Source organism: Colossoma macropomum, unplaced genomic scaffold (assembly GCF_904425465.1).
Source record: "Colossoma macropomum unplaced genomic scaffold, Colossoma_macropomum, whole genome shotgun sequence".
NCBI classification, from domain to species: Eukaryota; Metazoa; Chordata; class Actinopteri; order Characiformes; family Serrasalmidae; genus Colossoma; species Colossoma macropomum.
Genome location: NW_023494792.1, coordinates 44,846,206 through 44,907,153, shown reverse-complemented (window position 1 = coordinate 44,907,153; position 60,948 = coordinate 44,846,206). Strand labels below are relative to the sequence as shown.

Here is a 60,948-nt window from a genome sequence, read left to right as displayed (position 1 = left end):
ATAAATTTCACAATTTCACATCAAATCATTCTGAGTAAGCTTGTATACGTCTTAGGTATGCAGGCATTTTCAACAATTGGTGGAATTCCCCTCTACTTCCTGCTTCCTTGCTGTTCAGATACTTCTCTGCCTAGCTCTGCTATTTTCTCCTCTTTATTTTTAGAAGTGTTTTTTTTTCAAGCTACAGTGTTTGAGCTCGTTATATATACAGAAAGGTCAAGAGCACTATGAAGCCAAAAGTATATATTTTTCCTTGTTTTTTTTTTGTTGTTGTTGTTGTTTTTTTATTACAGTACTACTATAGACACAGAAATTAGAAACGTTTTCCTGGCTACCAAAGTAGAAACTTACAAAATGCCTCTTCAGGTTTCAGAACACATGTGCTGTCAGAATTTTTACGAACCTGACAGTTTTGGAAGCGAGGTTTTGGAGCTTCTCGTTTGAGTTTAACCTTTTAAAATCCTTGGAACCACCGGTGGTTCCAAAACACACTTTGTCATATTCTTCATAACTTTCATATTTCATAAGCTACATTCAAAAGGTGGGTGTCATATGAGAGCTGTAACTGTCTTCTTTCCAGTCAAATAGATGGGTAATGTAATTTTAAACCCTTATAGTAAAAGAAGCTGAACTATCTACTGAAAGTCGACCCATTTTTCCACAAATCTGGGCAATAAACTATAAACAGATGGCGTCTCTTCAGTGATATAAAATACAAAGAGCGTTTAAGATTTTTGGCTTTCAGCAGTAAATTGTAAGCATATAGCAATACGTGTCATAAAACACATTTTCTGTTAATTTGAGGGGAACTTTTACTAAAAATAAATAAATAAATGAAATAAAAATTCGCATTTATTTCATGCAGTTACTGAATAGTTTGGCTTACGATTTGGTCATGTGAATTCAAATGGAAAAACTAAAACATACCCACGAGCATAAGGACCTCCATTACACAAGGAGTAGCGTTTGGGAGTTTTAGCAGCAGACAGCAGGCGGAGGGCATAACAGAGCAGTGGACAGTGGACACACACAGAGCTGGGCCAGCAGAACACGTGTAAGGAGCTGCTAGGGACTGCATTGGAGCTATACCCAAACGTTCTGCTACTTATAGCTCTGTAGTCTCATCCTCTACTACTGCTAGCACAGCCTGTCATGCTAATGCTAAAGTTTCTGCTCAGAAACCATGGCAGAAAGCCAGAGCAGAATACTGGTCCCAGTGACTCCATTTGCAGAACAGATCTGACCCACTGCAAGGCCTCAGTGAGTCTCCTAAAGGCAGTGATCATAATGCAGAAAGAATCAGAAGAGGCAGTCATTCATCAGTGGTCCTCTGCCTGCAGGGCGAAGTGAAATGTTCTCAAGGCTATTTGGATTAAACAACTGGCTATATAGAAGCTGCAGGACAAACAGACTAAAAGATATTGACAGCTTTAACCTGGTTTTTGTGAACAGAGAACCTCATTGTCTCCATGTGCAACTTATCCATCCCCATTGGTGGAGACACATCAGCACTAACGTCCAATGACTCTATCATCATTCCAGAGCCACAGCATCCTCTCCCCACTGAGAACGAACGCCCTGATGGAGCGGCACTTATCGGATGAAAGCCACAATGATGATCAATCGTGTGAGCGGCTGGGGACACCAAAACCACACTAGCAATCTCCACCACCTCCTGATCCCATTTGAACTTATCACCAATTATGGAGAAGCTGGTTTCAGCTGAGACAAGGCCATCGCTTTCTCTGTCAGCCAGCCCTCAGGTTCAGCAAAAAATTAGCCCAGTTTCTCCTCCACCCTCAACTACTGCCTCAGTAACCCAAAAACCCTCCTCCTCCATCACAGTCACCAATCAAGGAGTTAGTTAAAGCTGCCACACCTGCACCACCTCAAAGAAAGAGTCAAGCGTCTCAATCAACAGAAAGGCAGCTTTGCTCTCTACCTCAAAAGGAGCCCCACCCACCCTCCTCCGTTAATGTTAATTATTTCAATTCTCCTTTACTTTTTAAATGACTGTATTTTTTTTATTTGTAAAGCTCTTTGAATGGCAGTGTATGGAAGGTGCTATATAAATAAAGCTGCCTTGCCTTTAATTCCACTCTCATAATTATTTCAACCCTTTTTTCTGCTCTAACTTCTTCCCCTTGTATCTCTCATTCTCTCATACTCTTTCTTTCTCTTGCAGGAGATATCTGGAGGCATGCAAGGTTAGTTGAGGGTAATGGATGACTTTCTCTTGCTCTTGCCCCAGAGCTTCATTTGGTTTGACCTTTTGTTTTTAGTGCATAACAACATCCACCTACAGCAAATTAGCTTGAATTTGACATTTTAGATTCATTTTCAGTTCAGGGGTAATAGACTTTCCTTGAAAACTCCACTGAATTACACACAATCACACAAAAATATGTCTGATACTGCATTCATTTCAAAATTGTACTTACAAGTACATGTTTTTTAAAGTTTCCATCTGTCCAGGATTTTCATGGATTGTCCTGGATTTTGGTCCTCTGTCTTGGAAAAAAAAATCCATCACTGGACATAAATGTCCTGGAATGTTGGCATTTTCATATGTTATCATTTCTTATGAAGTTTAAACTGTGTCTGGTATGCATTTTTATCCACTAAAACAATTTCCACAGAAAGAACAGCTTTAGACTATCGTCTGTGTGGGTATCCAGGATTTTTTTTGTTGGGCTGAGGTCTCAGTTCTGATATTAACTCTCATTCCTTGCTAAGTTAGCATGTCTGACTAAGCCCATGTTTGACTGTGTAAGCACATTGCAACTCCTTGTTACTGGGTGACCACTAGAGGGCATTACAGGAGGCCGGAATGTTGTCCGTCAGAGATGAGAGATGTAGATTTTAGTAAGAATCTTTTTCTGTTATCTAAATAAAAGATACTGGATTTCCATCATTTTAGAAAGAATATCTTCCAGACTTTGCAGTTTTCTTTTTTAAATAGTCTGGAGAATTGAGATAATGCCAAAGTAGTTCTAAAAAAAGCTTTACAACCTCTGAAAGTGCAAAACAGTGGTTCCCATGCAATCAGCCTTTCCTGCACAATTCCATGTGTCATGTTTTCCTTCCTCTAAAACAGGTCGGAAAAATCTTGGACACTAGCTGAAGAGATTAGAACCAGGTGTGTTAGAGCATAGATAGAGACTTGTTGAAAGTGTTTCTTGATATGTGCCTCCCATAAGCAGTATTTCTTCAGTAAGTGACAGACCATGTGATCCTGTAGCTATCTAACTAGAAAGTTCCAGCACTCAGAGTTACAGGATACACTTAATGCTGAAACAGTCAGGAGTAATGCAATTGAAATGAAGCCTCTATTCTGATTTGGTGTTGATGTTCACTGTAGCAGAAATAACTAATCAGCTGAGAAAATTATTATGGATTATGGAATTATGGTCAGAAATCCCAGTACAGGAGGAGTACAGTACTGGACAGTTTAGTGTTCATTTACTCCAACACGTCTACTTCAGGCTGCGTTACACTAGTGAAAACATAGAACAGTGCTACTGTCCTCCAGGGCTCCATCTGCCCATCACTGAGACACAAGGCGTATTATCCAGATTTACCACAAGAGGGCGAAAGGCAATTTGTTGTTTTGTTGATCAAATATTGGTCCTGTGGGAAGACTAGGATGCACCACAAACACTTACAGCTGCCACAATATAAAGGCAATTCAAATCCACAAAACCCTGGCACTGTTTTTCACCATAGAAAAGGCAGATGGAAGACAGAGACGTATTTCTCTATGGAACCCTTCCTAAACAGTACTTAAAGATGTAAAGCTTTAGGATATAGAATTCTAAGAAGAACTCTTAAATAGGTATAAAAGCTTTACAGTATGTGACGTTTCTTTGTACCTTACAAAGGTTCTTCGTCTTCACCAATCTCTTTTTCAAATACCGTTCTTTAGAACCAAAGGTTCTTCTATGGATGAATGGATAGACTGACAGACAGGCAGAAGAACAGATTTGGCACCTTTGTTTTTAAATGTGTATAATTAAGTGGATGGATGCATGGATGGATGGATGGATGGATGGATGGATGGATGGATGGATGGACCAATAGACAGATGGATAGACTGATGGCAGGATAGATAGATAGATAGATAGATAGATAGATAGATAGATAGATAGATAGATAGATAGATGGATAGATAGACGGATGGATGGATGGATGGATAGATGAATGGACCGACAGACAGATAGATAGATAGATAGATAGATAGATAGATAGATAGATAGATAGATAGATAGACGTGTTTATATATATTTACACTATTGTAGTATAGTATAGTGTTTATAGTACATGTATACACAAGCTGCAAACAAAACGTTCATAACAATGTAATTACATTGTGCATCGCATGATTGAGGGGCAGAGTGTGAATAAGAAACAGGGTGTGGCTGCACCGTCCCCACCCCAAGCGTTCTGTATCAGCGGGACAAAGAGGGTCGCTGGGGGTGGGGGAGGAGGCTTTTTTTCCGGCGGGAACGCGGGAATCTGACCAGCAGGGGGCGGCAAAGCTTCGGCCAAAGCCGATTCAGTGGCGCTTGCAGTGAACCGTGTCCAAGCATTTAAGGGCTGAAACACGGGCGCTTTGTCTCGCTACAGCAGCCACTCAGAGGGGCTCTGCGACTGAAAGATCTCTCCTGCATTCGGGGGGCGACGGAGGGAGAAGGGAGGAAGCAGCGCGCATTTTGGACGCTGAACGGGCTCGAGATGTGTGCGTGAAGAGGGCTATGTGGCAGCGGAGAGCCAGGCATAGATTTTTGGAAGCGCCAGGGGAGCGTGAGCACACGGGCCATCTCGGGGTGATGGAGGGAGCGCTGCTGCTTTGGCTTTCGCACGATAACGCGACCCGGATGCTGCCGGCTGGGCCGAGCTGAGTCTGTGCTGTGTTTTTTTTTGCCCTCTCGTTGAACCTGATCCACGCATGGAGAGAGGATCTGTACATTTGTCCTGCTACGAGCGATGGTCATCGGGCATTACGGTCAGCCTGCAGCGCTGCAGAAACAAACAGGGGATTTGATGGACGCATGAAGGGCCGAGACACTGGCTAGACCTATCTGACTGACTGACTGCAGGTTCCTGGAGGGAGTAGGGATGCGGCGCGTTCTTAGTATAAGCCAGTTTGCTCGTAACGGTGGGGGTACCTGAATAATAGAAACACTCAGCCTAGACGCGTGTGAGTAATTGGGATAGGATTGGGATCTGGCTCTGCTGGAGGCGTCATGATGTCTCTGAGATGCCACAGAAGTAAGCCCGTTTGGGCCGCCCTGTGCGTGCTGGTGCTCTGCTGGCTCTACATCTTCCCCGTCGACAGGATGCCCAGCGACAAAGAGGTAGTGGAGGAGGTTCTGAGACAGGGCCAAGCTTGGACCAGGAACCAGACTGGCATTGATTTGTACAGGTACTGTACAGGCCTGTCATTTTAAGATTTGCTGTTATGTAATGTAGCAATTACAGCAACGTGGGTGAGCCTGTTTCATATCCCAGACAAATACATGAAGAATGTCTCTCGCAGGAGGTCATTATCTAGCAGTCACTTGTTTTCAGAAGCCTGGAGCCATGACCCCATGCATTCTGCACCATAATTTGTCCTGCTTCTTTACTGGTGCAGCGTAGAGAGAGCTAGTCTCCCATGGCCTGGTCTGTTACTCCTAAACTGCCTTCTCCAGAGGATGTGGCGCAGACAACGCACTTATAGGAAAGCCGATTAAGATAATGCGCAGAGCGTGACACCTGTGTGTGGCTCTGCAGTGAGTTTAGTTCAGATTCAGCTTGTTTTAGGCCAGGTTAATGACATGTGCAAGGACATTGCTTGGGAATGGCGGGATACCACTTTTTCTTTTCCAATACTGATATTGAAATCTCAAATATTGGCCGATATCTAATATGTGTAAAACTACCGTAAAAATTACTACGCTTTAAAGTGAGCTATTGTTAATTAAAGCATTCTGCTTAAAAGAAGTAGCATTACTGTGTCAGCAGAAGAAAAACACATTAAATATGGTGTGCGAGTCAGAGGTGTCACACCATGTCATATATCTTTCCATATTAACGTCACATGCACAGGCTCAAAAAGAAGGTCCAGCTCAATGTTTAGGTGTTAAGTGCAAACTGAACATTATACTGATGAAGATATGATGACAATAGTAGACTAACAACACAGTCAGCTCGCAATTATCAGATCCATCTGCTCGGGGAAGGGATCCGAACACACACAGCATCACATATGTTCTTCTGCATGTTTTGTGTGGATACACATTCTCTCTAATCTTACATAGTGTAGCTTTAAGATGAGCATCAGCAAGGATGCTCAGTAATATCAGAATCGTATCAGTATTGGCACTGGAGAGACTTAAGATTGGACTAATATTTAAAAGCGATATTTGGTGACATATCTGTTGTACCCTGAGAGCAGAATGTTAGGCTACCTTATAGACATAAAACTTATATTTCTTAATAATGTTAATTGAGGTAGATCCCAGTTTTTTCAGATTTTATAAATGTTTATAAACACTATCAGAAAAAAGTGACAAGAGAGTTACCACCCCAGTGACAGATCAGTACCTTTTTTTTCTGAGAATGTATTAGCATCACCAGATATGTAGGGATATCAGCATCAGCTAACAATCTTCATTTCGGTGCATCCCTACAAAGTACTTTTATATAGAAGTGGCCTGAAAAGTTTCCATTTTAGAGATATGAGTCGCTCTGGCAGTGACTGGGTGTCAAAATTCATTTCCTTTTCTGATACTGATACTAATATTGAAACCTTAAGTATCAGCCAATACTAATCTGATATTTCCGTATATACAGATCTGAAGCTTTAAAATGAACTAATTGATGCGCTTCATTTAAGATGAGTATCTAAAAGTAGGTTGTCATACTATCATATATAAGCTACTCAAACACTCACAGGAAAAAATACACAGCTAACAACGTCACATCACAGAATGTGAATGTGTGCTGATTTGGGGCAGATTTGTTACAGGATTGGATCAGATTCATTTTTTGTTCTCTCTGATATCTGATCCAGCATTTTCTGCTGATTGGCCTGTTACCGATACCTGGTATTGGATTGGTGGCATCTCTGCTTGGGAATAGGAGTGTAGATGGGTTCATAAGTGCATTTATGGTCAAGCATGACTATGCAGCAAGCCTGAGGTATTAAAAGACTTGTCTTTTCATTCATTCTCAGTCACTAATCTGACTGAAGATGTGTTCTGTGTCAGTCACATCAGTCAAATGCTCTGAGTACTTACCCAGGCTGCACGATATGGACACATTTACTATTATGGCGATATACTCCGATTGTGATATGTCTTACAATTTCATTAAATTAATAATGCAACATGCACTGTTAATGATAACAGGTTCTAAATGTTTTTTGGCTTGGACAGTTCTAAGGAAAGCCTCACACCGCTTTTTTAAAATTTCTGCAGAATTCAGTTGCAGTCATTCAGAGTAGTTTGATGTGAAATGGTTCGTTGTAGAGAAACCTGACACCTGGATTTCTTTACAGTGGTGATGATAGGAAGCAGGGGTTGCTATTTTATTTACTATCCAAAGCAGCCAGTTGACTTACAGGTGTCTTCTGAGTTCTTGTTGATAATGGTAAAATAGTGTTAAATAAAAAAAATACATAAATAAGGTACTTTACATGTATGTCACCACCATGAATGGGTTTTAAAAAGCGTGTTTTAGGCCAATCAAAACACAATGTCTCAAGCAATGTATTCCTAACAGTTTTATTTACCAGTGTTCTGTGAGGAAGCTTTTAGAAATATTAAATTATTCAGACGTCTGGTTCCTATCACCACTACTGTGAATAATTCTGACTTGGTAAGGTTTTCTAGAACTGGGCATTTCACACCAAACCTCTCTGAATAACTCTGTTTACATCTTAATGATTTAACTCTGGAGACAGTATTTACAATGGTGGAATTCCCCTTTAGTTTGTACGGTAAATTTACATTCTTTGAAGAACGATTCTTTGAAAGGTTATTTAAGGAACCAAAAACGGTCCCTCTGTGTCAACCCTTTTCGGCATTTTTTTTTTTTAAGAGTGTGGTAAAGACTAGCCTGCTCTATTTTGTCCAAAATAATGTACTGAATAGGTTGATCCATCAGAAACACCAACAAAACACTCATCTGGAGCTGTGATTGGTCAGAATTCTCACAGCACTTAAAGAAAAACACTGTCACTGGTTAGACAGCTTATTTGCATATTGTGGCCTTCTACAATATCATTATTGCAAAAAGTAATATTGGGTTAAGGTTTAACAAACAGTACATTGTGCAGCTCTTGTTAGTGTCCTGCTAATTCTAACAGTTGCCCACCTCTTCCCTCCCTCTGATCTATATTATAGTAAGTCTTGTTTTAAAAGGGAATTCAACAGTTTTCAAAATGTCTGCATAATTCAGTTGTTGAGATCTAATAATTCTGCATATTTTAGTCATTACACATTGTATGACTGTAAAATTGTGAACCAGTTCAGATTTCTTTACTGTGGTGGTGATAGGAACCAGAGGTCACAATGACTACATACATATAGCCATTTTATTTACTATCTCAAACAACTAGTGAGCCTTGTTTCTTCTGAGTGTATATATGTAATAACAATAATGATGAAATAGCGTCAAATCTGAAAAAGTGCATTTTCTTCAGGGACTGTCATGCCTTATAACACCCTTCATGTTTCTTTCTGTCATGAATGGATTTGAAAAATATGTGTAAGGGCAAGACCATATCAAAACTATCAGACATCAGGTAACATGTTCATAACAATTTTGTGTAATAACCTTCTGTGAGGGAGGTTTTAGAGGCTTCAGACGTCTGGTTCCTATCACCACCACTGTCAACAATTCTGATTTGGTCCATTTCTCTAGAACAGATAATTTCTCATCAAACCACTTGAATGACTGTTTACATCTCAACGATTTAATTGTGCAGAATAAATTTTGAAACACAGGTGAAACTGTCCTTTAAAAAACACATGTATCTATATTTTGTAGGAAGTTGATAGCAGAATGCTGTGACCCGAAGAGGATGTTTGCAGTCACCAAGGAGAACTCACCAATAGGGAAGGTTCTGTGGTACGATGGCGAGTTCTACCACTATCACACAGTCAACAACGAGACCTATCAGTTCTTCATACAGGTACAGTTAGTTCTTCTCCATGAAATATAATATTTATCATGTGCAGTCAAAATAATGATCATGCCAGGTAATTTTAGTCATCTGTTCAGCGATCATGGCAGATGTTTTGTTTCACCATACTCATAAACTTAAGAGAAGTTTACAGTTGTCTGACATCTGTTTGCTTCTGTTTTGGTAAACTGTTCTTACCCATTTGTTTTTAAAAATACATTTTTTATACTGTTTTATGAGCAAAATACAAGTATGCAGTGTATATGCAATATTTGGTATTTGGTGACGTATCTGTTGTACCCTGAGAGCAGAATGTTAGGCTACCTTATAGACATAAAACTTATATTTCTTAATAATGTTAATTGAGGTAGATCCCAGTTTTTTCAGATTTTATAAATGTTTATAAACACTATCAGAAGAAAGTGACAAGAGAGTTACCACCACAGTGACAGATCAGTACCTTTTTTTTCTGAGAATGTATTAGCATCACCAGATATGTAGGGATATCAGCATCAGCTAACAATCTTCATTTCGGTGCATCCCTACAAAGTACTTTTATATAGAAGTGGCCTGAAAAGTTTCCATTTTAGAGATATAAGAGTCACTCTGGCAGTGACTGGGTGTCAAGTTCAGTACTCTTATGTAGAGATGGCACAATACCACATTTCCTTTTCTGATACTGATACTAATATTGAAACCTTAAGTATCAGCCAATACTAATCTGATATTTCCGTATATACAGATCTGAAGCTTTAAAATGAACTAATGATGCACTAATATATGCAAAACCCAGAATAGCACAATTGAATGCTGTTGTTTTAAAAGAGCAACACTTTGTTTATCTTTTCGTTCATCCACCTCATTTGTTCCATTTCATGTATTTTGGTTTAATTAAATGATATGTTAAAGCATCATTACCCCGTTGTCTGAGCAGATCATGTGTCTTGGGAATAAATGACTTCCTTTGGGAAAAGCTCCTCCTAGCTGCCTGCTTCTCTGACTTGGGGTCAGGTTCATCTCTTTTATAGCTCACCAAATGTTGTGCTTATTACTGTAAGAGTCTCGTATGATCACTTTTAGAGCTTGGTGCCAACACAGAATCTTTAGGAACACTGTCCAAGCCTCTGTTACTTGCTTCAATGGTAGTAAAACCCCCGACCAGATTATGACACACCCCCTCTGGGCCTCATATGGTGGTCCTCATCAAGAACAAATAGAGACTGCAGATTGGGTCACTTCTCTACATAGTGGATGTGATATCAGAATCTTGTATTTCTTTTTTTTTACTCAGTTTGAAAACACCATCTGTCATTTTCTTTTTATAATAAACTTTGCATTTCAGAGATTCAAGATGTTGTTATGATAGCGATGGGCTTTAAATCCTGCCCTTCACTGCTCCCATTCTTGAGGCATTGATGTCTGGATCTGGTGTGGCTTCACTGTGAAATTAAATAGATATTGACTGTGTAGTTTGTACATCATGATGAAAGCTTGACCTTCATGTTGAAAGTCTTAGTATGTTAGATCTCTGTGACTGTTTTATCTGCTTAATGATACAAAAAATGCATTACAACATGCTCCAGTGTCCCTGAGAGCTTCAGCAGTGCAGAAGGTACAGATGAAAAAGGCTTTTATTTGGAAATCTTGATCGCTGGGTGGGATGCTAACCCAAGTGTTTACATCTTTGACTCCACTGTCGGTTACACTTTACAGTAAGTATTGACAATATTAAGTGATGCATTTGTTAATGTAACCCATGAGGTACTACATTAACAATGGTCAGATAATATTAGGTAATTAAGTCACAACAACATTATGTTTTTACCTGAAGTGTTGACTAAATTTAAAAACACATGAAATATTGCATTAATAAGGGTTAGCTAGTATCAAGTAAGCAAATAACAAATCCATTCATTCATGTTTTTCATTGCTTTCATCATATAGCGCATAGATAGATTAAGATTCAGTAAGCATTGTTAATTGTCTGTAATAACTTTAACTTTTTACACGGTCAGTCTGAACTTTCCTTTTTGCTGGTGTCAAATAGAAAGACAGAAATGGTCCTTCTCTAACATAAGAGGACAGTGTTGACTAACTAATTACTAATGCATTTCTTAACATGAACAACACATAAGGTTAACTATTCATTATGCTTAACTAATATTAAACAAACACTTAACAAGTAACAATAGCATTAATTGACATTGTATTGACTTATTCGTTGTGCATTAGTGCATATATAAATTGTGATTAAATAAGAAATGAAGCCTAATAGTTTGCTTAGCTGTAATAAATGCTTAAATACTAAGGTGATTGTGTAAGTTCATGTAAATCGGCATTACATAGCAGAAATGTAGGACTTATGTAATCAGATAATCATAAATAATTATTGCATACTCGGAAATTACATGTTTACCCTAAAAAACTCCCAACAGGATATCACACACTTTAAATGAAAACTAATCATATCTTAGCAATACCACCTATTAAACAGAACTAAACATCAATAAGAATTTGTTCAATACATTTAATATACCTGATGAAAAGTGAAACTTAATCTTGTTTTAATAATTAATTGATATTTGTTTACATTTGTTACATAGCTAACCATTATTAACATAGTATCTCATGAGTTTTTAATGTTAACAAATACATTAGTTAAAGTTAGTAAACAATTTAGGTGAAAACAACTAATTAAGTAATGTACCTGTTGCTTGTTTACTTAATAATCAATAACCATTATTTATGTCCCTGCTGAAAAAAAAAAACAGCACAGACAAACGTGACTTCCATGCTGGGCTGAGCTGGTATATGCTGGTCTGGTGCTGGTTTAGCTGGTCACTCAGCATTGTCATGCTGGGATATGCTAGTTTTTCTTGCATTACTTAATATTAGTTAGTCAACACGTGTTGTACCACACTGTCTAAGAATGAATTGCTCCAACAGTTAAAAACAGTCATGGTGAAAAATGTTTTCAGTTTGAGGATAATGTCACAGCAGAGATGGTGACTTGAGTCAGTGGTGACTGAGCCACTTGCAGTTTGACTCGAGACTAATGACTTGTGAAATATCAAGACTGATTAGATTAGGAGGGCCAAGCTCAATGTGTTAAATGAATAAAATTGTTCTTTGCTTGTCATTTTAGCGGTCATACGCAGTCATTACTGCAGTGCCAGATTTGATACGGCTTCAAAAATCAGTTCATTTCCTTCAGTCTGATGGACTGAACAAAGCGCTATACATGCAAAGGGAAAGAAGCAAAGCAACTTGAAATAGTTAGCTAACGTATTTTGGATAGCAATGCTAGCTAGTGCCCTAGTTAATTTAACAGAAGTTCCTAATCCAGCTGCAGTTTTCATTGTTTACAGGTCACATTGCTTTAAAACATATTAAAACTTCAGCTGGATTATCTTGCCAGCTAGCAAATGACATGCTACACAAACGACAGGCTAACCAACCGTTTCAATTTACCTCTTTTCCTGTGAAGACCACATTTATTCTGTGAAGCCCTTCAGTTCTGTGCTTCAAACTGAAGCTTTTTGTATACAAGGTTCATTTGAAGCTGTGTCAAATCAGACATGTTCTTAGTAGGGTTTTACTTTTGTGCAGTGCAGTACTGCTAATGCTAAAGACTCGGCTCGCACTCACACCCCAGAGAATCAAGACTTGACTTAAGCCCTATTGCTGGATTCATTTTACCAGAGGAGGTCCAGTAATGTAATTTGTAATTGATTAGACTAGCTGATTCATACAGGATAAAGGATCTGTGTAATTTTCCCAAATTACCCCAGACAGCCTTGAAACATGACCCAGGCATTAAAGTCAGCATTGTGCAACAGGCGCCATACTTAAATATAGCAACAAAAAATAAATATATAAACAAAATGCGACACTGGATAGAAAAGGAGACTTCAGATCTCTTTTCAGTGTGAGGTGGCGTCCGTTCAATTCGAAATAATGATGCATAATCACAGCATATGGGAGTGAATGTACAGCAAATTGTTTTTGATTTTAGTACTCTTGTCATGAACTTGAGGACGAAGGAATTGGGTCAAATTAAGCTCCATTTAGCTGACAGTCTTGTCTTCAGGTCGCAGAAAAAGAAAAAATGGTGCCATTTTTGTTTTCCCGGTTTTGTTATTATATTACAGTGATGTTAATTCGAACAGGCCTGCTATTACTGAGGGAGCATTAGGGGAGTTTGGAGTATTATAGAGGGTAACTCACTCACTATTACTTTCAGAATTTTAAAAACTACAGACATGGTAGATTTGTACTGGATTAAAATCAAGGATCTCGTTGGTGATCACTGAAATTACAGCACCTCCCCAGGTAAAACTAATCCAGCTCCAGTAGAGCTTTAGACTCACATGAATTAAAATACATTGAGTTGCATTAAAATAAGTAAGAAACTGTCCTGCAACGTCTACATACACAACTATGCTAACGCTAACCTCCTCAAAATCTGTGTGATAATGAGATTTTTTTCTAATTTAAAATGACAGTTGTGAGATGTCACCACTTCCTTTATCTATCTATTTATAATTCATATTAGTACTTTCTTTTTTTCCCCCAGATAACGCAACATTAGTGATAGCATGATTTATATAAATTACATTAGAGCAATTTAATATGCAATTTATTGGCTAATTGAAAATTTTATCTAGCCAATCCAATGCAGTGTTGATGGTTTATTTATTTTAGATTTTTGGATGGACTGGTACTTTCCTGTGCTCAGTCAACCTTAACATTATTTAGAGAACTCACATGACTGGCCATAAACCAACTACAGTATCTCTGCCGTGTCTTAGCAAGAGAAAAACAAGAGTTCTGTTCAGGACATGCGGTTATAGTTCACCAGTTCCGTAGAAAACTAACATCAATCATAAGCTATGAAGATCAAGATTATAAAGAAGACAGGCAAACCCTATCTGAGAAATTGATCATGTCTTGATGGTGTGTTTTTTTTTGAACTAACAGTGAAAAAGTGTTTAACACTGTTTGAATGTGACTGAATAATTAAAACCCATAAATGATTTTACGATTCTCACTGAAGCTGGGATTGTTCCTATCAGATATGTTCATTTGTAAGGTTGTTCTTTTAAATTTCTGATGCAGCCAAACTATGTAAGCTGTAGATCTATGCTGTAGGTACTAACATATGTGTGCGCGTGTTCACTTCCTCTCAAAGATTGTGGTTTGGCTCAGCCTTTTTTAAATTACTTTTAGAAACTATGGTGTTATGTTTCCAAAAGAAGTGTAAGCAGCAGTTATAAACAAAATGAGCAGTCCACCTTCTGCTACAGGCTTGCAGAAAAAAGTCTGATTTCAAATGAATGATGCATTTAAAATGTTTGAGACACAAAGATAAATAGCCAAAATGCTGTGGTCGTTTTCAAGTCCATCATTCAGCTTTATCACATGACAGTTTTACAAGTTTAGAATTACAACTTCACAATTTCATGGTTTTAATACAAAGATTTTTCTTGTTTTAAGTGATTCACAAGATATAATTTAACATAAACCTTTTTTTTTTAATCAGCTATGCATATATGCATATTTAGGTGATATATCGTCACCATCAGTTCTAAACCTTCCCCACTTTCTGGCCTTTACATCATGAGAACAATTCTTGACAAAAAGACCAACAGATATACAGTACTGTGCAAAAATCAGAGACGACCCTTCATTTATTTCATTTACAGTCAAAGACACCACTAAGTACAGGTTATTCATATTTCTGGAGCTATTTCTGAGGAGATTAGATATATGATTTTTTTTTCTAATACTGAAAAATGAATAACATGCACTTAATGGTCATTTTGAAATTAAATAGCCTAAAGAGTGGTCTCTGACTTTTGCAGTGCTGTGGCCTGGCATTTTAGAGAGACAAGGTTTTGTTCTGACAACGACTAGGGCTGGATGTAAGAATTCAGTACTGTTATACAGAGATGGCGTGTTACTATTTTTTTCTTTTCCAATACTGATATTGAGACCCTGAGTATCAAATGACATTGTTACTGATCCGATTTTGTTGTTCGAAAAGACTAAGCTTCAAAATGAGCAAATTGATGTGCTTCACTTAAAATGAGCATCTAAAAGTAACTCCTCAAACATTCCACTACCGAACAGGAAGAAAGACACAGCTAACACCACATAAAATGACACAGTGCTGTTTTAGGATAGATCTGCTACAGGATTCATTTTTTTCCCTTCGATATCTGATCCAGAATTTTAACAGGCAGATCTACTGAGACCTGTTGCCTTCATCAGTGAGCCAATAAGCACGCTTGTTTGAAAATCTTTGAAAATCAAACTGCTGATTGGCTAAATGATTGGTCTAAATGACATTCTGTATGCATATTAACATATGGTTCATCTGTGATGCGCTTCAGTCAGTAAATATGCCCACTTTTGGCACCTCACTTAGGTTTGTACCTTTAAAAGAAGTTAACAAAATAAGTAGGGATGCATGATGTCTGCACTTTTATTATAACCTTTACTGTAACCCTATAGAAATAAATGTTATATATTTCTGTAATAGCCTTCCAGGTACCTCTAGCCCCAAATTCTATATTTTTATAAAGGTTAATGTAGTAGTGGGCTTATTGTTCTGGGATGTCCCTTCACTTTTAGCAAGAACCATTTAACAACCAAAGTAAATAATTTATTGTGCAAAATAGCAAAAACAAAACCAAATAATACATATGAAAAAAAAACCTGTGTCAATGTTGTTTTCAAACACTACCCCCATGGATCCGGCGAAACAGTGCAAGATATTGTTTCGCATCTGAAATTCTACACGGCTGAAGTTGGCTTCCTATCGGCAAATTTTATGTTCCTCCTTAAATGTGGCTGCAGTTACATTCTGGTACATGTACAGGCTCCTGAATGTAACTGCTACACCATTTAAGGTGGAACTGAAATTTTGAGTAAGGCAGCTTCAGCTTTGTTGAATTTCTCAAGTCATTTGGAAAATATTACAGTTATACAGCTATCTGTAGCAGCAGGTCAATGGCTTGTTTTGCACCGAGACTGTGGGTCAGTTGGCTCCTCAGGCAGTATAAGAGGAAGTGTGGCAGTCACTGGAACAGACTAGACAGCAGTGCGATTAAAGGTCTGCTGCGTTTTCATGTACATTTGAAACATGCCTGAAACATCCCTGACCCAGTCACTCAGCTAAAGAAGTTAATGTTAGAGTGATTTGTAATGTTTGTATGTTGTGTTATATCAGTATAATGTTATGACAAAAACTCAAAACTCAAACCGTAGGAATAATATCAACTGTTGTACTGGATGAACCGGTATATCACCCACTACTATGTTTACGTATCGACATCGGCAGATGCATACATCAAAATATCAGAAATCAGCATCAGCCCACAATTCTCATATCGGTACATCCCTAGAAAGAAGTAGCAAGTTCATGAAAGTTATCGATACTGAGATCAGTACCGAAAAACTGTAAACGATACCCATCCCTAACACCTATAGTTAGTAGGTGTTACTTTAGTGACATTGTGTTAGCAGTTGCAGTTTTAGCACAGTTCCATCCACTTACTCAAGCAGTACGTAATGCATCCACACTCAGCCTGTTAATTTCACACAATGAAAGATAAAGAAAGAGGCTAGAAGGTGTATCATTATGTGGAGTCTCTTAGAGAAGCATGAGCACTACACTTATCAGGTGGTTGCTACGTGGGTGCATTTGTATGTGTGTGAGAAGAAAGAGAAGGATATGTAGAGGGGAAGATGGAAAAGAAGTGAGTGCTTCATGTCTGCGTCTCCACTCCCACTCTCCAGACGGTGCACTCTAGAGGACAGAGCGGCACTGTGCCTGCCAGAAATAAACAGGCAAGGAAAGGGACACCACAGGGGTCCTGTTCGCCCTGTACTGGGCATCGTGCCCACGTCTCACACTTACCGTTCCCACAGCTCTCGCTCAGTGTGCTCTTCTCATTAGTGATGAGCACAAAAACTACAGAATCTAATAATCACAGTCTCAGTACAGTCACAATCACAACACATCCTCAAAGCCAGATCAAAACCTTGCAACTCTTTTTAAGCCATTTGAAAACATGGACTCCCTTTACAATGGGTGAATATTTCATGATGAATGGACCAATAGAAATGGTCCAAAATGTCTTGTTATAAAGTCTCATATTAACGTACATGAAAGTGAAGGTTTTTGTTCATTAATAAAGGGACCGTTTCTGAGATTTTTTTTTACAGATTTGAAGTTTTTATGACCACAGCAGCTATATTTTTTGACTTGCCTCCATGTCTTGATACATTGGGGTGGGCAGTGTGGAAAGAACATTAAGACACTGCTAGCACAACACACACTATGCATCACAGCATTTTGTTTTTCTGAGGTTTCATAAGTTGAAACAGACCAAAAGGAACCAGTAGCTCGACATCAAAAAAGTACTGTCAAAAACTGTTAATAAAATAATTTTAATGTTTGACACTCAGTAGTGCACTAAATCCAGTTATATATACACACATGTAAAAGTCTTCTGCAAGACTATGCAGGTCTGTCAGTTACATACAAACACTTTTTTACGTACATGTTTAATTCATGTCCTGGTCTGTTTTAAGTGTGAATGATATATTTTTATACATAAGCTATATCCTTAAATAAAGGGATGGTCTGACCAGCTGCCTGCCCCAGTTCTTATTTTTATGAGTTCTATAAAAGATTTAGATCTGTTTCTGAGCTTTTTTGTTCCGGTAGGTCACACTACAGCCTACCAGCTGTTTTTATGACTGACAGAAGAAACCATAATCACCAGCAAAAGTGGTTAAACACAAGCTATACTCCAATACTCAAATATCAACTGCTGAAATGTCAAAAATGCTCTTCTCTAAGACAGAGTCATTTCTTCTGACTGTATTACAGTGAAGTTCCAGGTAACTTAATGACCACAAAGCACTTCTCTGTGAATTCGTACATCAGGGTACCTAAGCTATGAGTCTTTCTTCTTCCTTGTGCAGCTTTTTGAGAAGAAAAATTCTCAATACACATCTGTTAAGCAAATATTAGATGAATCTTTGATGTACCCTCATCTAGGCATTTTAAGAAAAAGTACATTCGGCCAGGCCAACTTTGCTAATTACGTGTAGTAGCTAGCTAACTTTATACAAGTGCTGCTCTTACTGCTTACTCTTTCACTGTCTTCTTCACTCTCTCTCGTGTTTCCGCCGCCCCTGCCTGAGCTGCATAGATCTAGTGGTCGAATGCAAAGCATGTTGTTTTTTCAAAATGGATTGATAAAAATGCTCAACATTATTTTAAATGGTTAAGTGTCCATTTACTTGGCTGCACTGCCAAAGTATAACCTATGTGTGGGAAACACTGATTTTCTGTTTTTGTATTTGTACTAAGTAGAAACTTTGTAATGGCTATATGCAGCATAAAGAGTCATTACTTAGGAACCAGTGCTCAGCACAATTATACTGTTATTGTGAAAATATATTATACAAAAAAGTTAAATGGGAGCCAGATTTTTAAAACTTCTACATAGTTAAGTGTTTGAGATGTAAACAAAGTCATTCAGAGTGGTTTGGTGTGAAATGCTCTGTTCTAAAGAAACTTGCAGTCAGAATTGTTCACAGTGGTGGTGAAAGGAACCAGCTGTCCACCTTTAAAAGCTCCCTCACAAAAAGTTATTGTATGAAATGGTTATGAATATGCTGCCAGATGTCTGAGACATTGTTTTACGATAATTTTGTGATTATGTTTTAGATTAATATGCATTTGAATCCATTTATTCTTAATCCAGTCATGGCTGAGGGATACAAACAGGTCATTGTGCGGCAAAATAATCCCCAAAAAAAACATATTTTTCCCAGATTTTCCGTTATTTTACTATTATCAATGTTACATATGTAAACTCAGAAGACACGTCTAGGTTTACTGGTGGTTTTGAATGGTAAATAAAATGGCTATGTTTGTGTTGTAGACATGACGACCCCTGGTTCCTATCGCCACCACTGTAAAGAAATCTGAGTCTCTACAATGAACCATTACACACCAAAACAATGAACGACTCTGTTCTCAAGGACTGAATTATTCAGAAATTTTGAAAAGTAGGTGGAGTTCCCCTTTTGTTGACCGATTATGTGCCATCAGAATTAACTGTTGTACAAGATGTAAATATATCTTATATGTAATCTATATACGTAAAAATATATTACCCACCTTATTTTTACACCCATACACAAAATGACCAAAACAAATAAAAAAGATTTAGCATATTTTTGGTGTATTTCATCAAGTTTTATTAAAGCTACTGCACAGGCGTCATATTTTGAGTTCATTAAACAAATAGTAAGTGAACCTAGCAGTCTGTATCTTATGTTATATTATTTGAACATGTTACAGCATATATTACTATATCATTGTTCTATTATTTGAATATGTTACAGCAGTCAGATATGTTCATCAAACAGTTTTACAGTATAGAAACCAAAGCTCATGTGGCAAATACTGGGTAATATGAATGTATGTTTAACAAAACAGCAGAAGGATTAACAAATTTAAATGTGACGTCTTTTGAATAATGAACTACTGTATCGTTATTCTCAAAAAATCCCATTTAGCAGAATATACAGAAGACAGTCAATACAGCAAATACCTGCATGTACCGTTGACTTTGTTTGCTCAAATGATGTAGACTCTAAAATCACCCTTGTTAAATCCAGAAGACTCTTCCTGGATATCACCTACCCTCTGGTATTTCTTCAGTAGTGGCAGTGTATGAGGCAGGAAGCAGGATATGTTTAGCAATGCAGGTCTGCATGTTTACATCACAGGCAGTGCGGAAAAGTGCTGCGTGGTTTCCTGGCAGACACAGATGACAGGTACAGTGACTCAGTGATAGACTGTGGATGTTGTCTGTACTAAGGTGACACTATTATTACTCTTTTTGAAGTCACTAAGAAGCACTTTTCTGTTGTCAGTTCAGGAGGGTTCTTAATCGTAAGCTTGAGAGCTACACACATCTACAAGGTTTGGTAAATAACCAAACCTTGTAATAATTTGGTAAAACTTTATCTAGTGGTCCTTTGTAGATGATTAATAAACTCTTAACAGATTATCAGTAACACATCAACTACATATCAGTGAAGTAGCAGCAGTGAAGCATCTGAATACACTGAAGTAAATATCTTGTAGATGTTCTGTTGATACATTACTTACATTAAGTAGATGTGTTGTTAATATGTCACTTCCATTAAGCAAAGCCTAACCTTTACCCAACCTTACCCAAAACCTAACCCTAACCCTGGCCCTAATCCTAACCCTAATCTTAACCTCAAATTTAAAACCTAATCCTAGCCCTCATGTGTTTTTGACCTGTTACTGAGAGTCTTTTGAGTGTTTGTTTCATCTAAAAAGGACCACTCAAAACTAACATTTAATATGTTATTTGATGCTATATAGTATTTTGTTGCGCAGAATCACGTCCCTCAGCCCCACTGCATTGACAGAATTCACAATTTTGCATCCTTTTTGTGTTTTGCGTCTATCAGTATTATCTCACTACAGTACCCAGCATGCATTATGCGTATACGTCATACAACCTTTGGAAATCCCCTCACGAAAATAAAGAAAACTTGACTATTGGCCACTGACATAAAAAAAAATTATGCAGCCCACTCTCGAGTATCTGGCCCCTTGTATTTATCTCACTCTAGAGTCTACTTTGTCAGCACCATAGAATGTCAGTTGGCATGTTTACAGTAGACGTAGCAATGGTCAACTTTTTTTATTTTGGCTGGAGTTTCCCTTTAAAGAAATACTCTAGTTGTATTCAGCCTAATCTGTCTGCTGCATTTGTATCACATGATCGATTACTGCAGACTCAGACAGGAGTTATTGCGTAATTGCAAAAGCACCTGCCCATTGGCTTCATTTATAAGGTTTTTCTTTTGAGTCAAGGAGTTTCCTTTTCTGTTAGTTAGTAATAAGCATGTGCCCCTGGTAAACAACCACATGATACCCACACAGTTGATAAAGACTAGGTGGAAATGTTGCAGTATGGCTTCATACAATTCAGTAATTGCACTGGCTGTTGTCATAACATTTGACTTAAACTCTCTCAGTGTGTCTGATGATGAACGGAGGGGAAAAGAGTGTACTTGGCGCTCTCTTTATGACAGGTCTCCTGTCTCCCCCCCACCCCCGCTATTTTTGTCCTCCGTCACCCTCTGTCTGTCTTCTTCCTCTTTTAGTCGGGTACAGTCAGTTCTCCTACTGCCCCTTCTCCTCATCTCTCTGCGTATCTCTCTGTTTTTCTCTTTTTCAACTCGAAATCTTTCTTCTGTACGTCTCCTGCTAAAGGAGTGTGCAATGCCTTGAATTTACCCGGTTTAAATGTGTGCCTCATTTCCACATGAATTAAATACGCTAAACACAGCTTCAGCCAAGGGTAAATAATCTGAAGGACAAAACTAATGTAATATACTTTAAATAAATGCTAAATGCTAATAAATGGTGTAATGTACTTTAAATAAATGCTAATGTAATATACTTTATTCATGTGGAAATGATGAAAACATCTGAAACAGATAAATTCAAGGCAGTTTCCAGTGAGGGTTTGCCGAGTACCTGTACAGAAAAGCTTACTCTTCTCAGTAGTCCATCAGTCCATTTCAACCCCCCCCCCACTGTATTGTTGAGAGTGAAGCTTCATTCAGAGCCCTGTGGTCCGAGTAAAAAGGAAAACAGACTGTGTGAGTAGGAGGGGGATGGGGGATCCCTCTGGAATAATGAGCCCAATTGTTTCTTCCGCGACATATTGAAGCTTTGCCCAGCTTCTTATCGAATTGACTACTCTTATTGTGTGAGTGTTTCTGTGTGACCACTCAATGTCCCACTTTGTTTTACAAAATGCAGCGATAGATAAACAAATTCTCATCTTTACAGTAAAAACCTGGTTTTAACTACATGAAACATATTGTTTACTGCATAGCAATCTGAGATAGAATCAGTAGCACACATTATAAATGGCTGTCCTGTTTTTAAAGGCTTAAGTTAATACATCTTCTGGTATGACCACATTGTAAATCTTGTTAGAAGAACTGCGTATTACATCCCAACTCCAGAGTAGAAGCTTCATTCATGAAACGGTTCAGATCGGTTTGTATTGTCTCATCATATCATATTACAACAATGGAAAGTGTTACGAGTGTGGAAACTGATTGCTCTTTTGATACATATATGGATCACTTTACACCTAAAGTGCTGTGTAGAAGTCAGAGACCACCCTTCATTTATTTAATTTCCAAAGAAAACAGCCATGAAGTACATGGTATTCAGCATCAAGAAAGAAGTAGCCTCACCAACTAAATATAACAAAATATAACTTTTTTAGTATTTATTACAGCTTCTGTTCTTTTCAGAAGACTTGCTTTTTCCAAGAAAGAAATGTTTTTTGGTTGCATTTTCTGCTTCTCATGATTCAAGTAATCCCAAACACATTCAGTGATGTTGAGATCTGGACTCTGGACTGTGTTGGTCAGTCCATTGTACTGAGAACACTAGCAGCTTCTTAGGTTGATCTGCAAGTTTTGTCTGTTTCCATTTCAGGAAATAGACAAAAGTAAAGGCTTCTTGACAGCTGCACATCCTTTCAGACTCATAGTGTTGAGTTGTCTTCTCACAGTGGACGGAAGGACAGAAACACCTGTGGATTTTTTCAGATCTGAAGCAAGAGTGAAGCTTGATTTTCTCCTCTCTCTCAAAGATGAAAACTTTAAGTGCTGTTGATCTGATGGGGACAGTTCTAGTGGTCTACCGAGTTCCATTTTCTCTGCATCATTTTTTAACTTCAGTTTTGGAAACTGCTGTTTTGCACTTATTTTTCTTTGATTTTCTCCTTCTTTATGCAAGAGGGTCATCTTACAGCTAATATCCTTAGCAATGTCTCTTGAAAATGAATAACTTGTACTTAATGGCTGTTTTGATTGAATATTAACTAAACAAAAAGCAATCTTTGACTTTTGCACAGTACTGTATAAACCTTTAAAGTATCAGCCTCTATCTGATGTTCTGAATGCATATGGTTATAAGTGCAAAGTGATTGCTTGGCTGTTTGGCAGCCTTGGGCGCATATATAAAATGTGTATGTGGTTTGCAAATAGCTGGACTTGAGAAAGGAAAGGCCACACAATTAGCAAAGTACTGCTCAGTCTCAGCTGTCACAGGCAGCCTATATATCTGGAGAAGGCACTGTTTCCAGTATGTTTAATGTTTACATTGTCAGTGTAAACTTGGCATAATGACAATAATATGATTATGACTGAACTAAAATTTGGATTTTGTTATGACTGTGTTATCTTACTTGTTCATCAAAAAAAACTTTAAATGGGTATGTGAGTTTGTGAGGGAAAAAGTGCGAGGACCCCTGGTAAAAGAACTGCTGACTGACCTCACTGCTTCCTGTCTTCTCTGGCATCCCCTCCTCACACACAATGGCGGTCTTTATTAATGTTTTCCATTCTATCCAGAATAGCCAAGTGAAAATAAGTCCACATCCCCTACAGGGAACCAACTTAAATGTGGCATTTTTTGGCAAATTTTACTGCATGATTCAGTTTACTTGCTTTACTTGTTTACTTGAGTTTAACAGATAAATCATACAATATAAAATAAGCATACAAGAGAATGTTTTATCATGTCAAAATGTGGTGCATTAATTGTTGACTATGAAGCTATGAAGCAATTATCAAAACAGTAAACATTACATGTATTTGGCATCTGTAGTACATGTTGATGAGCATATTCAGTAACAGCAGTGCATCCTGAGGTGAGGCATATAGTATTTTTTGGCATTACTAGAGGTAAAGTTTGTGCACCCCTGGTCAAAATAAGTGTTTTTTGTTGTTCATCTATCCTCTACTTCTGCACATTTGAATGCACATTTAATGTTTGTTTGCTGACTTTAACATTTTGGGGGCTAAAAAAAAAAACAATTTTTTTTTTAAATCATAAAATGTGGCTGTGGCATGCAGCCATCCCCTGGGCCCCGATGACGACCTTGAGAGTCGGCAGTGCACAAACCCTGAGTCCCGTCGTGGTGTGGTGGGGAGAGGAGAGCTACGAGTGAGTGGGGGCAACGTGCGCCACAGTGGCCTTTACATAAACACATTTTACATTTTGTGTTTATTTTTTACTAATATGTTAAACTAAGAAGAACTAAATACAACTATTAACTAAAGAAATACATAAATTGTACACCAAAGTTTGCAGAAAATAGATTTCCACCTAGAAAATTGCTAATTGCTGGCCAGGAAAAGCATTGCTAATAGAATAGAATGCTCTGGAACATAAGCCCAAGGTCACCATGCCCAATTTCACGCATCACCTAGATGGGCATAAAGCCCACCAGTATTGGGCTGTGGTGCAGCGGAACTGCATGAGAGGTGGAGCTCCATCAAATACTTTTGGGATGAGTTGGAGTGGCATTTGTGATTCAGAACTAGTCATCCAACATCTGTACCTGACATCACTAATGCTGTTGTGGCTGAATACAATCCAATACTCACTGCAGTGTTTCAACATCTAGTGTGAAGCCTTTCCAGAAGCGTAGAGGCTCCTGCTGCAGCAAAGAGAAACAAACTCATGAGAAATATCCTTGATTTCAGATGAAGTGCTGGATCAGCAGGTGTCTAGGTGTCTACAGTCATGTAGTGTGTGGAGGGTGAAGGCAGGCATGGTTGTGTGTGCCACTGTGTTTATGCTTGCTATGTGGAAATGTTTGAAAGCCTGTTGATTCAGTTGATAAGGAGCACTATATGAGCACAGCTCTACAAATGGACGTGTACTTTAGATGGACGTTCAGGCTGAGATGTGTGTGCGTGGCATGATTGTATGCGTATTGCTGTCTTCATTTCTGTGTCTTGGTTGTATAATGAGTGCTGTTTTTTGGTTGCCAGGATACTCCTCTGCAGCTGCCGCTGAAGAAGTGTTCAGTGGTGGGTAACGGAGGGGTTCTGAAGAACAGCGGCTGTGGAAGAGACATTGACCAGGCCGACTTTGTTATGAGGTAACGCTGTCTTTCTCGCTTTCTGACCATCTAAAACCACCGGATGAGCTGTCTTTGTTAAACACGAAAGAACACAATTGGGTCATTCTACAGAAAGTCCACTTTTCTATCTCTCCATAGGTGTCACTGGTGTTACCAATCATCATTGGTGTTACATATGAGAAAGGTAACACCAGAGACATTTTTGATAAAAAATGCAGTTTACAAAATGGCTGCTACAGAGCATCAAAGCACATGTTGTCAGTCATGGAATATCCACTAAAATATATAATTTAATCTATTTGTATTCTATTTTTTCAGAATGACCTAAGAATAAAGTAGGTCATACCAGTGACATCAACTAAAGGCTTCATATGAAATCATGAGCTAAATGAGAAAATTTCTGATAACTGAAAAGACACAGTGGATTTACCATTTCATAGATCCTCAGAAAATAGGTAAAAGAAAGTCAAGTGATGTCATCAGTGTGATTTTTTGTTATGCGGTAACAGCAGTGACACGACTCCTGGGGACAACAACTTTCATTATATATTTTATAATATTTATTTGTCATTTAATTAATATATGTCATAGTCATGTATAGATTATTGTAATTAAAATTTTGTAAAAAAAAATATGGCACTCACCCTTTACACATGGCTGTGGGGACGAGCACTTCTGTGGTGCTTGGAATTCTAGATAATTAATTTAAAAAACAATATTGCTAAATCCATGGCTGAAGAAAGTGTAATTGTTAAAATAACTCTTTATCATTGCTTTATTTTAAAATATTACTAAATTGTAATCCTAACATGTTTTTTAAGTGTAATATATCTCTAAACGCTAGGGACACAAAAATGGACGTTTCTGTAGAATGACCCAATTGATAAGTGCCCAAGTGCTGAATTGACCTATTCATGCTTCACCAATAAATGCATTCTTTTGTAGCAACTGTTGCTAGATTAGACATGCTGTACAGAACGTTGAAAAAATGCCCTTTAACATAATGAGAGACTGTAGCGCACAAATCAGTTTTTGTCAGAGAGTGTTTAGAGTGCATTGATAATCATGCTTCTGGTTCCGGGTTCAAGAAATGAAAACGAATACCAGACATAAGCAGTGTAATCATGCTTATCATGGAAAGCTGGATAGTTTGATAAGGTATCAGGGCTGTACATTCCCTTTTTCAGTATTTGTAAAAAGGCTTATACAAGCAAGTGTTGAAGCACGTAAATAAAAACAACATAATATTATTCTAAAAAGTATCTCAATATGTGTGAAAAACTGTGATAAAAACAGAAGCAGCATGCAAAAGATTTATACAGTATTTTAATGTTTATTTTAATATAATATACATAAAATTCATAAGGGGCACTATTAGTACTCAACTAGCATTTTTCAGCATTGATAAGTGCGAAGAAACTGATGTGGATGAGGAAATAACTGATGTTATTTAATGTATAGTTTCTAATTTAATCAGTTAATTTTAAAAAACAACAGACAAACAATAAAATCCTAAAATGCTTTAAATATGACATTACATCCTTAATCTAAACAATTTTTGGGCATTTTGTACATCGCGAAGTGCTTTGTTTACACACATCTTGATTATAGTCCGGACTTAACAGATGGAGCACAGCTACCATAAACACAAGAACTTAACCTCACTCAGCTCACTCAACATTACTGAGTTGGCTTGAGTAGCATAGATATGTTTCATATTGTACACACCTTGTAGAATAATTCACAAATAATTGACTATAAATAATTTACTACAACTTTCATCAGCACTTGGGCTTTATATATTTAATATATATATTATATATTTAAATCACACATGAGGGGCATAGGATTCATTTCTTCCAGCACATGCAACATGCATTATTGTCTCATTGTACAGCCCTGAGAATGTAAACATTGCTTCAAAACATACTGTTCATTCCCCAGTCCACATAGTACATACTTCATTGTTTTCGTGATGTCATCAATGCATTCACATATTCAGCTTACAGCAGTTTAGCTCCGCACATTTATTAAATATAATTAAAAAAAACAACAATAAGTAATATATAAAATCAGCTATAGTGTAGTGCACTTATTCAGCCTAATAAAAACTATTAAACATATATAGAAATAATAAATCAAAAAATTAAACCAAAATGATTAGATGAGTTTGGGTTTTTAGTGAGGGACATAAGTACACCGCTGTAAAGGCAAGGGGTGCGCTAGATTCATAACACAAGCCAAAACGAGAGCATTATGGTAATGCAGAACAATAATCATTTATTTTAATCTTTGGGAGCCAAAATCATTGAGTAGGTAAATCAAATTGAAAATGAAATTTGATTAATCACCCAGCCCTACAGGGCAGTAAATCAGAACAGAGTGCTTGTGAAAGCATCTGTTCTAAAAGCACATTAAAAGCAGCCTGTTGAATTTTAAGGGATTAAAAGGTTGAAGTTGGAAAAAGGTCATGAAAATGAATTATGCTCATTTGTAAACCTAATTAGAGTTTAGGTTGGGAATCATCTGCAGTATTCCTCTAACATTCTCAATGTCTGCAAAGAATGAATTAATTTCTTCCTACTCCTTGTTTCTCATTCTAGATGTAACCTGCCTCCACTGTCCAAAGAATACACTGATGATGTGGGTACAAAGACACAGCTGGTGACCGCCAATCCCAGTATTATAGAGAAGAGGTACGTGTGGCTGTATTTCTGTCCAGTGCCTAGCGGATGACTACACTCTGGACAATTTACCCACTAGAAACTGATTCACTAAGACCACTGAGAAAGTAATGTTCTATACAGAATTGGCCCCTACTAGTCTCCCTTTTGTCCTTGTATTAATATCCTTATTGATAAAGGATTATAATAATCAAGTAAGTGGCAGTACTCAGTTTCTCCCCAGTAAAGATATTCAATGAGCACCCAGTAGACCCAAGCACAGTTAATCAAGTAACTACAGCAATATACTCCTGGGACGGTCAGCACTGATTACCTGTTAACCCCTTTTTTGTTGCATTCTGTTGCAATGGAAACAACTACCGCTGGTATGTTGTGTAGGGAAAAGAATCTGAACTTTTAGGGATCTATAAGCAGGTCCAGACTTTCATCCCGCATTCTTGTAGCTACATAACTAACATAATTGTTCATAATATTTACTAAATAACTTTTAGGAAACCTCTTAAACGGCCAAAAAAAAATTTACACACCTGTATAACCCAAGAATAACTTAGCCAGTTTGCACTGTAGTCCATGTAGTTACTGAATATTATAAAATATTCAGATTTTATGTAAGATTTGCATTACAGTGATTTTATCACAGTTAAAGTGATAAATTTACCTGTGATAAAATCACTGTAACGCATGACCTCTCATGGCTTATTGCTTTAATCCCAAAATCTGATTGGGTGAGCTATGTTCAAAGCCATTGCAATACTCGATATTTGCACACATTAATGGCCAAATTGGCACTTAGTAACAAAGCAAGGCACTGTAAAACTGTCTGGAATCTTTGTGTGACTGGGTTTGGGTCGGGTTTGGGCTTCAGTTTCATGCCTGTTCAGACCTCTAATATTGGTTGCTACCTACTACTACAGGTAACTATTACAAAAATATGTGTCATGGGAATAGTCTTTACAGTTGCTTGTAATTTGCTTGCGTAGACTGTGGGTTTGCGATGCGGTCATGTTTTACCTGTGAATAACTCTTAACAAGAAGTTAAAATAGGTCATGGTGGAACATCTCAAGCACAGAGGAAGTTCAAGGTTCACTTTATCAGAAAATATTACATATATCAAATCAGAGCTTAATGGCTTGGGTGTCTGCTATATTAAGCCAGTCTTTCATTTCTTGGTTTATTGCGCACTACATACTCCACTGTTGAAGAGATGACATAAACCAGCATTCTTCACAACCTGCAGGAAGCCTTTTTTTGGAGCATTTTTTTAGAAGTTTACAGTGAGATGTAAATGTCTGCTACTTTCTACTACTGACCACAAGTGTGCACAAAATACACTCCTGTCACATTTTGCACGTTGCAACCAGTCATCCTATCATGGAAACATTCTTCTTTACTAACCACACCACTTCGGGTTTCAGACTGCACTTAGCAAAAACAGCACGCTCAAAACCGAGAGAAAACTAAAAATAAAACTGCATTTCAGCCTCTAGATTTGTAAGTCAAACTCTATAGAAGTGGAACAGATTCTCTTACAATGGCGTATAGCATGTAAGCAGTAAGACTTTAGTCTGACTATTAATAAAATGCTTCTGCTTTTTGGATATATTCTGAGCTACAACAAAATGAAAGTATTTAAAATTATGGTTATTATAATGGTTATTATAATTATTATCATTATGAAACCTGAATATAATCTCTTTTTTTGTTTGGGTGGGTAGGGCACACAGCTATATTAATGCCTGTTGCCTGTGGTTTATCACCCTGTCCTTGCATGGCTTTGAAGAAGAGAAAAACAAAGTAGTATATGTCCTCAAAGAGAGGTTGATGGTGTGGCCAAATGATATTGGTCAAAAAAAAAAAGGAAAATGAAAAAGAAAAGAAAGGAGCAGCTACTAGGCATGCAGTATGAGTTAATTATGAATAAGTGCAATATGAAATCATAGTATATTCATGACACTATCAAACTTCTATCAAATTCATATAAGTAGACCATATAAACTAAAATATGTACTACTACACATATATCAGAAATACAGTGATTTTACTGCAGAATATTAAAGTAACTGGTGTAGCCACATATCTTCAACATTAAACACACTATAAAATGATAATTAGAAAAATAATAAAAAAAAACATCAGTACAGAATGTCACAATATACACATACTAAAAATGTATTAATTTTACTGTAGTAGTCGTTGGCAGACTAGCATTATCTTACCTAAGTTATGTGGTGATTTTATTAATGAAAACACAATGATCAGAATGGTATCAATATTAAAGTACTCAGTTTGGGGCAAAAAAATGGATTTGGACATTTTAATCAAATCAGTATGAAAAAAGCAATAAGCCACAGCAGACCATGCTTTATTTTTGTGAGGGTTTAGGCACAGTGACATTTTTCTTTATTAAATGCTATAACATACACAAATGTTCAATTAATAATTTCATTTATTATTAATAATCATCATAATAAAACATTTTTTTGTGCCAAGCAGTGTACTTTGTTAACAGTAGGCTACAGTTGCCAAGAAGCATAAAAGTCATCAATTATTCCACGAACAGCACAACAGGCATTTTACTACAGCTCTGAAAGAGGTTCAAATCAGATTTGAAATCCATCCATTTTATAAGCAGTGTTTTTAACTTATTTCTAAATGAGACACTCATAGGAGGTTCCACAGTTGGTGTGCCTTTTGTCTCCCACTGATATTACCCTTACAAATATGTATGTAAAAGAAAAAGTAAAAAAAAAACAATTAAAAAGAAATGTCCAAACTGTCTATCTAAGATGTTTCAGATGCTTTAAGAAATTAAATAAAACTTATTTGCAGCACTTAGAACACAGCATTGTTGCAGTCCTAGCCTTTTATAGTACACTTTACCTTAAAATAACAATTAAAATACATCAAAAATCATATTATTGCTGCATGAAATACATACAAATGTCAGCCCAACAGCATTTACTACTATGAAATATAAAAAATATTTCACATAAGTCACATGTTCAACAGAAAGTTGCATCATTCAAATTTCCTGAAGATCATGTGAAGAAGAAAAGTTCACTCTCATTCTTCTTTCTTTATTTTCTATGATATTGCAGTACTGATTGACAAGCTCTTGTTGAAAGTTCAAACCTGTTAGCTAAAATATAGACTGAATGTGACTCCTTCTTTAAAAAAAACGTAAATCATGATATCCTACATTTACATTTTACATTTACATCATTTAGCAGACGCTCTTATCCAGAGCGACTTACAAAAAGTGCTTTGTCTATCCAGAGAAAGAATCTTCGCTAGCTACCGATAGGTTAGAGAGAAAGTCAGTCCTAAGCTCAGATACTGGTAGAATCAGATATTATAACATAGGATAACATATCCTATGTTCTTGTTACATTAGCAATAGTGCTAGTTAACTACATTTTGTGTATTTACTAATTCTGTACTAAACTGTCAACCCAGTTACTTTTAACCCTGTTAATTATTAAGTCATTGTCAGCAAAGAAATCTTGTAAAAAGTCTGAGATGGATGAAAGCTGTACACTCTGTACACTCAAAAATAAGTGTACAGTGTCCTCCTGCCTTTTTCCGCTATAACTAAACAGTATACACTGCTAAAGCTCTCCTCTGATAATCATCCAGTTTCACCAGTCACAATGTCACCATGGCAACGTTTGCGTGGCTTCATGCCACCGTTGGTCATGTACTATGAGGCATGGAATGCCACTATTTTCAGTGCAAACATGTGAACTCAGCAATAGAGTTACAGAGACATAATGGCACCCCAATCATAGAATAACCCTCATCTTTTTTTGCCCCTCCTCCCGCAGCTTTCAGAACCTCCTGTGGTCTCGGAAAGCCTTCGTGGAGAGCATGAAGGCCTACGGCTCCAGCTACATCTACATGCCTGCTTTTTCCATGAAGCCAGGGACTGACCCCTCCCTCAGGGCTTATCACGCCCTGGCTGACTCCGCCTCCAACCAGACCGTGCTGTTTGCCAACCCGGACTTTCTGAAGAACGTGGGCCGCTTCTGGAAGAGCCGTGGCGTGCACGGCAAGCGCCTGTCCACTGGTCTCTTCCTGGTCAGCCTTGCGCTGGGCCTGTGCGAGGAAGTCACGGTCTACGGCTTCTGGCCCTTTTCGGTGGGGCTGGATGAGCGGCCAGTCAGTCATCACTATTACGACAACATCCTGCCCTCGTCGGGCTTCCACGCCATGCCCGAGGAGTTCCTGCAGCTGTGGCACCTTCACAAGAGCGGTACACTGCGCATGCGCGTGGGCCGTTGTGCACAAGGAAAGGTCCAGTAAGAGGAGGAGTGGTTGCCCTGGGCAACCGTCTTAGAGTTTTTTCTGTTAGTGGCTCCGCCCCCCACCACCACAACCACCACAACCACCACCACCTTTTCTTCAGATTAGCATAAGAATAAGGAGTGAGAATAACCCCCCCCCAAACTGATATCACCCGTAGTCTCTGCTTGATTGCAGTAGAAAAAGACTCAATACCACCTCCTAACGCACACATCCCCACCCTCACACATGCACTCAGTCACACAAATACACACATTTTCTTTGCTGTTGCCAAGGGGATGTCATTTAGACCTGCATGGACGTCCATTTCCACAATTCACCAGGCAGCGTTTGAGGACTGAGGTGGGGGGATGCGGGGGCTGGTTAGGAGCCATAGGCTTACTGTTTGAATGCTATAGCCATAGCTGTGTTTTTTTATGGCAGCTGGGCTCTAGGACCCCCCGGGCCTTTTTTTTTTCTCTAAAGCCAGAACAAGAGGACGGGGCGTGTGGGGGTGGGTACTTAAAGATGTCTTGAATGGATTCAGATGAAGGAGAAGAAATAAGAAAAGCAGGCTCTTTGCCAAGGCAACAGAGTCGGAGAGGGGGGTTGGTTAGGGTGGGTAGATCTGGGCTAAAAATGGACAAGAGAAAAGAGAAACAAACTAGAAACACCGCAGCGTAAATTCTTACATTGTTTTGTTTTTTGGTTGTCACATCCTGAGGATGAAATTTTTCAAGCGGGGGAAATAACAGTGTGAAAAAGACTGACTTGAACTTTGTTTTGTCAAAATTCTGAGCGCAGATCCAACGTACAGACCAAGTTCTAGCCACCAAAAGGGAAACATGAACATTTGAAATGAAGTGAAATGAATGTACTGCAAATGCACTGCTGTTTGAACCACCATTTGAACATTCTTTCATCACACAACCGTCTATTCTAAGATGTACTTCTGTATATCCTGTGTTTGTGTACTGAGGTTGCAACCCATAGTTAAAAGGAAGGTAAAGGTGGAGCCTGTGACAAGGTTCACATTCCATCAGGGGTGGATGAACAATATATTATATTTGTTTTTTTGCCAGTGGAAGTGCTGTGACCGCCTTTAAAGTGAACTAATGTGAACTGCAGCCTTGCTTTGCGTGCGATTTGTCCTGCGAAAGGTAGCCGTGGTTGATGCAGGAGCAGATGTAGTCATGCTGTAGGTACCCTGGGAGCAGTAGTGCTGCTCCTGGCTGCTTTGGGTGCTGGACACCTTGTACTGGAACATATTTTGTACATACTCAGCATTACTTTGGTCAGTGTTTTAGTCAGCATTCTGATTCCTTTGAATGTAAAGGCAGCCAATGAAGTAATCTGCTACTGGAGTAGTTTATATCTGTACACCTTTTAGGTAGACAGTTTTTTTTTCTTAAAGGAATGCTCAAGTGTTTTCAGTCTCTGTATTGTACGGTCAGAACCACAGACAATAAATGTGATGCATTTTTATGTATTTAGTACAAAGACAGAAAAATTGTTGGGGGGTTCTAAAGGCCCAAAAAATGTGAGGCACATTACAGTCTTCATTTTCTTTAAGAACTTCACACTGTGTTTTTTTTAATAGTGCTTCTGGCAGCACGTCTGTTGCTTAGCAACAACAGCGTCAGTCAGCTGTGTTAGCGAGCTATCGTATCTACAGGCAGAAAGTTGAACAACTACTTAAGTAGCCTATGCCATGCTGCTAGCACAAAGATAAGGTAAAAAAAAACAGTTTTTTATTTATGTAATGATGTGATGTTGTGATAATCCCTCCTTCATTATAGTTGTTACTGAAGGTCCAACTTACCTTTGATCTGATTGGTCAGCACAGAAAAAATGCACAAGCCATAAGGTACTTGACCTCTTCCAGGTAAACGCTCTTCAGGTGAGGCAGGCCCTGCGTCAGGCAGACATCGCTAGCCGTGTGGTGTAAAAAGCTACATAAATTAACACAGTAGGGTTTGCATGCATCATTTCATATCAGCTGCATTTTAAGGATGCACTGCATGTTGAGGGAAGATTCATCAACAGACACATTTTCTAAATGGGTCAAGCTATGGTGAATGTGTTTGAATGCGTGGCTCCTCTGGACAGATCTACCAAGCTGTGGGATGTGTGAATACGCTGTGCTCCCCCCTGAACCTCTGTGGTTTCCGGCTGAGCCGCCTGTGATTAGATTCTGGCACTGGGCCCGAGCTCAGGGCGCCTGGAGCACTCCACACAAAAGATAAAACATGAGGCAACCAGAACACAGAACGCTGTGTCAATATACTTTTATGACCAAACGTATGTGGACATCTTACCATCACACCTATATGAGCTTATTGGACATCCTATCCCAAAATCATGGGGATTAATATGGAGTTGGCCCCACGTTTGCAGCTATAACAGCTTCCTTTCTTCTGGGAAGGCTTTCTAACAAAATTTTGGAGTGGGTCTGTGGGAATTTGTTCCCATACAATTCAAAGGGCATTTGTAAGGTCATGCCTGGCTCACAAGCAGCATTCCAATTAATTCCAAAAGTGTTCGGTGGGGTTGAGGTCAGGGTCCTGTACAGGCCACTGGACCACGCTTTGTGCACAGTCATGCTAGAATAAGAAAACGGCCTTTCCAAAACTGTTGTCGTATAGTTGGATGCATATAATTGTCTAAAATATCTTTGCTGTAACATTACCCTTCACTGGAACTAAGGGGCCAAGGTCCAACCCCAAAAAACAGCCCCGTCCATTATCCCTTCTCCAGTAAGTTTTACTGTTGGCACTATGCATTCTGGTAGCATTCTCCTGGCATCCACCAAACCCAGATTCGTCCATCAGACTACCAGATAGTGAAGCGGGATTCATAACTCCAGAGAACATGTTTCCACTGTCCAGTGGCGACGTGCTTTACACCACTCCAGCCGATTGTTGGCATTGCGCATAGTGAGCTTAGGCTTGTATTCAACTGCTCAGCCCTGGAAACCCATTTCACAAAGCCCCTGATGCACAGTTGTTGAGGTGATGTTGCTTCCAGAGGCAATTTGGAACCCTGTACTGAGTGATGCAACAGAGGGTAGGTAATTTTGTATGTGCTACACACTTCAGCACTCAGCAGCCCCGTTCTGTGAGTTTTCGTGGTCTACCATGTCATGGCTGTTGTTGCTCCCAGACATTTCACAGTAGTGGCACATATGGTTGACTGGTGCAGATTCGGCAGAGCAGAAATTTTACAAACCATCTTGTGGCCAAGGTGGCATCCTGTGACAGTGCCCCATTTAAAGTCACTGAGCTCTTTAGTATGACCCAATCTACTGCCAATGTTTGTCTATGGAGACTGCATGGCCATGTGCTTGATTTTAAACACCTGTTAGCAATAGGTGTGGCTGAAACCCCTGAACTGAATATCTAGTGGTGTTCACATACTATTGGTCATATGGTCTCCCATTGAAAACAATACATAAACGGCTCCTCAGCTCGCAAATATTTTACAGTGTGATCCTCCTTTAAAAGGTCTCCCTAGTGGTGCAGCTATCTAAGCTTGATCCCTAGCATCCATGGCTGGCTGTCCAAGAGAGCTGGCCAATGCGGATGCCTCTTAGCTAACATAACAAAATGCAATTCCTTACTCAAGTCCACTCGCTAGCTAGGTAGGTCTACTGGGTGGAATTGACTAGGTAGGTCTCCCACTTTCACACTATGCTACTAAGCTGGGAGGGTGAAGGCTAGCATGCATACATGTGCATTAGTGCACTATATGTGCACTAATGCACATATAGAGGAAAACACCATCTGCCAATTCTGTTACGTCAGCTAATAGACATCCTCTCTTGAACTCCATGGACCCACCTAGCTAGTGGGTGGAACTGACAATGACTACAAGTTGGATTAAAATCAGTAAAAAATATGTGCAGGTGCTAAAGCAAATTGGCTTCTACTGAAAGCATGTTTCAAGTCAACTGCTTTTCTGTACTTTTTCAAATGCATGGGAATGCATAAAATTATTGTCTGTGGTAAAGGAGCGTGTGTTATAAATGCTCTGGAGTATTCCTTTAATCTCTTAAAATAACATTCTGTCTGGCCTTTGGTCTCTTGGCAAACAAGGGTATACACTTACCATCTTGTAGGTGCTAGTTTTACTATGTCATAGCTGTCTCATTCATAGCCTCTGAAAACCCATATATGGTAGCTATGTTGGAACAGATTAAAAAGAGGCCTAAAGGTCAGATAAGTGTACAGCTGAGGTGAAGGATACAGCATAGAGCCGTATCATGTTGTTGGCATGCTCCAACACAAAGGCCACTGTGTTGAAAGTCATGAAGGAAACGATATCCACACACGCTCCAGCGTGCTTGGACCAGGTTTCTGAAATCCATCCTCACTGTCTGTATATCATCCATCCACATTCCTTGAAAGGTTGAGTGCCTTTTTTAACGTAAAAGAAAAAAAAACAAAGCTAAATAAGGATTTTTTTTTTTCTTTTTTGTAAATGACACTGAAAGCAGTATGTAAGGACTAAAGATTTGTCTTGCCTTCACTTTTTTGTTCCTTCCTGGGAGCTCTCCATATTTTTGATTTTGTATTAGGTAGTGTATCCAGTGGGATGATGGTGATTGCGTACAGTTTAGTGAGAAGCCTCAATGAAGTCCTATAACCAGCTGGTTGCAGAAGGACCAAGTTGAGTTTAATACATCTTAATGTCGCAAAGTTGCCAAATGAAGGCATTTCTTATAACTATATTTATGATGGAGGATATTGGTAAATGTTTAAAGAGACAGTAGTCATTTGAATTTGTGTTATTTGCACCTTTTTTTGTCTTATTCAGTGTTGTGAATGAGTGTGACCGTAGCTTGTATTGCAGCATGCATGACTGTGGTACATGTATTTGTTTAGTAAGCTAAATTTGAGTTGGAGACATTTTATTGCTCATTTTCATTTCTGCCCCCTTTTGATTTCTGAGCCACGTCAAGCTGTGTACCCAAAGTGTAGCAGCACTTACCTCAACTGTTTTCTCACTACTAACCCCTTCTACGAAATATGAAACATATATTTATTCAGCCCAGGAGAGTAGACCTCTTTGAGCTTACGACAAATCAAACTATTTGTACTGTTAAGTGTTGCTGAGCCTGGATGTTGAGGTAGGATTCTGTCCTCATGGCTGTGAGGGCAATGCTTGTATAACTGCTTGGTTAAGTTCACCGTAAATAGGTGTGCTGTAATTTGCCTTGCTTGAAAAGAGAACCTAACATGTATGTAATGTGGACGTGAGTGAAACTGAAAAAGCTGGAAGCAGTCACGTCTCAGATCAGGGTACTGAGCGTGAGCTTCTGTTTTTTTGAGCATGTCATACTGAACAATGGAAACGAACAGCTTGGTCTGAACGATGTTTTTCTGCCACCTGGGTTACGCCAATAAAAAAATGAACCAAGCAAATGAGGCATTTAAAATGAAGGAAAATATTGATATTGAATAATAAAGCAACCCAGTTTTAACTGTCCTGGTTTTGTGCACCACTGCCTTTCTTTTTACATAATAGTTTCAGTAGTGTGCAAAAGTCAGAGACCCCCCTTTTAATCAGCTCAATATTAAATAAATGAAGGGTGGTCTCTGACTTTTGCACAGTACAGTATGTTTTGTGGAATGTTCAAGTCTTTTCACTCCATCTTATTATGGCTAGTTTAGTGTTTGCTCTCAACAGAGTTCCGATATGAAAGTTTTATCAATGTTGATTTCACGCTCTAATATTTATGAGGCTAACGGATATTTTCATAATCGATGAATCACTTCATTGTGATTAGTTTTCCAATAATTAAACATAAATAATAAACAATGTTGTATTTAAAAATTCAGATGGCAGCACCACTTTACTTTTGGTCCAACTCCCTTTCTGAAAGTCCCAAAAGCTGCCAAATATAGCCTACTTTACTTAATCTGAGAAGCCACTTGGCGCTGACCAGGAAATTCGAATTACAGCCTCATGACCTCCCTAGACTGAGATAAACACACTGTGACCATCACAGAGAAACAAGAAAGACTCCACTCGTTTATGTTCAAAGTCTAATTTAATGTCTTCATTCTCTGAAATGCATTGTTCAAATGGAAGAACTAAAACAGTCATAAGAAATGTGTAAGCACATCAGCCACACCTTACCAAGTCATTACTTTTATAAACTAAGAAATAGTAAGTCATCTAATAATAACAAGGTAATTTAGAAGTCACCAGCTATAACAGATCATAGTGTAATTTCCTATTAATTCCTGTCCGTGTCTGTCCATTTCCCTTCCTTGCCTCCATCCCATCTTCTGTCTCATAACAATCTCCTGCCCTTGTGTCTGTCCCTCTCTATCTGGTCTCCTGTCCCTGTGCCTATCCTGTACTGTGTCACAGTATCTGTTTTGTCTTCTGCCCCTGTGTCCACCTTCTGGCCTTTTGCTTATCTCATTTTCTGTCCCTGTGGCCATCCCTTTCTTCTGTCTCAGTGTCCGTCCCTGTGTCTGTCCTATTTCCTGTCTCTATGTCCATTCTGTCTCCCGTCCCTTTGTCAGTCCTAGCTCTCATCCCTCTGTCCGACCCATCTCCTGTCCCTGTGTCCATCCTCTCTCCTGTCCTTGTGTCCATCCTCTCTCCTGTCTCTGTGTCTATTCTCTTGTTTCTGTCATTTCCTGTCACTTGTTCCCATCCTTATATGTCCCTGTCGCTGTCTCTATCCCATTTTTTGTTCCCCTCCCTAGCCCTTCTTATTTTCTAGCTCCTGCCATGTCTGCAGCTCTGTGTCTGCATCCTTTGCATTCACTCTTCTCTCTTCATCTCCATAGCTCCATGGCAATTAATGTCAAATTAACATTATTTCAGTTTATCAACATTATAAGCATAATAGAGTCTTCAGGAACTCTTAAGTGGTCCTCCATGTCGTTCTGTTTCACTGAAGTATAAATATGAGGTGACTCTTAGGTCAAACACACCGAGCTATGCAACGCCCTCCACAACTATTTGCACCCCTAGTAAAGATGACTAAAAAGGGTTATAAGAAATTTTGCTTTTGGTGAATTAGCTTAATCTCACACTCCAGAAATTCTTAGAAATAAAATGAAACTGAGGCCTTTTTTTCCATTTAGATTTTACTTTTTTAAGTTGATCAGAGTGTGAGAATTAAGAACTTTCAAGCAGTAATCCATGACTTCCTGTTTCACTAGGGTATATGTACAAGGTGACACAGAGGTCAAATTCCCTGTCCCCTTCAGCATAGGAGACAGGAGAACACACAGTTCAAATAAGAGAAAAGTGTGTTGACCTTCATAAATGAGGGAATGACTATAACAAATAGCTACTCACCTGGAAATGCCCATATCTACAGTTAGGGCAATAATTAAAAAGTTTCAATTGACTGGAACTGTGAAAAACTTGCCAGGACCAGGTTTGCCCCCACGCACAGTGAAGAGGCTGACAAGAGAGGTGAAAAATCCCCAGGGATCACTGGTGAAGAGTTGCAGAAACAAGTACCATCTTGATGTCACAAAGTCTCCAAAACAACCATCAGATGCCACCTCCATCCCAACAGATTATTTGGAAGGCATGGCAGGATAAAACCTTTACTATCATCTAATGACAAACCTAAGCACCTGGAGTTTTCTATATGCTAGGAGTTTGACTGGAACCATGTTTTGTGGTCAGATGAAACAAAAATGGAGCTTTTTGGCAACAAATACTCAAGGTGGGTTTGATGTAAAAAGAAGGATGACTACACTGAAAAGAACCTGATGCCCACTTTTTTTCTCCAGGGTGATGGAAAAGGGTTTTTGCAAATAAACAATGACTTATCATGCCATAAGTCACATAATACAGGGTATATACAGCGGTGAACTGTTGTTTCACTTCCACCAGACGTTTCACCTACTACTCTATACACTGCACAAGTGGCCAGCTTGTATAATGCAATGTTGATTCTGTTTTCAGCCGGACAGGTGGCCAGTGACTGGAAACGATTGACCCGATCATAGTGCATAGCTTTTCAAAGGTTGCTTTCAACATTCTGAAATGCTTAATTTAAAGCTCATATAAAAATGGCTCTGTACAATCCGCTCCCAGAATTGTCTGGTGTGTTTACGTTCCAGATGCAAGGTAGACGTCATCAGGGTGGCACAGAGATTTCAGCCCTCATTAAGTGGGCCATTCCTTGTCCTGCCCAGTGTCTCTGAGCTGCAAACAACATGGCCATAAAAAGATTGAAATGGCTGTAAAGATAATTCTACTTTAGTTAAATCTCTCCATCTCGCTCATTTCGATGCAGCCCCTAATCCTGGTAGCCTACGTCATCTAAAGTTTCTTCGTATAACTGTAGTGAATGGAAACATGACAATTTTGTCTGCCAAACTTTTGTAAATTTCGATGTCATAGGAGAAGACTAAGGGCTGTTTTAATTGGCAAAGGGATGTTGCACAAAGTTTTAAATGCAGGGGTTCCAATAATTGTTGCATGTGTGGTTGATGAGGGATTATTTTTTTCTCTGAATAAATGTAATTCAGTTAAAGGTTGGATTTTTCTCATTTTGTCATTGTGAGATTGGGGGTAATTCACCAAAAGGTAAACTTGTTATAACCGTTTTGTCTCATCTGTACCAGGGTTGTCAATAATTGTGGCAGAGACTATAGATCATCATGAAGAATATCAGAAAATGCACAAATGAAATGAGACAAACTTCATAAATCTGACTAAGGCTGTAAAAATATCTGAAAATGTCCATTATTAGGGCAATAATTAAGAAGCTTCAAACAAGCAGAGCTGCAGTGACTCTGCCTGGAACAGGATGCAAGACTGTTTTTTTCCCTGACAAGGTTTGAGAGGAAAACCTCCAGTCATCACAGTTGCACAGTTGCAGGAACTGGTTGCATTCTTTTGTCAGCAAGTTTGCAAAGCTACAATTAGACACATCCTCCACACCAACTCGGCAGCTATGAAGTTCCCTTATCAGCTTAACTTGTTGGTTTGGTAGATGGCACCAAAATAGAGTTTGGAAAGATCTTATTTTTATAATTTTATAATTTTTGGTATTTCCATTTGGAAGAACTCTATGTGTATGTAAGCCCACATACAAACAATGTGCTAAATGAGGTGCAAGACAAAACAAGCTGCAAAACAAGATGACATAAAAAACACCACATATGCTTTAAGTAATAACAGAGATGTTAAGGTGAAACATAATAATGCCAGTGTTCTTTAACTATAGCAGAGTAATGCAGTATAGTGTTGTGTTTAAATGCCTAAATTAGTAGAGCAGATGATTTTTTTTTTACATATTTTTCACTGATCTTTCTCTAACTCTTCACCCTAATTCTGAAGAGAACAGATCACAGAACTGACTATGCAATTTATATTCATGAGGGCACCACCCTCCCAGACCACAATGATACTAACATGTTTTAATTCTGCAATAAGTAGGGCTTTGGAGAAGGCAAAGCTGAGGGTAGTTGTTAGCTTTTTCAAAGCGTTGCTCTGCCCATGGCAGCTTGTATAATGCAATGGTGATTCTGTTTTCAGCCGGACAGGTGGCCAGTGACTGGAAATGATTGGCCCTACAGATGACCCGATCATAGTGCATAGCTTTTCAAAGGTTGCTTTCAACATTCTGAAATGCTTAATTCAAAGCTCATATAAAAATGGCTCTGTACAATCCGCTCCCAGAATTGTCTGGTGTGTTTACGTTCCAGATGCAAGGTAGACGTCATCAGGGTGTATAATTTATATTTATGAGGGCACCACCCTCCCAGACCACAATGACACTAACATGTTTTAATTCTGCAATAAGTAGGGCTTTGGAGAAGGCAAAGCTGAGGGTAGTTGTTAGCTTTTTCAAAGCGTTGCTCTGCCCATGGCAGCCCGTGTGGCTGCTTGTGTGGGTGGAGGCTGTGCAGAGCCTTTGAAACACTGAAAGAAACGCATGTTTTTGTTGCTCTTTCATTTGATCCTTTTGCGTTGTGTGAATAATTGATCATATGTAAATAGAGGTTGCTGTCAGACTTGGATTAGTGTACTTTAAAAATGTTCTGTTTCCTGCCCAATGCATTTTTATTGCCATGTCAGAGCAGAGCCACAGCTGTCTGCTTGGAGCCATAGAACTGTTTTTCATGATAAAAAACAACACTTGCAGGACTGGCAAATTGGGTTGTGAATTATATAATAACCCAGAATTCTGCATATTAATAAGAAGCTAATATTTAAAGATTAATTATTTGTATTTGCAATGCTACTCTTTGCTCTAGGCAGGGACATAGCACCAAAGTTTGGGTGCCAGGCACAGTAGTATGGCTAGACCTCCTCTCCCCCCTTACAATAACGTAAAAGAAAGGAAGACAAATATAATGTCTTTATTATGCCGTGTTTCTTTATTAGGTTGGTTGGTATGCATTTTAAGGGTTAAACAGCTAAAAATTAAGGTAAGTGTGCCTTAAATCATTAGTCTTGCTGCAGGTCAGTAACCTTCACTTTTCAGAACACCAATCTATGGTCATTTTTTGTTTTGGTTCTCCTGTAAAGCTGGTGAAATGTCACTTATACCTTTTTGGTTGTAAGCCCTCTGTGAGACGTCTGGCCATCTGCTCTGCTGCCAGGCCTTTCTTAGAACATTCCGGTGTGTTTTAATTCACAGTTAAAAACAGGGACATTTCTGGGGAAAGCCCAGCCAGAGAAAGGCCACCAAAAACGGGGACTTTCCCACTATTATTAGCTCGTTACAAATGACTACAAATATCGCAGTGATTGCTAGCTAGCTAACCTAGCTGACTTTAACTTGCATTGCTCCAACATATTTAATGTTTGGCACTTTAGACTCACCTGTTTTCTGATAGAAACAGGTCAGTATTCACCTGCCCTCTTTTTGTCTTCCCTCTGTCTCTCTCTGCTCCTTTAGTGTCTAAAATTCTGATTTTGTTTTCATTTTAACCAGGTCAGAACTGGTTGAACTGGAACCTTTTGTTTTTGAGGTGAACAACGGAAACAACAGGTAGAAAAGCAGAACTTAAAAGATGATCACGGAAAATGCTGTATTGTATTATTTGTTTGTATAATAACATAGAGTAGTGTCACCAAGTAGAAACCAAAATGAATTTATTTCTGAGGTATTTGGAGGTCCCCCTTTCAGGGAGAGCCCTGGTTAGTCATCTCCATCATTACCCATGATCCAACACTCCCCAGTGTAAGTGGTATTAGCAGTCGCTAAGCGTCCCTGAGATAGGAAGTCCCCTGAGTAGTCAGTCCAAAATGCTGTATATCCATCTCCAACAATTTTGAATTTAATGAGTTTTTGAAAAGAATAATAGCTGACATAAATAATGTTTTTATTTCTCTAATGGTGTAATGGCTCTAAAGGTGGTATTAATACCAAAGGATTAATGTAGTGATTTTAGAACAAAACACATATTCATTCATTCATTCATTCATTCATTCATTTATTCATTTATTTAAGGTTTATATCAAAAATGTAAATAGGATGTTCCTTAGGGCCTCCACATTTTTCAGAACTGACCTTGAGTATATGCTACAATACTGTTCAAACATTTGGAATCACCTGTCATATTAATAAATATTATTCAGTAATAATGTACACAGCGTAGATTAAAATATTACAAACTAGACACCAAAATGTGAAACAATGGTTTATTCACAATTCAAAATTAGTATTTTGGGAATGATAAACACTTTTTACAGTACAAAAATATAAAAAATGTTATTAAACAATAAGCTGTAATCATCCATTTATAGTGATTTCCTGTTATAGAATTATTAGTGATATTTACTCTGCAAAATTTGGTCACCACCTTTCAAATATGAAGTGTTCTGCAAATTAATTTTATTGTTAGTCCGTCATCGATGCTGTACAGCTTTCTCAGTTATTATGGGATCATCTACAGTTCTGTTCTTTATCAAAAATATCTCGATTTTTATTGCTTCCTTTAAACCTCGCATTAACTTAGCACCACATTATAAGAATTTACGCATGTATATCCACAAACATAGGTTTGATGGGAATGAAAACAGTAGTTCCAAACTTTTGATTGGTATGGTTTATTATAAGGCAGTTTGCTCAGTTTGTTAGTGGCAATTTGTGACCATTAACCGTGAAGATTTATGTATTTTTACATAAAAGTGTTAAACTTACGTATGTTGCACTCTTAGCAAAAATGGTCCTTGCTTAAAAGATTAATTACTTGTACCTTGACTATGATTTGTTTTTAATACTACATAGAACTATTAAATAAAAAAAAGATAAAAAAAAAATAAAAAAAAGATTTTTCACTGTACAGAACTATTTAACCACACAAAGAACCATATAAGTCTTCAAATGGCTATTTGAGGTGCCATAAAGAGCCTTCAACCACTGAAAACAACCACTTTTTAAGGGCGTACTACATTCAGTGTTAGAATATATGCTAGCAACATTTGTTTCTGTTTTATCACTAGCAACATTGCTACCTTGTTGCCCAGCAACACAGTACTTCCGATGATCTACTGATCACATTTGTGAGGTTATTTGTGATAAAGCGCTCGTTCTTGCATTATTATATACTCCCAGGGATTGCATTTTTTCCACATCTCATCATTTTCAATTCTGCGGATTTTTGTGGATTTTTTTAAATGTGTTGACTGATATCACATCTCCAAGCACTGGGAGTCATGGGTGGGGGTGGGGAGGTTGGTTGTTTATACCAGGGCACCTGAAATATGAATATTGTTGCATGTATTCAGAGGATATGCAGAGATCTGAGGAAAACGAGCTCGGTTCCTGCTAGCCGAGGTTATTTAACACGCCCACGCACAGCTGAGAGCAACTGAGTGTGTTGTCCCATGAAGCCTGCTGCTGCACGTACACATGTTATGAGACAGTAGCATTTAGTAAACCCTCTCTGCTAAGACTGCACATCAGCTGTGGCTACGGGTCGTTGTCCGGCACCGGTCTGTCTGAAGATGATTTGCACATTCCCTTGTCGCCCACTCGGTACTTAGTCACTGTTTTCAGTTTATCTAGAGGGAGTTATTCATTTCAGGGAGGGAATAGGACTCTTCATCAAGGACATACTGCACTGCAGCTAGGCTGACGATTGCTAATGGTCCTTGCTCTTTTATTTGTGGACTTTTCTTATCGAGAGTGGATGAGCAGTTGGCTTGAGAGGCACAACCTTTGGTATTATTTGTGTACTGCCAGATTAAGCCTTCAGTTGTGCCAAAACATAGTATGAGTTTGGAAATTCTTTAAAAAAAAGCCATGTTTAATACAGGTTAAGTCTTAGGCCTCGTTCACACATATCTGGTTTTTTTTTTCTCTCCATTTTCAAAAATCTCACCTTTCACGTAAGCACACAAAAACAGATAAAAACATAGCATGACCATGCCAGCCCAGTAGGGGTGATAATACCTCAAGAAGGACATAGTGAGCATGCCCACTGTGCAGAATATACTGCACGAAATATAGAGCTCGGCTTAATACTGAAGCAGTATTTTCTAACAGCGTCACAGCGGCGTTACAAAACAAAGTAGACTTTGAACTGCAGGCCGTCAGACCTGACCTGTTCGACATTTCACACAAATTCAGTCCGATTTTTACTTGAAAAAAAGCTTTACAAAGTGGAAGAAAATCAACCGCTTGCCGTGGGGTTATTTAGGTTGCCATGGCAAGTTTTTTTTATCTTTTCAATCTTTAGTATACCAGGTGGTTGCTAATGTGTTGCTAGGCCATTGCTATGGTATCCACAGAGGTTGCTAAGATGTTGCTACACTGTTGCCATGGTGTCCCTCAAAGTTGCTAAGGTGTTGCTCAGCTGTTGGTGTACTATTCCAGATGATTATTAAGAGGTTGATCAGCTGTTGGTATGTTATCACCGATGGTTGCTAAGGTGTCGCAAGACTGTTGAAGTGGTATCCCATGTGGTTGTCAAGGCGTTGCTATCCATTGTTATAGTATCCCAGCTGATTACTAATGTCTTGCTAAGCAGTTGCTAATAGTATTCACCATGGTTGTTAAAGTGCTGGTAGGCCATTGCTATAGTATCCCAGGTTGTTCTTAAAGTGTTGCTACACTCTCAAAAATAAAGGTTCTGTACTGTCACTGGGGCAGTACCCCTCTTGTCACTGGGGTGGTACCCTCAGGGGTACATCTCAGTACCTTTAGTCAGGGAAGATAATTGTATCATAATCCATTGAAACGATATTTTCTAAGTTGTACTGACTCCACACACCCCGTCTCGTCTCCAGGCTTTTTATCTTACTGTTCTGTTTTAAAACATTAGGTTATGAAAAGGTACAAATATGTACTTTTCTGTGTGTATAGAAGTGTTCTAATGCAATGTTTCTCAACCTTTTTTCAGTCACAGCATCCTTTAAAAGCGTTTCAAAATCTCAAGTCACCCCAGTCTAAAATGTATTTAAAAACACATATTCTGCATCTCTTGGCAGCCAATGCACACAGACAAACACACACACACAATAAGTGGTTATTGGGGTGGAGGCTAAATGTGACACACCATCAATGGGAAACCTATGTCTGGGACGATGCACACAACCTCCCTATTCTGGCAGGGATGGATGAAAGGTAGACATGGAGCTCCTGGTCCACAGCCCTCAGTCACTCTCTGTACAAGTTTTTGATGTAATTAAGGCTTAAAAAGCCCAGTTCGCACAAATACATACATAGAGAAGGGTAACAGAATTGCAATGGTGTATTGGGTATTCAGTCTCCAAAGATATCCAAAACTTGTCCAAAGCCATGTCTTGAAATTTTATTTTTAATGTGCAATCTTCCCTGATCTCTGCCAGTTGCTCCTGTGCCAGTAGTGGCAAGTCTGTTGAGCTTTCCAATGCACATTAACTCCAAGGGTCACAGAAAAAAGTCAAACTGCACAGAATACTACAGTGGAAAATACTGACTAAATCTCTCATCGAGAATTTTCAGTTGTTAAAGAATAGGTCAGAAAGTGTGCTATTGTTTGAATGTTCACTGCACAGGGCACATCTCAAGTCTGTTTCAGAAAGAAGTGCCACAGTGTGAGCTTAGATCTGAAGCCATGCAATTTGTTAGAAGAAGTGAGAAGATTTTCTTCTTTGCCTTGCATTTTAGCGTTCAGCCCACTGAGGTACCTAAAAGTGTCAGCCAAGTACGCAAGTTCAGGAATAGTCTGAGTTCTTCTTTTAACTCGTACAGTCAGCCTGAAGCCAGTGGACAGCCGTTTGTAGCAACAAGCTATGATGTTCTGCTCCCATTTCCTCTCACAGAATCAAAAACAGAAGGGTCTTTATGAAATTAACTGCGCCTTGTCCAGTACATCTGAAAGTTCTTTCAGCAGCATCTGTGCTTCCCTGTGAAGGAAGCAGTGAGTGTTTCACATGTTCGGCCTTTGATCGTTCGGTTTGCCTTAGATTTCTGCAGACATGTCATGATTCGACTTCCTGTTGTCTGGCAGTGGAACCTTTGCAATTTCTTTTACTGCATGTGGGCCTAGCATTTTGTTGACAATTACTGTGCAGGCTGGCAATATGAACATCTCGACAATCGTGTGTGGCTTCTTAGCCTTAGCTACTATTTCGGCCACTAGATAGCTAGCCTCCAGTGCTTCCTCTGACACTTTTGCACACTTCATCATGACTTGTTTTTGTCGGTTGTGTTGACTTTTCAAACGAATAAAATATTAAGCACCTTTGCTAGCTAATGGATAATTTGTTGTCAGGTATCTTTTAAGTTTGCTCGGAACCATTGCTTGGTTTGACAATTTCATACCACATACCAGGCACATAGGGAGAGGGCATGATGGATCGTCAGTAAAGATGAACCCATACGATAAGTAGCTGTCGTCGTACTGTCTTTTCTTTGTCTTGCTGCTGGAAATCTAGAAATCTCTTAAGCAGATGGGAAATGAACTAGAACTAGAGCTGTTTTTAAATGTGCACCATAAATACACCTTTACAAAGCAAATGCTTCTTTATTAATTCCTGCAATGAAATGTATGGGTGATGCATGTTCATATGACGAAAATGAATCACACAAAGTCTTAAGGCAACACTTCTAGCCAGATTGCTACAGAGAGTAAATCAGTGAATGGTTTACATTCTTGACTGTGGTTCCTGAGTTTAGCTGTAACTGCCAGGCTAGAAATGTTTAGCCTCTCAGGTTATAGCACTGCTTGCTGAGGCATCACTGACATGATATGTATATATATATATATATATATATATATATATATATATATATATATATATATATATACATGAATATATATTCATGTATATATACATATACATGAATATATATATATATATATATATATATATATATATATATATATATATAACTTTCATCCTTTTCAAGAGATTTGCTTTCATCTTGGATTATCTCATATTTAAGCTACTCAGAAATATCTCCTAAAAAATTAATAACTTAATGGCCACCTTGAGGGGAATGAATAAATGAATGAAGGGTGGTCTATGACTTTGGCAATGCACTGTATGTACGGTGTTTTGAATTCAAATGATTCAAATATATCAGTTGGCTGTGCATGATTAAAAGTGAGGTCAACAGTATTTCAGCCAGAATTGTGTTGATGTAACACGTTTTATACATGTGCAACATTTGAATCAAGTTAATTCAAAGCAGTTTTTCGCAGTGCTCAATTTTCTAAATGGGTTTTAAAACCCACAATCCACAACATGAGTTATGGGTTGTGGTTTGTGACTCATTTAAACATATAAACGTTTTTTACATCCTTGGTGATCCCTTGACTTCAATGTAGACATAATTTTCACATGAATAAAATATATGACATTAACAGAGTTTCCCCTTTCAGTTTCCAGTTTACTTTTGGCAGTTATTGTATTATGTAATACATTGTAATACAATGACTTTTTATCAGTGTCTTTCACCTCTTGTTCTGCAGAAGAAGAAAGTTGAAAGTCTAAAGGGTGAATGGAGGTTGGAGCTGGAAAAGAAGGCTTAGATGAGAACATTGATACTGTACCAATGAGAAGATGATGACCTCATGGTGACTGCAGAGTCTAATAGAGAAATGGCCTATTAATTTTCTTTCTTGGCATGATTCTGGTGACAGCAAAAGTCTTGGGAATCATTCAGGAAGTAAAAAGCATTTTAAATGACTAGTTCAGTCGAATATTCTAATTACTGCTATCCTTGAATAAAAGCAAATATCAATCAATTAGCCTTATGGAAATGACATTATGCTAACTACCGGCACTGAAAAAGTGCTGCATTGAATGTACTTAATTTAAATATGTACTTAATTTCAACATGAATAAAAATATATTACACCATCACAATGATTTTGTCTTTCAGTTTACTTTATTTGTGTATTGATGTACTATACTATAATCATATTGAAATGTTGTACACATTTGAATCAAGTAAATGTAACACAGCACTTTTTCAGTGCAGGATAACTTGAGGGAAGAAGTCCCCCAGGGTGAGATGTCCCTCTTAATTTTTTTGACAGCCAAATCTAATTTCAACACGTTTACTGAATGGCTAATCTATTAAATTCTGATATACATACAGACACAGACACACACACACACACACACACACACACACACACATATACACCTATCAGGCATAACATTATGACCACCTCCTTGTTTCTACACTCATTGTCCATTTTATCAGCTCCACTTACTATATAGGTGCACTTTGTAGTTCTACAGTTACAGACTGTAGTCCATCTGTTTCTCTGCATACTTTGTTAGCACCCTTTTACCCTGTTCTTCAGTGGTCCCCCATGGACCCTCACAGAGCAGGTACTATTTGGGTGGTGGATCATTCTCAGCACTGCAGTGATACTGATGTGGTGGTGATGTGTTAGTATGTGTTGTGCTGGTACGAGTGGATCAGACACAGCAGTGCTGCTGGAGTTTTTAAACTTTAAACACCTCAGTATCACTGCTGGACTGAGAATAGTGCACCATATATATATATATATATATATATATATATATATACATCATTTAATTAATTCATAATTAATTAATACTTCTTTAATTATTTAATAACAATATTCACGATTCAAATAGGGGAGACTAGAAATGATTTGGCATTCTGTAAAACCTGCATGTGTGATATAAAAACAAAACTGATTATTTTTCAGATTATTTCCCCTAACTGAGTGCAGGGTTGTGTATCATCCTGTACATGCTGAACTTCTTTACAGTAAATGGGCATTGCTTATAAGGGGCGGGGGTGCTTCTTCTAGTTTATGCCTACTAGCTTTTATTCACAGTTAGCCATGTTAGCATGTTTATTTGAGCTGATCCTTTAAATAAAATTCAACCCACAACCAAATTACAAACCCTTTATCAGTTTTATTCCTCACATTTGGCATACTTCACATTCTGCACATAATTAACTATATCTCCTAAAGATCTGGGGTGAAAAGAGGAGCCAGGGAGAAAAGCATACTTCAGTTCATTTTCACTCTGATTGCTCTTTCTCTCTTTCTCTTGGCATGCTTCAAATAATCATGTTAAATTGCTCCTTTATATGCCTCTGCACACTCAGTGTAGTCCTTCTACAGCCTGAAGGCATAACCTTAACAAAGAATGTCTGTCCAGGGCAAAAAGCCAGGAGTTTGCCGCAGAAACCCCATGATGGTTCTCTGATTCGAATGAGATTTTAAAGAGCTTTGCTTTCATGTTATGTCTTATAGAAGAAACTAAATAAGATTTAAAAAGACATAAGTAAGTTATTTAGATGTCTAGGGGAATAACTGGATCAGTTGGATTTGCAATAGCAGCAAATAATAAAAGAATTCTGATTGTGTGTGTGGGTGTGTGTTCAGCTTTTACTGTTCACTTTATTGCCACATCAGCCACCAGTTTGTCTAATGAGTGCTCTAAATGCAACATAAAATAAAATTATTAACACATTTATCCATAAGTCGAAAGAGAATACTATTAAAAGAATGGTAGTAAACATGGTGAAATTCAGTACATGTGAATAGAGTTTCAAAACATAGAAACACAGTAATGTACACAACACAAGGCAGGTGATGTTCCTTTTGACTGAAGGAAGAAGTTCTACCGTGTGTGTGTGTTCTTTGTAGGAATGAAAATGTGCTGCCTCTGAAGTAAAATCTGACTTAAGCATATAATTGTCCTTATACAAATTATCTTTGTGTGCTGTAGCATTAACATTACCTTTCACTGGAACTAAGGGGTCAAGCCCAAACCCTGAAAAACAGCCCCAGACCATTATCCCTCCTCCTCCAAACTTTACTGTAGGCACTATGCATTGCAGTCCTCCTGGCATCTGCCAAACCCAGATTCATCCAGTTTGCTCCAGGGTTTAGTGACGACATGCTTTACACCACCCCAGCCAACACTTGGCATTGTGCATTTTGATCTTAGGCTTGTGTGCAGCTCCTTGGCCATGGAAACCCATTTCCTGAAGCTCCTCACACACAGTTCTCTTGCTGATGTTCCTTCCAGGGGCATTTTGGAACTCTGTGGTGAGTGATGCCACAGAGGACAGGTGATTTATATACACTACGCCCTTCAGTCCTAGACTTCAGTCTACCACTTCATGGCTGAGCTGTTGTTTCTCCAATCAAACACTTCCAGTGCTACATTTAAAGTCACAGAGATCTTCAGTATGACCCATTCTACTGCCAAAGTGTGTTTATCGAGATTGCATGGCTATGTGCTTGATTTTATACACCTGCAGTGAGTGTGGCTGAAACACCTAAACTCAGTAATTAGGAGGGGATGTCAAACTTGTCAAAGACATGAGCAAATTCGATAAGTTCCAGATGATTATGGCCAGATGACAGGGTAGGGTCATCCTTGAAACAAGTCTTGTGTGGGGCTCCCACCCAGCAGTGATGAGTAACTGCCGAAAGTGGTCTGGGGAGGGACGAACCAAGAACTTGTGACCGAATGTTGGGTGCCCGAGGCTCAGCGATGCAGCAAAGAACAGATGATTTTTATGTGCTACACACTTCAGCACTCAGCAGTCCCGCTCTGTGACTCTGCCTTTTAATGGCTGAGCTGGGGCTGAGTAATCGTGTGTACAGTGACCATGCTGACCTCTGTCCACCATTAAAAGCACCTACAATGAGCACACAAGCCCATATATATACATACACACATCTATACTTATGTGAGTGTGTGTGCATGTCTGTCTCTCTCTGTTAGTGAACCCCTTCCACCTTCAAACTGCTATGTCCCATGACTGATGCTCAACACCAGAAAAAGTGTTTTTACAAAAAGTCAAGTACACTTAATATACTTGATTACTTAATGTACCAAATAAACTTCAAATAATGTGCATAGTTTCCACATGAATAAATATATTATACTGACACAATTACATGCATATAGTTGTGTAAATCATGGGAAAAGTTCAGTGCAGCACTTTTTTATAGAGAGCCCCTGACAAATCATGGGTAAGAATCATTTTCGTAAAAGAACAGAGAGTACAACCTTTTGCTCCAGCAGCTGCTGGGTTGGATGCACCTTAATCTCCTTATCATGCAATTATTGTCATTAACTAAGACTATAATTAGCCACTTCAGGTGCAGTGTTCCATGGCTGAAATAAAAAAGTAGGCTAGTCCTCTAGCAGCACCTTAAAAGACAAATCACAGTCCCAGGCATGGAACGGCTGGGATTCTTATTTAAATTCATCATCACTCTTTTTAAAGGGAACTAACTGGGATTTCTTTCTCCTTCTACCTATTTTTGTTTTTAATAAAAGCTCCGATTATGTGATGGTGTCTAGAGCGAGAAGGCTTTGTTACAGCCCCCCTGGGAGAATCTTAAGGTTTGATTGCTGAGCTTCAAGATGCTCCATCTGTGACTCTGCAGCTGTCATTATCAGTTGGTGACCAGAAAATCACAGCTCAGTACAAAGGGCTGCATTGAATTTACTTGATTCAGTTGAGGACATAATTTCCTCCTGAACAAAAATATATTTCATCAATATTGGCACCCCTGGTAAACATTGTTTATTGCTTATCCTTTTAACCTTTCATTCAAAATATTAACAAAAATATTAACTTTATTTGAAAAAAATCCTAAATGTTACCCTGAAAAGAATATTGGCACCCCTTCATTTTATACTATATGAAGTATTCCTTTGCAAAGATAACAGCTCTGTGTCTTTTCCTACTATGCTTAATGAGACTGGAGAACACATGGCAAGGGATCTGAGAACATTCCTCCATACAGAACCGCTCCAGATTTTTCAGAGGTGGACACTTGTGGACTCTCCTTTTCAGCTCATCATATGGGGTTTAGGTCAGCGGACTGGGATGGTCATGGAAACCTTAATTCTGTGGTTAGTGAGCCATTTTTCTGCTGCTTTGGAGGTGTGCTTTGGATTATTGTCCTGCTGGAAGCCCACAGCCCAGTTTAATCTTTCTGGCTCCGGAATTTTGGGTTTATTTTAATACCTGCTGGTATTTGATTCCGTGATACTGTGTATCCAAATAAGTTGTCTATCCAGATCCACCACCATATTTCACAGTAAGGATGAGGAACTTCTTCTGCATGGCTACTTTTGTGTCTACATCAGACCCACCTCTGGTGTTTGTTGCCACAAACCTTTATTGTGGTCTCATTTGACCACAGAACAGATCCAGTAACATCTGGCAAATTGTAGGTGCTTGAGTTTGTTGGTCTTTGATAGCAGAGGCTTTTTGGAAAAAACATTCTGACCCAATGACCTAACCACTGTCTGCAATTCCCCATCTGCAATCACTGGAGATTCTTTGGCCTCCTCACTGAGCATGGGGTCAGTATAGACATACATCTTCTTCCTCTGAGATTCTTAACATCTCCAGTTGCTTTAAACTCTTTAATTATTGCACCAATAGAGGAAATTTGTATTTTCACAAGTACACTATAAGAAAAAGTGATTTTCTTGTAGCCATTTACTGATTTGTGCAGCTTAACAATTCATCATTGCCGTATTCATTGCTTTTGCTGTAAGTCAAGTCAAGAAGTGTTCCTAATTGCTCAGATGAACTTTAAAACATACAATAAGAATGGAAAAATACTTTAGTAACAATGGTGGCACACATGGATTTGAGAAAAAAATATTTATTGATAATATGATAAAATTTATTTTTTTTCTTTCATTCATTGACATACTTCAAATAAAGGTAAAATGTTTGTTAGTATTTTGAATGTAAGAACAAAAGGATAAACCATAAAGATTTTTTCACCATTTTGCTGATCACCTGTCCCTTCCACCTGACCTGATGGTGCTCTCCTGCTTGTCAGTCTGCATGACTAGAATTATCACAGTGGAGCCTCCAGAATCTGGCACTGATCATGAACTCTATCTCTAATTTTGACAGAGAGCCTATGAGATGGTTCTAACTTTACATTACCTCGTCCTGGATTAATCAGAATATTTCTGAAAGATGTTCAAGCACTAAGCTTCTTTGTTGTATCCTGTCATAAAATCTCATTAGCTATGTCATTCATCTGTTCATCTGGGGTCGACCAGAGGAGGATGGGTTCCTCCCCTGAGCCTTGGTTCCTCTCGAGGTTTCTTCCTCTTACTCCAAGGGAGTTTTTCCTTGCCACTGTGACCTCTGGCTTGCTCATGGGTGGCTTATACCTGGATTCAGTTCTTTACATCTATACATGGACTCTTTTTTATTTTTTTTCTTTTATTTTCTTTTTCTTTTCTTTTTTTTATTCTTTTGATCCCTCCATAAACTGCTTTTCTGTAAAGCTGCTTTGAGACAACACTAGTTGTAAAAAGTGCTATATAAATAAATGTTGTTGTTGTAGCATTATGCTGTTGCAACCATATAATTGTATAACATAATTATGTTCGTGTTTATTCTGTTTAAGGTTAACAAATTGCTCAGTGCCCCAAAATGGAAGATTTTTCTCATCACTCTGCCTTGGTCACAGCAGTTTCGCAAGGTGACATGAACTGCAAAAGTCAATTGTGATGGCAGCTTTAAAAGTCACATTTATCACTGGCAATAACCAAAGACTAAACAAACAAATTGTGTTAATTATTTCTCTCTTGTACCTTGAACAGTGGCTTTTGAACAAGTAGAGAAATGCTGTAGAAAGTGCGGATTCTAAATTTTTGGCAGTGTCGAGCCTCAACTCATTCTTGCTCATAAAGGACTAGGCCTTTCCTGAATGCTCCCTTTATACCCAAGCATGATTGCATCACCTGTCACAATGTTTCTGGTCTTAAATTGCTTTTGTTGGAATGTGTTACAGTTCAGAATGAGCACATATTTAAAAACAAACAATGAAGTTGATAAAGTAAAACATTACATATCTTGTCTTTGCACTGTTTCATTCAATTACAGGTCAAAGTAGATTCATAAAACACTGCTTTCTGTTTTTATCTGCATTCCACATACTGTGCCAAAGTTTTGGGAACTGGGTTTGTAATTATAAAATGAAAATTCAACGTATAGCAAACTGTTATAACTGTAGACTTCTAATGGGTAATTTCTTTAGCTTTTCTGTATATTATTCCTGCTGCTTAAATAAATAGCATTGATCATAGTTGTTCTAATCTAAATATCTTTGTAGGCCAAGATTCGGCTAAGAAAGCTTAGAGAAAGACCTGGTTCAAAAAGCTGTCCTCATTTTGTGCACCAGAGTTCATGGCCTGGTTGGAGACTTGCTCTAATTGATTATACTCAAGGGATGCTTGATTTTAAAATATTAGACACAAAACTGATGATATCTTTAGCAGGGTCATTAATACAGCACCAAGTAGGCTACGCGCTGTCTAATGAACTGCGGCCTGCGTTCACTGTTTTTACCATTTATTATGATGGATAGATTTTTCGTACAGCATGACCCATTTCTGTTCTGGCAGCCCAGCTACTTCTCCTCCACCGGAAGAAGGAAATAAAACTGTCTCATTCTTACCCTTCCTCCTTCCCTACCTCCCTCTATTTTTCATACACAGTCATTCATTTTTAATCCGGATAGTTGATGAGATGACTCTTGCTGTGGCTCAGCTGTGGGATTACATCAGTTTGAGTGGGGGGCTAAGGTAACACAAGCTACCAGCTTCATTGTCTGGGGCCTTCCTGGGTTTTGATTAGCAGCAGCTGAGGGCCCTCAGGGCCAATTACAAGCCAGAGATGACCTCTAAATGGTACTGTGACTGGCTGGGTCAGCTTTAGCCCCACGTTTTGTGGTAGCTGCATGTGATTTATGGTATATCGTGAATATATATGAATATATGGTATATAGCAATATAGTATGTCATATACTGTGCAAAACATCTGAGACCACTCTTCATTTATTTAATTTCCAGTCAAAATGGGCATTAAGTACAACAACTTGTTCATTTTTCAGAAGATGTTTCTGAGGTGATTAGATATAACATAATCTACTTGTATAAGGAAAAGGAAAGTCAAAAGGAGATAAGCAAACAAAATGAGCTTCCAAAAATTTTACTTAAAGATAAAGAGAAAATGGAACTCCTGACAGCAGACCTGGCAGACCACCAAAACTGTCCCCATGAAGGGTGGTCTATGACTTTTGCACAGATGCTTGTTACTGATTTCAAGTAAGTTACCCCCTTACTGGGCTGCTACACACCCATCTGTTTGACATGCTTAATCCAAAGACAAAAGAGGGGGGGTGGGGTAATATTGATTTATTTGGATCTCAGTTGGCTGTGCCAAAGACAATAGCTGTTTCACCTGGAATCTAGATGAACGGAAAATGCTTCTGTACAAAATATTACATAATTTTAGAGATTAGTGTTCAATAATAGAACTGTTTAACTACACTCCATATAATATAAACCAATAAAAAAATCACAAAAAAATCAATCAATCAGGGGTGGATCCAGGGGTGGGGCCAGAAGAAATCTTACTGGCCCCTTAAGTGCCCCCCTCCAGTGACTTGCCTCCAAGCATGTCATTGATTGAAGTACAGACACGTCAATACAAACTTTTCAGTGAAATTTGCTCCATTAAGGCATCAATTTTCAGTAACGTTAGCTAAGTTAAAATGATCTAGCAGCACTCCTTTAATCTACACAGTTAAAAGAGCTCAAGGAGTGCTGCTGGATAATATTAACTTGGCTAAAGGTCCTGAAAATCAATGACTAAATGGTACTTCTAAACGGAACCTTAGTGGAACAGAAGTTCTTGAGCAGTTGATTTCATTTTCATATATATATCTTTCTTCAATAGCTTTAGAATGATGGTACCATCAAAACAATCAGGTACCACTTTGCTTTTGCTTGAAACTGATGTATAATGTGAGGCAATATGTCTGCTCATCTGCCATGTTGGAGCGGTCAGGATCCGCTTGTGAACAAATGCACTTGCATTGAGAAATGATGAGTCTCAGGATTAAATTAGCAACAACTTCCTTATTCCTCAACCAATTTTCACCAAGTTTGTTTTGTTATAATCCTCAGACATCGGCAGCTTTTATTTCTTTAATAACTGATCATGCTAATTAGCCGTCCGGACCACCAAAAATTATTCAGTCTGCACCTGACATTTAAAACTGACTTTAGCGTGAGCTCTGGTAGAAACACAATCACACACACATCAGCAAATCCATCAGTGTGTGAATCACCTCTAATCTTAATGCACATAAAAATAAAATAAACCCCCAAAACACAGTAAGAAGGATGAAGCTCAAGTTGGATTTCTATTCGCCAGCTTCTTGTTCAAATTTTCCCGTTCCACCTTAAATGATGCAGCTTCAGGCACCAGAAAGTGACTGCTGCACCATTTAAGGTGGAGCGGGAAAATTCAAACAAGCAGGCAAATAAGATGTTGACTTCAGCTTTGTGTAAGAAGGTGCTAACATTAATATATTATGAGTACCTACATGGATTAAGGAATGCTATAACTTACCTTGCTACAAAGCATTAACCATCATTGTATCATTGAATAGACTACTAAATGAAACCAGAGGAAAAACAATCACATCAACAGGTTCTCTGTGCATCACCAACCACACGGCCATATCTACACATAAACATCACACAATAAATTCGCAAACATGAGTGTGGATCACTGCGTTCCCTCCGTTATATAATCCTATGCCACTTTCTGAGTGCAATATTCTTGAAATAGTATAATTTGGGACAGTATCTTTCTCACACTGCCGGACTGTAATGGTACTGAATGCAGTCCAGCAGCGATGTTGACTGCCCCAAAATGGCGGCGCACTTGACCTGCCTGGCTAGACCCAACACAGCATCTAGGTAAGTATATCTATGTGTCAGGGCCTTGTGTTCATTTCAGGATGCCTGCTTTTCATGATCCAATCAAATCCCAAAGAAAAAAGTCATGTCGCACCCACCATGTCTAAGTTTCCTGTTTCCCTTGGTCTGATTTCTGTTTCACGTTGACTTTAAATGACAGGATGCATTGTGCTTAATATGACCAGGGACATGAACTAACAAGTTAAAACAGGAAGCACTCTTTGATCTAGTAATACCAAACTGATTTTCTATTGCATGCATGCCTACACTAAAGGCTGCTTTCACACCTATCGAACATTTTTTATTCGTTGTGGTCCGTTTTGCCAGGTGTGAGCAGGCCTGAATCATCCTTTGGGTTTTATGGGCATCCAGTGGCCTGAGCTGCAACCATTTATGACAAAATCTAAATAGCTGTTCTGACTCGTGTTGGAAGCTTTATTAGCGGCCCACCAAAAAATTTCAAACTTGTCGTTGTGTTATAAACAGTCATAATTTATTAATGACTTTTTTACATTTTAATGATTGAATTAAAATGTAAACATGCATAAAACAGCATGTCATAGAAAAGGTGAGCTATATACAGTTCTCTGTAGCCTCCTTGCAGCTTAACCCTGTCACACATACAAACACACACAGCGCTGCAGGCTCTGGTGTGCATTTTCCCTTCTCTAAGCAGGTCATGCGTGTTGTAATGGTAGATTACTGCAGAGGCAGGAAAGATGCTGATGTGTGCAGTGGTTTTTTGTATGTTCCAAAGTGGTTTAGTGGTCACCTGAACAATGTTAAATAACAAACCAACTTCACAGTTTAGCTGGAATATGTCCTTCGCCTAATTTAGATTTTATGTTGTTATATACTGTGGTACATTTTTCTTGTGCTCTGACTTTGAACACCAGTTTGTGCTACAACTGCTGGAAATTTGTCCAAGTAAGGAACAGTAATCAAACAGGAGAGGACAGGAGGAAAAGCGTAATAGCGGAGGATTACCCTGTTTGAAGAGGAGAGCAGACCGTGGGAGATGAAAGACAGAAACTTTGTCAAATATGGCCAGTTCTCATCTGTCTTTCCCACTTTCGCTCTTTGTATTCTTCTCTCTCTCCCTGTGCCCTTGCTCTCTATGTATATCTCTTTTTGCCTCTCTTTCTTTCTCACTCTTTCAACTCCCCCTCTCTTTTCCTCTTTCCTTTCCTTCTCCTCTTTCTCCCTCTCTTTCTCTTTTGTCTCTTTCTTTCTCTCTCATTCTTTCTCCCTCTCTGAGGTCCCCTCTCTCTCTCGCTTTCTCTTTTTCTTTCTATTGTTGTCTGACTGACGATCTCTCTTTATTGTATTTCTTTCTTTCTCACTCTCTCATTTTCTCTCTCTTTCTTTCTTCCTCTTTTTTATTTATCTCCTTATCTTTCTTTCCCTTCCTCTCTCTTGTCCCTCTGTCCCCTCTTTCCCTCTCCCCGCTTACTGTTCCTTTATCTCTCTCTCTCTCTCTCTCTCTCTCTCTACTGAGGAAACCACCTGGTTCCATCTTTAGCAGCTCACTCAGTATTCTATTATGCGTCTGAGCGTGAAGGTCAAACAGTGTGTGTGTGTGTGTGCGTGTGGCTCCTTTAGACTGTCTTTAGATACTGTGGAAACCCCACCTTGAACTTTACAGTAACATATTTCTGAAAGTGGCCTAACAACCTTTTATTATTATATTACACACAAACACACACACACACAGACAGGCATACACAGATTTCATCCTGTCTTATAAGCAGCTCTAATTTAATACAGCTTTCTGACCTCAGTAACACTGAATGAAAAACCTCTCTTCATGAATCCACCAGTTATGCCTTCTCAAACAGAACATTCGTCTAGCATCTTTAGCCAAATAATTCAGTTATATAACGGATAACTTCTTGTTATCTAATGAATGAGCTACAGAGGTCTGCTTGTACTAATTGGGCCAGCTAATGAGTTTAGGTCAGCAGTCACAGTAAAGAGTACTACTAAACTGGCCAAACAACGTTTAACAGAGACACAGACCAGCTGCTGAAACAGGGAAGTGAGAAGGCATTTCAAGTTGGCCATGCAGTGTATACAATACTGTACAAAAGTCTTTGGCAGCAATAAAACTTTAAAAACATTTTATCTTGGCAGTAAGTGTGTTTTTGCCAGTAAAAAAAAATCCATATTGCAGATAAACTTTAGATGGTAACCATAAATAATGGATTTCCTTGAGTAGAGATTAGGAATAAACTAACACTGACACACAACAAATCACAATGTATTGTTTAGAGTTTTTAGAAAAATCAGTGTTCAGTACTGTATGTGACCCAATGACATCATACTAAATGCTACGGCAAATTTACAATGGACATAGTTCGGATAGCATCAATTTTATTTCAATGAGCTCTTGAAATCTTCAAATTCCTTGAATTGCAACTTCATGAAATGTGATTGGTGGAGGCTGCAAATTCCACTTCAACTTCAACAGATAAAACAATATAATAAAAATACAAATTCAACCCCACAAAATGCCCCCAGAGTGGACTGGGAAATATTAATCTATGGATCTAACATCATATTTATCATGTG

The 60,948-nt window shown here is 38.5% G+C and overlaps 1 protein-coding gene across 1 annotated transcript; it reads left to right on the top strand.

Annotated features, from left to right (window-relative positions):
• The first annotated feature begins 4,601 nt into the window (after positions 1-4,601).
• On the top strand, positions 4,602-34,290 carry st8sia1 (ST8 alpha-N-acetyl-neuraminide alpha-2,8-sialyltransferase 1). Its single transcript, XM_036577321.1, has 5 exons — positions 4,602-5,425; positions 9,037-9,181; positions 25,115-25,224; positions 27,810-27,902; positions 31,716-34,290. The coding sequence occupies exons 1-5, from the start codon at positions 5,247-5,249 to the stop codon at positions 32,191-32,193; spliced, it is 1,005 nt and encodes a 334-aa protein (XP_036433214.1). The 5' UTR covers positions 4,602-5,246; the 3' UTR covers positions 32,194-34,290.
• Positions 34,291-60,948: the final 26,658 nt, after the last annotated feature.

Coding starts and splice junctions, on each gene's coding strand:
- st8sia1 (XM_036577321.1), top strand. CDS start 5,247: ATGATGTCTCTGAGATGCCACAGAAGTAAGCCCGTTTGGGCCGCCCTG. Junction 9,182..25,114: donor CCTATCAGTTCTTCATACAG/GTACAGTTAGTT, acceptor TTTGGTTGCCAG/GATACTCCTCTGCAGCTGCC. Junction 27,903..31,715: donor CCCAGTATTATAGAGAAGAG/GTACGTGTGGCT, acceptor CTCCTCCCGCAG/CTTTCAGAACCTCCTGTGGT.